Genomic DNA, 72,089 nt, shown 5'->3' with positions numbered 1-72,089 from the left:
CGGTCTGGCCCCTGGTGGTCAGTGCACATCATAGCGACCGGTTGTTCCACTGGTCATTCCACCATTCAGTCTATTTGCATATTAGGTTCTTATTAATAGGATAATTGATATATATACCTTTGGGCAAAATTAAGATGTACAGTGAGATAATTTGATAAATGTATATATTGCAAAATATTTACCATGATAAGGTTAGTTAAAACATCCTTTACCTCACATAATTGCCCTTTTGTTATTGTTGTTGTTATGGTGAGAACATTTAAAATCCATTCGTACACCAATTTCAACTACATAATATAGTATGGTTAACTATAGTTACCATTCTTTATATTAGATCCCAGAACTTATTAAGCTTATAAATGAAAGTTTGTACTCTCTGAACAATAACTTCCCATTTTTTCTATCTCACAGCTCTTGGCAACCATCATTCCAATCTTTGCTTTTATGAGTTTGATTATTATAGATCCAACTATAAATATGATTGTGTAGGATTTATCTGATTTATTTGACTTAGCACAATGCCTGTAAGGCCATCTATGTTGTTGCAAATGGCAGGCTTCCTTGCTTTTTATGGCTAAATTACATTTATATGTATATTTTCTTTATCCAATCATCTATTTATGGAAACATAGGTTATTTAAATAATACTACAATTAACTGTGGGGTACATATATAATTTTAAGACGGAGCTTGTATTTTCTTCAGATAAATACCCAAAGGTATAGTTGCAAGTCATGTAGTAATCTTACTATTTATTTTTTGAGGAACTTCCATACTGTTTTCTACAGTGCCTGCACGAATTTATGTTCCCGCCAAGGTTGCGTAAGGGTTTCCTTTTCTTCACATCCTTCCTAGCATTTATTTCTTGACTTTGTGATAATAGACATTTTAACTGATGTGAGGTGGTATTTCATTGTGCTTTTGATCTGAATTTCCCTGATGATCAGTGATGTTGAACACTTTTTAATTTACCTGTTGGCCATTTGTATATCCTTGGAAACCTATTCAGTTCTTATGCCCTCATTTTTTCCTCCCTTGTATTATATAATTTCTTTACATATTTTAGATATTAAGTAGAGGCCCAATGCATGAAATCCGTGCATGCAGAGGGGTCCCTCAGCCCTCCCTGCAACCTCTCTAATCGGGGACACCTAAAGGGGTGTCCAGCTGCCGGTTTAGGCCCCATCAGGCCTAAATTGGCAGTTGGACATCCCTCTTGCAATCTGGGACCACTGGTTCCTAACCGCTCACCTGCTTGCCTGTCAGATTACCCCTAACCCCTCTGCCTGCCTGATCATCCCTAATCCCTCTGCCTTCCTGATTGCCCCTAACTGCCCTCCCCTGCTGTCCTGATCACCCCTAACCACCTCTGCCTTGGCCCCTGCCACCATGGCTTTGTCCAGAAGGAGGACCAGACGACCGGAAGATGTCTGGTTGAGTGAGTCTAATTAGCATATTACCCTTTTATTAGTATAGATATTTTATCAGATATATGTAATTTGCAAATACAGGGTAGGACAAAAGCAGATTTACAGCCATGAGTACACAGAACACAGGGTTTATTTTTATATTATTAGTTATTGTATTATTTTCCATACAAACAACTATAAACCTACTTTTCCTCATCCTGTATTTTATCCTATTTAATAGGTAGCATCTTCATTTTGTTGATAGTTTCTTTTGTCACAGAGATTTATTTTTTTTTTGGTTTTGGTTTTGTTTTGCTTTTATTTTTTCACTTTGATGCAGATCTTCTGTTGATTTTTAAATTTGTTGGTAATGCTTTTGGTATCAAATATAAAAAAAATACTGCTTAGACTGATGTATAGGAGCTTATCTCCTATGTTTTCTTTTCACAGTTTTATGAGTTTTGGTCTTATATTCAAGTCTTTAATCTACTGTGAGTTTATTTTGGTGTATGGTGTGAGATAGTGGTCCAGTCACATCTTTGTATTTAGTTACTTTTCTAACCATTTTCATAAAGACTATGTTTTCCTTGTGTGTGATCATTTATGTTTCTGTTATTACTCCACAGTCAGCATTGTCTCAAAGGGGATTTATTTTTATATTGGACACAAAAGAAAAAAAATCTACCTGTCTTTATACCTCCTTTGGCTGATGCTACTAGGGAAGACACCTCAAACTGTGTGTGTGTGTGTGTGTGTGTGTGTGTGTGTGTGTTGGGGAGGGGTGTTAAAATAATGACCAGTCCCTGTGCCAGACTCCCCACAATCAAAATAAGAAAACAGAGAACCTCAATTTTTTCAGGGCAAGGTCTCTATTGTCCACCCTAGCAACAGGAAGTGCCGTTAGAATTAAAGGCCACCATCCCCATTGCTGTCAGCAGTAGGAACAGGGACTAGAAAATGGTACCCACCATGCAAAACAGTGAAATTCACTGAAACTTACCAGCCTTTCTTCATCTAAGCAATGTCCTTGTTGCAAGTGTTTTTGCCAGCTCGATAGTTGTTTTAGTTGAGGAGCAAATTCCTGTAGCTTCATTTTCCATGCTAGCACTCCCATTGGGGGGTGCTAAAAGTGCATTATTTAAACCCCATAAAAGAAGTTGTGGCCGAAACCGGTTTGGCTCAGTGGATGGAGCTTCGGCTTGTGGACTGAGGGGTCCCAGGTTCGATTCTGGTCAAGGGCATGTACCTGGGTTGCAGGCACATCCCCGGTAGGAGATGTGCAGGAGGCGGCTGATCAATGTTTCTCTCTCATCGATGTCTCTAGCTCTCTATCTCTCTCCCTTCCTCTCTGTAAAAAATCAGTAAAATATATAAAAAAAAATATAAGAAGAAGTTGTGAATGGCTGTTTCCTTCTGTTTTTCTGAAAGAATTGTTGTTATAACATAGGTATTATTTCATCTTTAACATGGTAGAACTTACCAATGAAGATACCTGTCTCTGTGGTTAGTATGTATTGTGTGTATGTTTAATAACCAATATCTATTTATTTAAGGAGTATAAAGTTATGCATGTTTTTCATTTTTGTCTGTGAAGTTTACGTTGTGGCTTTTAAGACATTTGTCCATTTTATCTTCACATAAATGTATTCAAAATATGCATTATTTTATTTTGAATGTTTGCACAATTTGTAGAAAGTTGTCTCTTTCATATATTGAAAATCTGTATTTTTTTGTTATTTGTTTATTGATAGAAATCATCACACTGCTTTCCATGCTGGCTGCACCATATTACATTTCTGCTAGCACTACACAAATGTTTCTCTTTTGGCCACCATACATATAATTTTCTTTTTTTTATAACTAGAGGCCCAGTGCACAGATTTGTGCACCAGTGGGGTCCCTCAGCCTGGCCTGCCCCCTCTTGCAAACCAGGAACCCTCTAGGGATATTGGACTGCTGGTTTCAGCCCAATCCCCACTGGCCAGGCTGAGGGACCCCCCCCCCCCCCGCAGTGCACAAATCCATGCACTGGGCCTCTAGTATGCATATAAGATCTTTGGTTAATCTCTTCCTGCCCTCCACCCCGCTTCCCTCTAAGATTCATCAGTCTGTTCCATGTTTCCATGACTGTGCATTGAGCATCTGTCCCCTGGTGGTCAGTGCACATTATAGCTACTGGTCAAATGGTCAAATGGTCAAACGGTCAAATGGTCAAATGGTTACTTAGGCTCTTATATATATATATATAGACTAGAGGCCCGGTGCACAAAAATTTGTGCACTCAGGGGGGAAGGGGGGGTCCCTCAGCCTCGCCTGTGCCCTCTCGCAGTCTGGGACTCCTCGGGAGATAACGAACTGCTGGCTTAGGCCTGCTCTCGGGTGGCAGATGGCAGGCCCAATCCCTAGGTGCAGCCCCTGGTCAGGCTCAGAGCAGGGCTGATTGGGGAGTTGGGGTGCCACCCCCTGTCATGCACAGAGCAGGGCGGATCAGGAGGTTGCGATGCCACCCTCAGTCATGCTCAGGGTAAGGCCATTTGGGGGGTTGGGGCACCGCCCCCTGTCACACTCAAGGCAGGGTTGATGGGGAGGTTGCGGCACCACCCCCTGTCACGCACAGAGCAGGGCCGATCAGGGGATTGGGGCGCCGCCACTCTCACACTCAGGGAAGGGCCGATGGGAAGGTTATGGCTCTACCCTGTCACACACAGAGCAGGGCCCATGGGGGGAAGGGGCGGGGGGGGGGGGTTTGGGCACAGCACCCTGTCACACACAGAGCAGGGCCGATCAGGGGGTTGGGGCGCCTCAGCCTGTCACACACAGAGCCGCAGGGCGATCAGGGGGTTGGGGAGCTCCCCCCTATCAGGCACAGAACAGGGCTGATCAGGAGGTTGGGGCACCTTCCCCTGTCACGAACAGAGCAGGGTGGATAGGGAGGTGGTGGACCGCCCCCCCTGTCACACACGGAGCCACAGGGCGATCAGGGGGTTTGGGTGCTGCCCCTGTCACGTTGATCCTGTGCCGGGAGGCCTCTCGGCTCCGCTGATCCCGGTACTGGGAGGCATATTACCCTTTTACTATATAGGGTAGAGGCCTGGTGCACGGGTGGGGCTGGCTGGTTTTCCCTGAAGGGTGTCCTGGATCAGGGTGGGGGCCCCCACTGGGGTGCCTGGCCAGCCTGGGTGAGGGGATGATGGCTGTTTGCAGCTGGTCACACACCATTCAAGGTGGGGGTCCCCACTGGGGTGCCTGGCCTGCCTGGGTGAGGGGATGATGGCTGTTTGCAGCTGGTCACACATCATTCAGGGTGAGGGTCCCCACTGGGGTGCCTGGCCAGTCTGGGTGGAGGGGCTGAGGACTGTTTTCAGGCTGAGACTGAAGCTCCCAACTGCTCCTTTTTTTTTTTTTTTTCTTTTTTAATTCTGGGCCAGCTTTAGCCTGGCTCCAGCTCTGAGGCCTCAGCTACTGAAAGCAGGTATCTGGTTTGTTTAGGTTCTATAATCAAAACTCTGTATCAACTCCAGCTCTGAGATCCCAGCTCGCTGAAAGCTGGTTTCTGGGGTTTTGTTTAGCTTCTATATTTGTTACAATGTTTCAAACTGCAGGCTCAGAGGCCTGCAAGGCAGGCGGGAACGTTCGTTTCCTCCGTCACTGAAGCAAGCAAGCCTCATGTTAGTTTCAAGCTGCCTGGCTGCCGGCTGCCATCTTGGCTGGCAGTTAATTTGCATATTGCCCTGATCAGCCAATGGGAAGGGTAGCGGTCATATGCTAATTACCATGTTTCTCTTTTATTAGATAGGACTAGTTGCCCGGTGCACCAATTTGTGCACATTGAAAGTAAATTAATTAGAAGAAATATTCTAATATTGCTATTCTCCCTTTATAATAGAAGGGTCAGAGTTGAAAGAAAATTAGTAAAATGTATATGATAATATAAAAATTGATTAATAAATAAACAATAACAATATGATATAACAACAACAAGAACATGATATAAAAACAACAAAAACATGATATAAAACGTTGATAAAAACAATGACTGATAAACTGATTAAACTTATTCTAATATCTTTCTGCATACCACATTAAGAGTAAAAACACTTGCAGAGTACTTGACTAATTACCCTTGTGATGAAGTATTTACAACTTTAACGTCACATGTTTTTCAAACTCAAGAGAAAGCAACATATAACTGGCAATGTCCAAAAATAGGTTCAGGTAGAAATATTCTTATTCTGTCTAGACTTTGTCCTTGTGATTTATTAATAGTCATTGTAAATGCTGGCATCATGGGAAACTGTCTTCTAATTAATTTAAATGGGAGGCCAGTGTCAGACAGGGACAAATCAATTCTTGAAATTAGAACAACCTTTCCTTCCCAGATCCTGTTAATACTTCAGCTTCAATAATGTTAGGTCATAATCTTTTGATAATAAATCTAGTACCATTACAAAGACTCCATTTACCATTAAGATTTCTCAGTAGCATGATGATTGCACCTACTTTCAGTTTTAATTTATGACATGGCATTCCCAAAGGAGTAATACTATTAAGAAATTCAATGGGAAAATTTTCCTTTTTAGCATCATTTGTTGAATCCATGGAATCATCACTCAAATAGGTGTGAAAATCTCCATTGAGTATATCTAAAATTTCTTCATCTAGTTTATGAACATGCTCATTTTTAGGACAAAGAATTGCATGTTTAGATATATTTTTAATATGTATCATGCATGTGGAAATCAACATTTATTTTTAAATTGCCAGTGCGAGTCATATGTACTGGTTGGTTGGTCGGTTGAACAGTCGGACGTATATATGGTTGGTCACTTAGCATTTTATATATATAGATAATTATCCTGATGGGTGTAAGTGGTATCTTGTTGTATCTTTGATTTGCATTTTCTTAATGATATTGAGTACATCCCATGAATTTTAAAACTTGCATGTTCAAAACATTCAATTCAATTTTTTCAGTATACATATGAATTTTCTTTAAAGTTATGTGCATAAGATGTTGCTTATTTCTAATCATTTAATAATTTATAGATGTGACTATAATTCTAATGTAATTTTATAGTGATATAAGAATTATACTGTATAATCTTGATCTTTAAAAATATATGGGGAGTTGTTTTATGGACAAATATAATTTTCAAGTTGATGAATATTCTATGTATTTCTTGATAGTAATGTGTATTGTGCATTTTATGGTTCCAATGTTCAATGATTATGAATTGTCATATTGATTGTTAGTGTTATTCAAAACTCCTGAGCCTCATCAGTTTGGATCAGTGGATAGAGAGTCAGCTTGCAGAATGAAGGGTCCTGGGTTTGATTCTGGTCAAGGGACATACCTCGGTTGCAGGCTCAATCCCTGACACCAGTTGGGTGCTTGCGGGAGGCAACCAATTGATGTGTGTGTCTCTCTCACATCGTGTTTCTTTCTCTGTCTCTCCCCCTCCTTTCCACTCCTTTTAAAAATCAGTGGATAAATATCCTTGGGTAAATATTAACAAAATGAAACTAAACAAACAAGCCAAAAAAAAAAAAGAGAGATAAACAAAAACTTCTATAGTGTTACTGGAACTTTTATATATATTTTACCATATCAAAGGAGGTATTGGAAAATTGAACTATGATTGTTGATACCTATTTACTTTTAATTTTATCAATTCACTATTAACTAAAGATTTATTATTAGGTAGCATACTTTTAAGTTATCATACTTTTATAATTAAATGATCAATCCTTTACTTTTTAAGGAATTTCCTTTTTTAAATATGTTTTTATTGATTTTTAGGGAGAGAGGAAGGCTGATATAGAAACATGGATAAGAGAGAAACATCATCAATCAATTGCCTCCTGCATGCCCCTACTGGGAACTGAGCCCACAACCTGGACATGTGCCCTGACCCAGAATCGAACCGTGAGCTCTTGGTTCCTACGTTGATGCTCAACCTCTGGGCCACACTGACCAGGACCTTTTCATCTCTAAGCTTGTCTTTATAAAAAATATTTTATACAATATTAACATAGTCAAAATCAACTGTGTTATGTTTAAGTTTTCTCATGGTATATATTTTCCCACAATTTTACTTTCAACCTATCCATATCTTTTTGTTTTAACATATATTTATTTTAAATAGCACATAATTAATTTTTAATTTTCCATCCATCCTTATATGTTTTCTGGGGGGCAGTGTTTAGTCCATTTATACTATAATTATTGGTGTGTTTTGGTTAAAGTTCAGTGTTTGTTTCCTATATGATTCATCTGCTCTACACTTGACTGTTTCTTATAATTGATTTTGGTCAATTAGAAATTTTGTTTTAAATATTTTATTTTATCTAATATTGTTTTTGTAGTTGCACCTCTATGTGTGTGTGTGTGTCTGTGTGTGTTTTAGTAGTTACTCTAATGATTGCAATACAGTATATTTCTTCACATATCACAGTCCACCTTCAAAATTTTTTTACTGCTTAATAAAAATATAAGTCCTTTCCATTATTCTATTTCTAATCTCTAATAAATTATGTTTACTCTCTGAAGGGTCCATAGGTGTTGGAAAGTGCATACCCCAGGCAAGCTTTGGATGTTTAAACTATGTACACATAATTATGTGAACTGGGAAAAGTTTTGATTTCCTTAATGACAAGAGCTATTGTGTGTGATCATAATGGAAACACTGTAGAACTAATCAGTATGAAGTTTCATAAAGAGAACTCTGAAATTCAAGGCTGTGATGTTCTGACTCAACTCAATATTATTATGAGATTTCAGTCCTCTGTTTCTATTTAACCTACAGCCTGTGTCAGTTTGAGCCATCAAGTCAATTGAGTCAAGTTATATAGTAAAAAGTTTTCAGACAAGAGCTTCACTTACATTTAAAAAGTTGTATTGCTATGGCTTCCTCTGCTTTGCCTTGGGAGAGAAAATCATATATCAATATTTAAGTGCTGCAAAAAGCTCACCATGCATTTTCTCCTTTAATTGGTTCATAAAACTAAATTTCTATCTACAGCACAGAAGTTAAATATGAACTCATTCTGTAAGGGCAAAAGAACTAATTTTCTTTTAAATGTTCCATATGACTAAATTTCACATAAAAATCCTCATGTGAGTAGTAATAAGGCATTTCTTATGGAGCAACCAAATAGAAGAAAAACTTCAAGAAAAATATGGCAATGTATGTGAGGCCAGACCAAAGGGTCAAGTTCTCAAAATCTTTTTAATAGTATTAAGTGTCTAATATGTGCTGAGAAATTTGAAGTGTGCAAAGCATAGCATGATTCCAGGCTTCAGAGAGCTCACAACATAATGAGATAGGTAGCACCCTTATGTAAAAAGAATATAAGGGATAATAATATGCCATAAATAACTCTAACTGTGATAATTTCATCAAGGTAAATTCTATATTGTTCAACATTGATTGTTTCTTCAGTAAATAGTTAATATATATCTATATCTATATCTACACAAACATACCTCCCTCTCATTCATTGAACTATTTATAGGCATTCCTTATTCCATAACAAGAACCTTAACTATCAATAAACCAGGGGAAAAATATATACTACTAGAGGCCCAGTGCACCAATTCGTGCACGGGTGGGGTCCGGATGGCCTGGCCCCACTTGGGGCAGATCAGGGCCAGGCCTGTTGGGAGGAGAAGACAGTGGGAGGTTGGATCGCCTGCCCCCCTCATCAGGGTCTGATTAGGGCCTGGACAGCTGGGGGGAGGGGCTATGGGCAATTGGCTGGCAGCCCCACCCACAATTGGGGTTGGGGGCGATTGGGGGCAGGGTCCATGATGGGGAGGGGCCGTGGGAGGTGGGCTGGCCAACCCCACCCCTGATTGGTCGGGGGGAGGTGATTTGGGGTGGAGCTGGCTGAGGGAGGGGCCGCAGGCTGATGGGGGTGTTTGGGGCTGATCAGGGGTAGGGCTGGTCATGGGGGGGTGGTCTGTGGGTGATGGGCCCCACCCTTGAATGGGGGGGGGAGGGCTTATCAGGAGCCAGCAGCCTAGGGGAGGGTCTGCAGGTGGTTGGCCAGCCAGCCCTGCCCCTGATCAGATTGGGGGGGGGGGGTGCCAATCTGGGGTGGGGCCATGCAGGGAGAAGGGCTGCAGGAGATTGGCTGGCTGACCACGCCTCCATTGGGTGTGGGGGGGCAATCATGGGTGGGGCTGGCTGGAGGGATGATTTGTGAGAGGTTGGCTGGCTGGACCCACCCCCTATTGAGGTGGTAGGCCAATCAGGGGCAGGGCTGGCCAGGGGGAAGGACTATGGGCCGATCTGGGCAGTGGGGGCCCATCGGGGATATGGCCAGCCACGGGGAGTGGCTGCAGGAGTTTGGCCACCCATCCCGGCCCCCTATTGGGGCTGGGGGGTGCCATCAGTGGGCTGGCTGGCTGGCCAGGGGGAGGGGCTTCTGGCCTATCCTGGTGGGGTGGGCTGATTGGTGTGGGACTGGCAGGCGGAGGGGGGGAAGGGAGGGCATTTGGCTAGCCACCCTAGTCTTGATCGGGGTGGGAGAGAATCAGGGGCAGGCCAGCAAGGGAGTGGGACCTCGAGGTTGGCCAGCGGACCCCACCCCCTGATCGGGTTGTTAGCTGGCCACAGTAGGCGTCATAGCGACCAGTCATTATGGTCAATATATATATATATATATATATATATATATATATATATATATATATATATATATATATTCCAACATTTTAAACTTAACTTAAATGCATTATCTCTCTAAGATAGGACCTCACTCTAGGTTATCCAATTACTATAAAAAATATCTTGGCTAGAAGCAGAATTTTTTGTAGTTCTGAAACGTAATTTTTGGACTGGAACACGCAGTGTCGCCTGTGCAGGATGGTCACCAGGATTCTTTGTCCATTGGAGTCGAAGAACGAATCCACAGACTGAAGGTGATATATCAAAGCTGGAGATTTTATTGAAGAACAAGTATAGTCTCTTACCTGGGAAAGGGGAAAGAATCTCAAAGCACAGACTCTCACAAGGGGCAGGAAAGAGTCCCACCGACTTCCTGTTTCCATGGTTTAAAAAGGCTGTAAGTCCCTGTGCCTTGATGTGCCCTCTGATTGGTCACTATTCCCTTCACTGGTTACTATAGTAACTCCTGAGCTCAAAGGTCAACCTCACCTGGGACATGTGAGGTTCTCCCCCCTCCTTCCTTATCGTTTTCTTATTCCCTTTGGGCCTTCTTCTTCTTCCTCTGGATGAGGGGCTTCCCTTTATTTTGTAAATGTGGACCTTCTGCTGTTCCCAGCTCCCTCATTCTATGGAAATGTACCTGCTGCAGCTTTTCAGCTCCCCTATTCTATGGAAATATACCTTCTGCTACTCTGCAGCCATGTGCTTCTTCCATGGTCCCCTTAATTTCTAAAATTTCCTAAACCCTGTCCTATTTTACCCCCAAAATTCCTGTTTCAGTTCATAGTAACAAAGAGACTTGAAAGACTGGTAGCAGATCTGGGTTTTGGTCATGTTAATATGCAAAACAGCATCAGGTGTTCAACTGCTGGAGTCCTATCTAAGAAAAAATTCAGAGTCAAGACTCAAACTATAAGAGAAAGTTTATTTAGAAAGTCCCAGAGATAGAAGAAGTGAGCCACCAAAGAAATGGGCTCAGGAGACAAGTTACAGAGGCAAAAGAAGGGCCCTTGGAGCTTAGGAGAAAGACAGGCAAGGAAAGTGTGCCTGGGGGAAGGGACTGAGAAAGGCAAGGTGTGCTCCACTGAGAGATCTCTTCATCCGGAGGTCTCAGGCCAGATCCCAGTAGAATATTCATTAGCTTTCCAGGTGTTTTTTGTCTTTCACTTTTGTGGTCTCTACTGATTTGTCAGCACCAAAGAAGGGGGTCACTAGTCAATGCAGCTGTCCCAGATGTTAGCCATGGCATTGCTTATCTGGTTTTGCTCCTTTTCTGGGCCTGGAGCTAAAACACAACCGAAGCCTAGATGTATTTCTTGTGGGCCAGAACCTCACTGTCCTGGGGCTTAGTGCTTAGAGATATTCTCTGGTCTCCTTAACCTGTCAGAGGAGAAAAAGGTCAGGGGAAGGTCCAAGCAGCATGACCAGCAACATTAAAAGTTAGGGGGTCTTATCCACATGAACAACAATATGAAAAGGGCGGAAAGGGCACCTTGGGGCCAGGTTCTGATTTGGCCAGTTTTGCCCCTTGCTAGGCTCCTGGGGCTTGCTGTCCTGGTGACCTTCTGTACCTGCTCTCCTGTCCTTGCTCTGCTAATGTCTGTCTAACTTTCTGCAACAGTAAGAACATAGTGCAATTTTGTTTAAAATAAACTAGAAAATATTTAAAAATTGAAGATTTTATTTGAGGAAAATTTGATTTGGATCAGGCAGCATCAAACTGGACTGGGTTAGGAGCACTCACTCACAGGTGCTTAGGAAAGACTTTTATAAAGAAAAGGCCACAGCAAATCAAGGGCAGTATTGATGGGCTATAGCTTAATGCATGGTTGGCTGGTTGTGATTGGTGGTACTTAAGTTTCAATTTCATAATCTTGAGGCATTTACAGTTTAGATATTTTTTTTCTTATGTACACCACCATGATATTACAACTACTTCAGTCTAATTGCCCCTTTGTTTAATCAATTTAACACATATTAAATCATACTGATACAGTTATAATCATCTGGTTATTATTTAAGAGGAAAGGAATAGAGAGATAAAGGGAAGACTAGATAATATAGGCATGCCATGTGTACAGCTTTCCTAACTTAACACTTTCCAAGTCTGATCCCTGCTGATCAATGGGAGAAGGGACTGGGCAGAGGCCGTTTAGACTCACGCCCAGGTAACTGGCCAGAATAGGCATGGCCACTGAATCTTTAAACTCCTGGCCAAAGGAGCATGCTCTCTTGGCCTTTGGTCCCTTGGTCCTCTTGAGACTCCTGTGCTTGGGGGGGGGGGGGCATTCCCTTGCATTTGCGCATGTGGGCAGGGCCAGGTGGGCTCCACACAATGGACTGATAGATTTTAACTAATTAATGCTGAACTACATCCCCTGCAACTGTGAATGGAAACTCTGGACACTGGCTTTGCTGAAGTCACAGCTGTTCCTCTTTCAGGACTGGCTCATGGGCCGTGAAAGTGAGGAATGTAACTCTGTGCAGATAAAGAGTCGTACCACAGCTCATTCTCTCACGGGGGCTTCTGGAAGGTGCTCAGGTTAGCAGTACCCCAAGAACACCACTAGTGTCAGGGAAATCAGACCTCCTAATAATACCACTTTTCCTCTCCAGCATGAGGTTCACTTAACATTGTTAGAAAGCTACTGATGTTCCTTTGCATTGCCAGGGTGTTATTACTGACCAATCTGGGGGAGCAAAATTCTCCACACCGGGACATTTGGTCTCTTGACAAATGACTCTCCCTGAGTTGTATTAGAGAATTTTTTTTTTTAATCTTATGTTGAGAGTGTGGCAATTCATATAAAATATTTCATTCTAATTCTTCAGAAAATCACAAATATTATCCGTTTTTGACTCATTGTCCTCTGGAGAAAATCCAAAAAGGTGGTGGTGGTGGGAGAGAGAACTATTGAAGGTCAGCAGAATGTGCACTCTGGAGACTGTCTTTTATGATATAAGGAGAACTTTGAACTAATTACATTTTAGAAGCTGCAAATGCAAGAGAAGCTCTGAAAAGAGAAGGTGCCCCTTTATAAGGCAAACTTACACTTGGAAGGGAAGTCTCCTTTGTAGAGGTATCTCCCTCCAGTATCAGGAAGGAAAGGACTAAATGACAAAAATGCCTTACCAATGGAGCAGGTATTGACTTAAATCTACAAAACAACTTTACCCTTGTTTACTGCGCTGTTTCTGATGAGCTCTGAAAGCTGTCTCCTCCATTCTTCAACATCTTTCTTTTGTCTTTAGCAGAAGAAGGGACTTATGGGGATTGCTTGAAGCATTCTAAAGAATTCTCAGTTTTCCTGGGTATTTTCCATGTATATATAGGTTATAGATAATAAACTTCTACTTGTTTTCTCTTGTTAACCTGTCTTTGTTCTCAGGGAGGGTCTCAGTCAATAACTAAGAAGGGTAGAGGAAACATTTTTATTTTCCCCTACATTATCATATTAAATGCCAAGAAAACATCTGGTTCCTGAGAAATGTGTTGTGGGTTTTCTTTTGGTACTTGTAAATTATGTAACTTTTACTTTTGTTTTGACCTCATAGGTACCACAAATTTATGATTCAGTTTTAAAAACTACACAAAGTGGAGAAACCTCTGGGATTGGATAAAAAGTAAAATGATAGACACAAACTTCTTTACTTAGGTGGGTGCAGGATAGTTAACAGTCAGCAATTAACATGATAACAAAACAATGAGGAAATCTGTGGTATTCTGCCTTCCAGCCCAGGGCCTTTGGTTGTGGCCTGAAGGGTCCAGAATAAAGGGAAGTTACAAATTACCCTGACATTTCAATGATGTTATGGTAGATGCAAAAGGACAATAGGCTCAATTAAGGTAAAGATTGACCTTGTCAGGGAAGATACCAGCTTAGGACATGAGTACCCACCATAATTGCTTTTAGTTGAAGTTTAATTTCAGACCATCCTTGTGGTTACTTTAGGTCTTTGAGTTTGCAAGACCGCCATGCAGGCTTTCCCTGAGCTGGCCAGGTGAGCATGTGCCCCCTTGTCCATAGCCCTCTCCAGGGTTGTGGTCTCCACTGATTGGCCCAGACGAGGGCAGGGGTCATTGTTCCATACCGCTGGTCTTAATGAAACAGAATTTTTGGACTGGAATCTGGATTCTTTGTCCACTAGAGTTGAAAAATGAATCTACAGACAGAAGATGGTATAGCAAAGGTGGAAATTTATTAAAGAACTAGGAGCCAGCATAGGATTCGAAATTGCATGGCACCGCCCACCCTCGAGTCACAGGTCTGGCCCTGCCAGGGCCCTGCAGCAGCCGCAGCCGCTGCTGGTCCAGTCCTGCCTCACTCCCTGGGCCCCGCAGCAGCCGGGGCCACTGCTGGTTTGGCCCTGCCTCCCTCTCCAGTCCTTGAAGCAGCCATGGCTGCTGCTGATCCCAGAGCAGGCACGCGGAGGCCCCTGCTGCCCCGCCCCCAACGCTGCCCGCACAACCTCCTCCTGTCCAGTCGACCCGATAAAGTACAGTGCCCTAATTAATTAGCATCTCTCTCTCTCTCTCTCTCTCTCTCTCTCTCTATATATATATATATATATATATATATACATATATATATAGATAGATAGATAGATATAGATAGATATAGATAGATATAGATAGATATAGATAGATATAGATAGATATAGATATACAGACTCCCACATAGGGAGAGGGAAGAGTCCCTCAGAATGGACTCCTACCTGGGGAGGGGAAAAGGGTCCCACTGAGTCCTTGTTCCCTATGGCTTATAAAGGCTGCGGATCTTGGTGCCTGATGTCCCCTCTGATTGGTCACTATTCCCTTAGACTGGTTACTGTAGTAACTCCTGAGCTCAAAGGTCGAACCTCACATGGGACTTGTGAAGTTCTCCCCACTCCTTCCTTATTGTTTCCCTATTCCCTTTGGGCTTTCTTCTTCTGGATGAAGGCTTCCTTCCCTTTATTTTGTAAATATATAGACCTTCTGCTGTTCCCAGCTCCTTCATTCTATGGAAATGTACCTGTTGCAGCTTTTCAGCTGCCCTATTCTATGGAAATATACCTTCTGCTGTTCTGTAGCCCTGTGCTTCCTCCAGGGTCCCCTTAATGTCTAAACTTTCTAAAATTCCCTAAAAGCTGTCTTTTTCACCCCCCAAAATTCCTGTTTCATTGAGACTGTTTTTTTTTGCTTCTCTGGGCCTGGAGCTGAAATACAACTTGAGGCTTAGATGTTATCTCTAGGGAGGAGAGGTCAGGGTCCAACCACAGGACCAGTGAGTGGTGTGCTAGGGGAGGACAGGCCACTCACCCTACAGTTGTCCTTTGCTGGGCACCTGGGCTTTCCACCCTGGTCACCTTCAGGCCTGGCCCATCATCCTTCCTCTGCTCATGTCTGTCTAACTGCCTACAACAAGAGGACAGCTCTTGGGTGAAGGCCTGGCTAAGTTGCTGCATTTCCTAACTCAAAATCAGAGTTAATTAATTTATACAAAGATAAATCTTGTTTAATGTCTCTGTTTTTTCTTCTGAAGAGGGAAATTATTGTATTTTCATTTGGAAATCAAAACATAACTTTTGAAAAATGTTTCCTGCAAGCACTTGCTACAATTACTCAGCAGCAAAGTGAAGACCTTACTGAAAGGATTAAGAGATTTTTAAAAAGCCAGTTAGGGTAGGGTCCAGGGAAAGGAATGCATACGTGATGGGCATGATGGGCGTGATGGGTGGAGACAGCTCCAAACTGCTGGCATGTTTATCTTACCAGAGGAGGGGGGAGCTTTGAAACTTTGAAACTGATACTAAGCAGGGAAGAGGAAAATTAGCCAGTTAGAAAAAACAAAAACAGGAGGGACATAACATGAGGAAGGGTCTAATTAGAAAATAGCATGAACAGAAAAAGCTGCTAGCATTTATGAACCCTTAGACAAAGAGACTCACTGGAGTGTGTTTTTCCCATTTTGGGGACCCCGGGGGGGGGGGAGTAGTTTGTGTACGCTTGCAATAAGTTTCCACACTTTTGCTTAAAATCGTTTAGTCCATGAATTTTTTTCTTCAAACTTCCTAGGACAAGAAACCGGACTCCAGCTTGCTTTGAGAGGCATCATTACCATAATAACGTGAGCATGAACATAAATCTAAATTCCAGAGGAAAGTGGCACTGAAGCCGCTTGTGCAGGAAAATGAAAAGCCGTCTATTGAGCTATGGTTAGTCATTCTACTTAGGGTGATTTCAATAAAACTGGCCTTCATTGATTGTCCAAATTGTCCTATTGCGATAGCATGTCCCTGTTTTCCCCCTTAGAGGCATCCCACGCAGGCTACATCAGGTCCTCTTTTGCTGAACCTTATTATCATGTAGATGTTATTCATGTGTGTTTAAGTGCTTTGCACACTCTCTTTAGGGCATTGGGATTTTAACAAGAACAAATTGTTGTCAGATGTGGACTGGGAACAATGCAGGTCAGTCAGAATGGTCTGGAAACAGGATTCTACTAGGTATCACACAAAATCATTTTAAGGACACAGGCATAGGAGGGTTTGAGGGGCGGTGGAAAGACTTATTAGAAGTGGAAGGGACCAAGGACACAGGCATAGGAGGGTTTGAGGGGCGGTGGAAAGACTTATTAGAAGTGGAAGGGCCCAAGGACACAGGCATAGGAGGGTTTGAGGGGCGGTGGAAAGACTTATTAGAAGTGGAAGGGCCCAAGGACACAGGTGCTGCACTGCCTCATTCAGGACCCGGTGGCTCAGCTTCATCCACCGTAGAAGTCTGGCCTCTGGAGCTTCTGCTTGCACCTGTCCTCCCCAAACCCAGGAGGGCAGGGCCCAGAGATGCTGGGCCGTCACCCGGCAGCAGCACCTGCAGCTTCAGCGGTCTAGCTTGGTCTCCGTTCCCCTCCCCCGTCAAAGCTCCCTGCCGGCCAGTGGGCGGGCTGCTACATATGGAGCACCTTTGGCCTTTGTTAAACTATGAAGGGCTAAGCATTCTTTCAAGCCAACCAATCTTTCTAATTCTTCATGGGCTTGTGTTGGTCTCTCCCCTCCCCCCATCTTATCCCTACCCTGGATGGATCTCCTGGAACCCTGTCCTTACCCTATCCAATCCTTTCCCGGATTTTTCCAGACTAGACTCCTCCCCTTCATGGTACCCACTTTGGCTCCTACTGTATGTGCCTCAGAGTTCTGCTTCTCATCTGGCTTCTACTGTGAATATGCCCAGCAAAGGAATTTCCCCTGCTGGTTACCCCTCCCAGCACTAATCAGGGGAAGGGGCCCATATTCCCCCAGGAGATTGGAAAGCCAGGCTTTCCTGCCTGCTCAGGGATCCAATCCCTTTGCCAGATGAGGCAGGTGTCCCCTGGGGTCTGAAGCTGTAGCTTCGTAGTTAATCTAACTTAATTAGATGTCTGGCTCCCTTCTGTTGTTTTTTAATATCTAACTAGCCACCTACTGTACCTAAATGATGAAACGCTAGCAGGATGACATTGAAGGATGCTCTGTGGGCTGGGAAAATGTTGTAGGTGTTCCAAATCCTAAATTCCTGCCACATAGAGAACTGCTTATCATTGATCCTGTCAGTTCTGACCACAAATCCTATAATCCAGAGGTGTCCTCCCCCATGGAAGTGTAACCAGGCACACTTTAAGAGGTACTTTCTAGAATTACAATAAATACTTATAGAAATAAATTATGACGATCTGCGTTGTGGTGAACATTTTGTAGCAATCTAGGGGTTTAAGTATTCCACATAACAAATACTATGTAGTCCCTGAAAGAAATGTTGTAGAAAAAGTTTAATAACCTGGGGAAATGTACAGGTTATATTATGAAGGGAGTAAAATATGGTACAAATATACATAGAATGATTTTGTTCCAATTATAAAAGCAGCGAGGTCATGATGCCCAGGAGGATGCTCTGAGCATCGTGGAGAGGAGCACTGTCAGAAGCCCCCATGGGAGAATGAGATGTGGAAAAGGCTTTATTTGCATGGAGTTACATTCCTCGGGCTATACAGTCCCCTGCACCTTAAACTAGTTCTGAAAGAGGGGCAGCTGGGGTTCCAGTAGAGCCAAATGCAGGGCCAAAGTCCAGAGTTTCCATTCAATGTTGCAGCGGGTGTAGTTCAGCGTCCAGGATAATTAAAGTCCTTTAGTCCATTGTGGGAGTCCCACGTGGTCAGGAGCCACTTGGGCACATCCCCTGCAACAGGCATCACAGGAGCTCAGGCAAGCAGGAGAGGAAACGCTAAGGGGGAGGGACTTTTGTCCAGAAGTTTAAATGTTCAGGTTTTGTGCCCTTGCAATGGCCATGCCAATTCTGGCCAATAACCGGTTTCCAGGTGTGATTGGCAGACAGGTAAGCACCTTCCCACATCACTCAGCCCTTACTGGGCATACCTCTAAGATGCCATTGTCCAGTCCCTTCCCCTATGGATCAGCAGGGAACAGACTTGGAGAGTGTTAAGTTGGGAAAGCTGTTCAAATGGCATGCCTATATTATCTAGTCTTCCCTTTACTCCTTTCCTGTTAAATAATAACCAGATTATTACAAGGGTACCAATAAGATCATATTTGGGGGATACCCAGAAACGTTTACTCCCTCTTTCCTTACATATACATTAAATTACACACACACACACACACACACACACACACATTTCTATTTTAATAATTCTTCTTAGTGGAAAACCCTACTATCCTGATTATCACCTTTAAAGTCTATTCTAATTTACAGGCAATATTTTGAAACCTAGCTAGTCAAAAGACAGTCCGTACTCACCCAGGTGTGCAGTGATGCTGTGAGAGGGGTGGGGAAAGGTTGGCTATTTTCTTATGAATGGCACTGGTGGAGCATAAAGAACACTTGGGAGCGAGACAGCAGGCAAACATCTTCCCTCCTGCAGGAGGGTGCGGGCATGTGGTCCGGGAGCACACACACTGAGCAGGGGGAACTCCTCTGCTGGGCACATGCTCAAGAGGAACTAGATGCTGTAATGGCACTTGTGCACATGCTCAGTGGGAGTCAGGGTGAGGAAACAGAGGGCAGGACCTCGCCTGGGAACATGGGATTGGGTAGAGGACATGAAACCCTAATAGAGTTTGCTGGGAAGGAGTCCAATGCAGGCTTGGAAAAGTCAGGAATCCGGGTTGGATAATTTGAATGGTGCTCTGTCCTTTACCTAAACCAAGTAGATGTATGGCAGTGCTTCTGGAGCTGGCCCACCGTAGGTGCCTGAGGGTGGATTAATTCCCCTTAATGCAAATAAAATCTTATAATCACATTTAAACTTCTCTACACATGTACATTTAAAATTATTTCCTCACGTCACCACAAAAGGACCTATTGCGCACACCAGCAACACTTTCCCAATTAAAAATGCATACATAAATATCATCTGTATCTCTCAAGTTCTTGGTAGTAATATTGACCAGAAAAAAATACATTACCAGTAGTATTGACCATCAATTTTTATCAAAGAGCCTTATATCAATAAACCATATATTGTTTTATAAATATCAATTACACCTCTAGTAATTTAGCAGAAATTAAAAATCAACAATTTCTGTTGTTTCAGAATTGTTGGCAAGGTGATAAGCAGAACATAGCCACTGATACAATGAGGGAAATCTTTGTAGAGTAAGGAGATTTTTTTCATAGCAGTAAATCCTCGAAAATATCGGGGACATAAGTAACTCCACAAAGTATATGCAAATTTTATCTGAGAAAGGTGGAGTTTGTCCCAAGATAAGTGACCAATACTTCAAAGAAGGCTGTCTTCTAACATTACATTCAGCATGTGTGGTGATGCTGCATTTCCATCATCACTGATGCTTTCATTTTATTCACATGAGTAGCATTCCATCACAATAAGACAGCAAAGGAGCCCAGATTTCTCTCCGGTTGGCACTTAAATGTATGCTCCACCAGGAGAATGTAGCAAAGAATTTCTGCAAGGCAGGAATCTTCATCTGCTTTGTTGAATTTCGAATATGTGTCATGTATTTTTCATGTGGTATTTTATTTTATATGAATAACAATTCTATAGAACAGTAATTATTTTTATTTTACAGTGAGAAAGCAAGTCAAGAGCAGATAAAACCCCCCTCTTGGCTGCACCACCCTAACCATGTATGTGCGCACACATCGCTCTCTGCCCGAGGTCCAGGGACTTCCCTCTAGGTGCAGATAAGGAACCGAGCCTCCCCCTGTAGGCGAGGCAACACTTGCCGACCCTCCAAGTTTCTGGTGGTTCCACCCTCTTCAGTTCTGACATCCCTGCCTTGTTGAGTTCAGTGTCCCTGGAAAATCTAGACAAAATCCAGGACAGACTGAGTTGTGTGGCTCTAGAACTGGGATCATTTTTCTCATGCATGTCTAACTGGTTCAGAACTCTCTCTTCACACAGCCAAATATTGGTCTGTTGGGGCCTTAAAACCTCTGCTGCCTTCTCCCATATTACTCCCTGAGACTCCACCCTATCACAGAGTTTTGCAGGCATGTGGCAGATGGCAGCTAGCATTTGAGAATTCTGGGACTTTTTCTAAGTGGCCTCAGAAACAGCACTGACATCCAGTTTGAATGTGTATTAATCTGGTGAATATCACTTGCTTCTACCTGGTTACTTACTGTGAACCTACAAATGCAACTCAAGTATCACTGGAAGATTTTTAATTTATTTTTACTTTATTTCATTTAAAAATATATATATTTTTATTGATTTCAGAGAGAAAAGGAGAGGGAGAGAGAAATAGAAACATCAATGATGAGAGAGAATCATTGATTGGCTGCCTCCTGAATGCCCCACACTAGGGATCGAGCCCACAACCTGGTCATGTGCCCTGATTGGGAATTGAACTGTGACCTCCTGATTCATGTGCCCTGATTGGGAATGGAACCTCCTGGTTCACAGGTCAACACTCAACCACTGAGCTGTGCTGGCTGTGCTGGAAGCTTTTTAAATGATTGAGCCTAATTGGCAGACAGCAGGGAGAGACAGATGGAGGCAGGTAAAGGCAGATCTCAGGGTGCATTGGGGCTTTGCTGATTTGCCCTTGGGCTCAGTGTTGGTGGGAAACAGATTTGGTGAACAACTTGGCCCTTCCCATGCACAAGCAGGCTCAGCAGAGACAGCCACAAGCTGTGGATCACTTTGTGGCTCCAAACAGGTTGGGCAGATCCAGTCAGAGGCAGGGTCTGGCATTGACCCACACCAGAGTCCCTCCTAAGAGCCTCAAAACCAAAACACTCAGTGGCCAGCTTCTGACAACCCAAGAGCAGGACCCGGCAAGCTTCACAAGTGGCACATCTAAAGAGAGATCTCTGCAGGATTTAGGCCCCGCTGAGGCAAATTCCTCTTTGTGTGCTCAGCACCCACACAGCAGCTCATACATTGCAGTTGGGGCCGATCCTCACAGTCAGCCAGCCTGACAGTTGACCTCGCTGGCCAATAATCAAGTCTCTAATACATAACCCACGCAGGTTATGTAGCACCCAGCTAAGGAGATCAAGGAGACAGTGCCTCTGGGTCCCACAGGACACCTACTACACCTACTACCCTACCAAGACTGGTAGACAGCAGATCAATCTAATACACAGGAACAAATGCAAAGAGGCAGCCAAAATAGGGAGCCAAAGAAACATGCCCCAAATGAAAGAACAGGAGAAATCTCCAGAAAAAGACCTAAATGAAATGGAGGTCAGTAATCTACCAGATATAGAGTTCACAACAATGGATATAAGGATGCTTAAGGAAATTAGGGGAAGTAAGGATAAAGCAGTGAGAACTTAAATAGATACTTAGCACAAACAGAGGCATAGAAGCATAAAAAATAACCAGTAAGAAGAATACAATATGGTCACACCTCACCTCACCTTGGTTCTTGACCAAGCTATTCACAGAAAAAAATATCTCAGTCTTTGAACAAAATTTTGGGTCTTGACCTGACAAACTTTTCATACTGATGCATCAGCATGGCAAAAAGCATCTTTCAGGCCACAAACAAAGGAGAGAATGTGAGTCAATTAGCCACTAAATCTTGCATTGTTTACATCTCAGGAAATGGTGCTGTATTTTTGTGGGTTATTTTTGTTTGCGTGTGTTTATGCTTTTTTTTCTTTATGTTTTTTTTTCCTGGCAAAATGAACATTTGGCACAATTTTAAAACCTATGGAGGCCATTAGAATGCTAATGTTGTTAAAGGGGGTGAAAGAAACAGTGATCACAGGCAAATTGAAGAGGTAGAAAAACTGTTGATGTGGATGAATGAAAAGCAGTTAGTGGTGATTGCATTTCTGAGGCAGTGATATGTGAAAAGGCAAAGATGCAGCATAGTGACTCCCTGAAAGCACCCCTAGAACTAGTGCTGAAAGCGATTCGTTCAAGGCTAGCAGGGAGTTGTTTGATACATTTAAGAAAAGAAGCGTTTGTTTATATGTTGAACAGTACATTGGACATGTGCTGCATATAAGAATGGTTAAAATAGGGAATAATTGGGGGATCTGGAACAAATTAATCCATTTTACATTATTTCTAATGGGGAAAATGATTTTTTTTTAACAAATCATTTCTCGAACAGCCTTCCAGAATGAATTAAATTTGAGATCTGAGGTTCCCGTTCATCTGAAATGAAGAATACACTAGAAGCAACAAACAGTAGGTTAGATGAAGCAGAGAATCCGATCAGTGATTTACAAGACAAGGTTGCAGAAAACACCCAATCAGAGCAGCAACAAGAAAAAAGAATTTTTAAAAAATGAGGATATTTTAAGGGACCTTTGGGACACTACGGCTCTGATAGTGTTCATTGTAAAGCACGCTGTTATAAAAGAAACATAATGCTTTGGGAATTTTTTAAAATCATTACTTTGCCACTGCATGTTTTTCAGAATGGTTGCTCTCTCCTTCTTATAGAATCACAAGGGGATTTCTCTTCCATCTTTCCTATGAGAACCTGTTATGTAGCCCCCGCCCCTGGTAAAACTCATAAAAATGTGGAGAGCTTCCTAAAACTAGAATCCAAGATATTTTGACTTTGAGGGTAGTCCACACTCAGCCTCTTCAATTCATTAAAGACTGGTTAAGGGTTGCTGCTAGTTGCTAACTTCAGCAGCTTGTGCTCTTGCTTACCTGTGAGTCTCTGTGTCCTCACATCTTGTTTGGGAATGGCAGTATTCTTTGCCACTTTCAGTTTCTTCAGCTTTTTTTTTCTTATTTTAAGGATGAAAAGGGGATGACTTTAAAGTTCTTTGCCTGTTGAAACAGACACTGGAGTATTACCACTATTTTTCATTTTAGTCATTCTGATACCTGTGCACTAAATATCTCATTGGAATTTTAATTTCCATATAACTGATCTCTAATGGTGCTAAATATCTCTTCGTGCATTTATTTGCCTTGTGTATATCCTCCTTTTTTGTTAATCTTCACCAGAGGCTATTTTTTTCCATTGATTTTCAGAGGGAGGGGAAAGGAAGGGAAGAGACAGAGAGAGAAACATCGATGTGAGAGAGACATGATTGGTTGCCTTCTGCATGCACCCTGAAGGGGCCGTGAATGGATCTTGCAACTGAGGTATACGCTCTTGACCAGAATCAAATCCATGTCCCTTCAGTCCTTGGGCCAACACTCTAATCACTGTGCCAAACCATCTCGAGCATGTATATCCTCCTGAAAGATATATTTGTGGATATCATTTGCCCATTTTCTAATTGGATTTCTATTTAGTTTACTGTTGACTTATTAGAGTTTTTTTTTTTAATATATCTTAAGTACTAATTCTTTTAGGCATACGTGGCTTATAAATACATTTTCCCAATTTAGTGCTTTTCATTTTATCTTCTTCACATGGACTTTAGCAGAGAAAAATTTTAAATTTTGATAAGGGTTAATGTTTTAGTTGTTTCTCTTATGGATTATGCTTTTAGTGTCAAATATTTCAAATATTTTTTCTTATTTTCTTAATTTAAAATCACTTTTATGAAATAATTATAGTTTTATGTTCACATTGATAATCTATTTTGACTTAATCTTTAATCTTATGTGAGGTTTAGATTGTGGTTCATGTTTTGCCTATGGATTTCTAATTGCCCCACCATCTTTTGTAAAAAAATAATTCATCCTTCATTGAATTTTTGTTCATTTCTCAAAATGAGTGGGGCATATTTGCATTGAACTACTTCTATATTCTCTACTCTGTTGTGTCTGTCCTTATACTAAAACCATATTGTCTTCATTTTATTGGTATAAAATAGGTCTTCATAATGAGTAGAATGATTCTTTCCATTTTATTGTTTTTATTCACCTATCAATATAAGTTTTATGGTATATTTGCTATGTCTACAAAAATCCTTATTGGGGTTTTGATAGAAATTGTCTTAATCCTATAGATTAACCTGAAGAATATTGACATCTTTACTACATTGAGTCTTGCAGTCTGTGAGCAAATTATGTACCTTTGTTTATGTCTTAATTAATTTTATTTATTCTCCTGGATATTATTTAAATATAAATTATGTATACATAGACATATATGTAAGGATTTCATTTACTTTGAAGTTACTGCAAATGGTTTTATATTTTTAACATTGATGTCTACACGTTCATTGTTCGTAGAAATGTGTGTGCTTCTTACACATTGAGCATGTAGCCAGTGAACTTGCTGGTGTCATTTATCAGATTTAAGGCTTTTATTTATATTTTTTTGTAAATACTTGGAATATTCCTTCAACACAGTTTTATTCTTTTTCCTAATATGTATAGCTTTCATTTATTTTTCTTGTCTTACTGAAATGAGTAGAATCGCTAGTACTCTCTCTGTTCAATAATATTAGTAAGAGTAGACATTCTATCCTTATTCACAATCTGATAGAGAAAACATCCAGTTTTTCTACCCTTAAGATGACACTGGTAATATTTTGCATGACACCCATTACATTTTATTGTTTTGAAGTGGTATATGTTCTTTGTCAAGTTAAAGGAGTTTCCCTTCTATTTATAGATTACTGAAAGTTTGTTGTTGTTGTTGTTAAATAAGGAATAGGTATTGAATTTTTTTAATATATTTTATTGATTTTTTACAGAGAGGAAGGGAGAGAGATAGTTAGAAACATCGATGAGAGAGAAACATCGATCAGCTGCCTCCTGCACATCTCCTACTGGGGATGTGCCCGCAACCCAGGTACATGCCCTTGACCGGAATCGAACCTGAGACCTTTCAGTCTGCAGGCCGACGCTCTATCCCAGCCGTGGGCAAACTACAGCCCATGGGCCAGATCCAGCCCATTTGAAATGAATAAAACTAAAAAAAAAAAAAAAAAGACCGTACCCTTTAATGTACTGATGTTTACTTTGAATTTATATTAGTTCACACAAACACTCCATCCATGCTTTTGTTCCAGCCCTCCAGTCCAGTTTAAGAACCCATTGTGGCCCTCGAGTCAAAAAGTTTGCCCACGCCTGAAGCCAAACCGGTATTGAATTTTAATAAAATTTAGATGGCTTCCCCATCTTTATTGATATGATTATGTGATATTTTCTCCTTAGCCTCTCAATATGGTGGATTACTTTTTTAAGTTTAAAAAAATATATGGAACTATTTATTTTTATAAAATCTTGAATAACGAATAAATGTTATGGGGCCATGTTTAATAATTATGTGTATATGTAGTTGAATTGGGTTTTCTGATATTTTGCTAATTTTCGTGTCTAATGTATAGATACATTCCTTTGTAACTTTCTTTATGCTACCTTTGTATGTTGTAAGTACAGAGTGATGCTGGCATTAAGCAGTCATTGTGGAAATGTTTTTTCCTCTTCTATTTTGTGGCAATGGAGCCTGTAGTTTAGAGGCTGTTTGGACTCACCAAATTGACATCAAGGTGTTAGAGATTGTGTGGCAGTGGTGCTGTTAGAGAACCACTTCAGGCTGCCCACACTCATTTTCTGTCTCCTTCCTCCATCTTTAAGGCCAGCGACTTCAGGTCATTTTAGCTTATCATCGTGCCATTTGTCCAGTTTTCTTCTGCTCACTCTTCTACTTTAAGGGATCTAGTGATTATGTTGAGCTTAGCTAGATAATACATGATCGTCTCCAGACTGTGCTATCACACAGCCCTCCAGAAATGTGTGGGCCTTCTGTGCATTTCTCTGGGATTCACTCCATTGCAAAAACAAAACAAAACAAAACATGTTTCTCTACAGATAATTCCATTCAGATTTATAGTTTCTGCTTAAATTGCTGAGAGGCTCAGCGAGGCACATGCTGAATTTCTGCAGCGGCGTGTGTGTGACTGGATACTCTTTTTTATTTTTTATTCTTTGAGATCTTGGGGAAGGTTGTCCAGCCACATCTTTGGCTTTTTCCAGGGCCAGTTTCCTGACACTGAATCTCCTGACTGCAATGTCTCCCGTGTCCTGGGTGGGCTGAGAATTCCCACATCATCAATTTCTAGTTTCATTGAGCTCAACAGTTCTATTTTATTTAACTATAGTTTGTACACAACATTATATTACAGTTATATTAGTTTCAGATGTTCTTATCTAAATCTCTTCTCTCTCAGATTTCACTGTAAGCAATAAGAAGAAACCAGGCTGTAAGGCTGCTTGAAAATCTCAGCTGAATCCAATTTCACTTTACACACGTTGTGTTTTACACAATTCTGCTCAGCTTTTCCTTTTATATAACAGGAGTCACCTTTTCTCTAACATTGATTGGTTGCCTCTTGTATATGCCCTGACCAAGGATGCAACCCCCAACCCAGGCATGCGTCCTGGAAATCGAACCTGCAACCTTTTGGAATGTAGCATGGCACTCCAACCAACTGAGCCACCCAACCACAGCATAATATTCATACTTTTATTAATATCTATTCAAGTTAACCTATGTGTTTTTTCTTATGCTCCTCAAAAAATTTTCAGGCTCTTCCCACTGCTAAATTCCAAAGCCTCTCTCATGGTTTAAGTTATTTGTTATAGTAGCACTCCTCCTTAGTTGGAAAAACCTGTACTGGAGTCCTATTGGTGCTACAGAAAATTACTAAAAATGTAGTGACTTAAAACAAATTTATTATCTTACATTTATTTAAGACAGAAAGCTAGCATTGGTCTCATTGAGATAAAATAAAGGTGTATAATACTGGGTCCTTTACAGAGGCTTTTGGGGAAAATCTGATTCATTTTCTTACCAGTTTTTAAAGGCCACCCACATTCCTTGGCTAGTGTGCCCTTCTTCCACGTTGTTTGTAACCTTATGCTTGAGACTTTCTCATGATTCCCTTTGTCCGATTTCTGCCTTCCACTCTCAATTTTTAAAGATCAGTGTGATTACGTTGGAGTCACATAGATAATTCAAGATAATCTAAATTTTATATTAGTTTAGCATATGAAGATTACCAAATTTATATCTGCAACTTTGACTTATCTTTGCACAGGGCATTAAGACTAAAATACTTATACAACTAAGATATTAACATCTTTGGGGACCATTAACATGCTTACCACAAGCATGAAAGGCAAAACTGAGCATAAGTGCAAAGCTGTTGTGAAAAATAATCTAAGCAGAGCCACTTGAAAATGGAGCCAGAGCTGCGCTCTGAGAGGAAGTGCATGACTTACACCTCAAGACTTTGGAATATTAAAATATCAAAATAACCTTGCACTGGGCAGGAAGCAACATGTGTCCCAAAGAACTGTTTGCAAAGATAACAGGAAAGCATGTATTATGACTACCGAACTGATGACTACTAGATGGGTCATTGAAAACATTCTTTAGAATTAGTGTCACTGTGTTAGCTTGTCTGCACCAATAGCAAATCCTTCCTTCTATTGATGTCATCTTCCCCTTCCCCTTCTCATAAACACCCATGGCCTTGGTCTCCTAATCAGAACACTATTTGGGCATCTGTCTAAATCTGTGCTTCACAAGCAGCTATTTTTTTTTTTATTATTCTCAAGTAATTGCTTGTTGTTTCTAACTTTGGCCTTTACCTTCAGGATAACTCTGCTCCTCATAGAAGCTCAGACTCTAAGAAGTGTAAGGACAAAAGGACTGAAAAGATGCAGATGCAAGTTGGCAGGTGTACTCTTCTAAGGGCACAGGCATCTGCATGGCATGGGCTCTGCTTTCCTGTCTGGAAAATGTGCCCTTTGTTTCACCCAGCAATGAACATTGATAATAAATTAACCCTGGAACTCAACAGTGCAGCAAGTCATAACCAAAGGTTTCTTCTGTTTCTCTCGTTTGGTAATAAGTGAGTAGCACCTACATTCATTTTCATTTAAATAATCACAGCTTTAAAAAGTATTTTAAAATTAAGAGCAGCTTCATTTAAACTATTTTCTGTCAAGGTCTTAGAAAGTGATTTGGATATCTATCCAGAGTTCTATATGAACTTTATATAAGTTAATTAATTCAATAAAAATAAAATTGTGTAGACCAAACAAAGCACATTTGCTGGTTAAATTGAACCTGCAGGATATACTACTGCTACTTTGAAAACACACAAAAGTTAAAAATAAACTTTTGAGAGGACCACAGGGAGACAACATTTGTATAAACCAATGTGATTTTGGTGATGAAAGTTTCACTCCTATGTTTTATGATTCATAAATTCTTATAGTTACAGCAATAAAAATAAACACATAATATTACCTGATGATTTTCTAAAATTTCAATTTTGCTTTCAAATTAAGAAAGTTGAAAAAATAGATTAAAGTAATTTCTACAGAGTGCCAACATCCCATCTAGGCTGTCTTTTCTCAGGGCATCTCAGAGTAGGCCAAAGATAAAGTGGAAGGCAATTATATAAATTACTAAAATTTCATTATTTCTTCACCAATTCTAATTAGCTGAGAATTATTATATATTTTTTTATAAAAAAACTATTGTAAGCAACTCAACTCATTTACAAACATACCACATATAAAAAACTGGACAAACTAATAAGGGAATAGAAACCACATAGTAGATTAATGGATGAGAAAACTTGAACTAGTCAATGCAAATATGTATTTTTTTTTTCTGAAGCTCATAGATAGTGATAAATAATTAAAATGTTAATGGGGGAAGGCCTAGTCTCTCCTGGTTGCTAGTGAGAGTGGAATTCTTGCAATATCTCAAGAAAAAGAGTTTCCTGAGATGCCCATGAGACAAGTGATTTTTATTTGCATTGACTTAAATCCCTGGGATTCCAAAGTCCCATTTCCCTTAGTCCATTCATAGAATAAGTGTAGCTGGGGCTTTAGCAGAGCTAAAATTAGAGCCAGTGTCCAGAGTTTCCTTTCTGAGTTCAGCCACTCACTTTGTTGTCTGGCAGAGGGAAAGCAGAGTGGACTAAAACTGTATAAACATAAGCCAGGATTGGGGGATGCACGGATAGAGCTCAGGAGGCAGGCACCCTGATTTCCTGTGCTGAGTCATTCCTTCATGCTGCAGATGTCATCTTTCTCAGGAAAACCTGTGCTATCCTGTTGTTTTTTCTGGGGGGCGGGGAGTGGGGTGGGGGAGAGACAGACCCATCCTATTGGAAAATCCCATACCCCACCCTGTGGAATTTCTGGAGCACATTAAGAGATTGAGAATAACAATTAGACTCCAGGCAGAAGCAATGGTCCCACCCTATTGGAAAACCTCTAATCCCACCTGTGCACCTTTGCTTAAGGACACTCAAACCTAATCCAATCTTTCTGTAGACAGAGGTGGTTCTCTGGAGGCTTTGAGCCTTTGCCTGATCTAATTAGTCAGAAACAGTAGTTTGGATCCCTGCTGCAGACACCATCCCAGACTGCTCAGTGACGCAAAAACCAGCAGGATCCCAAGAGCCTGCAGCTGACACCTGCAGGACCAGCTCCATAGGGGAAGGAAGTACAGCCCAGGACCCCAGGACAGGATTAATCAAGGGGTGAGAATCAAGGCAGATATTACCTCTGGACTAAGGAGTCCAGATCACTGGCCAGCTGGCACACCGCCACTGAGGTTGAACTTCACTAGCAGCAAGTTAGAGGGGATATCACTCCCACAAACTGGCCATCAACAATCAAGTCACAATTACAACAGGAGAGCCCAAACAATGTACACAAGGGGCATTCCTAGAGCATCCAGCTCAGGTGATCAAAGAGACTATACCACTGGACCTCTCAAGACAACTTCTACATAAGGCAATTCCACAAAGAGTGGGAAGCATATCAGTTTCATCTAATATATAGAAGCAAACATAAAGAAACAGCTAAATGGGGAGACAAAGAACAACCCCAAATGAGAAAAAAGAAGGAATCTCCAGAAAAAGAACTAAATGAGATGAAGTCAAGCAACTTATCAGAAATAGAGTTCAAAGCAATGGTTATAAAGATGCATAAGGAACTTAGTAAAAGTTACAACAGCATGAGAAGGAAAATAGAGGCCATTAACAAGAACCAGACAGAAATGAAGAATGATATATCTGACATGAAGAACACACTGGAAGGATTAAAAGTAGATTGGCTGAAACAGAGGAGCAAATAAGCCATTTTGAAGACAAGGTAGAAATAAATGCCAACTAGAGTAGCAAATATAAAAAAGAATTATAAAGCAGGAAAATAGCTTTAAGAGAGCTTTGGGACAACATGAAATGTAACAATAGCCGCATTACAGGAATACCAGAAGGGGCAGAGGATGATCAAGGAACAGAGATTCTGTTTAAAGAAATAATGATAGAAAACTTCCCCAACCTGGTTAAGGAAAATGCCATATAAGTTCAGGAATCACAGAGAGAGCTAATCAAGATGAACCCAAAGAGACCCACACCTAGATACATCACAATTAAAATGCAAATGTTAAAGACAAAGAAAGAATCTTAAAGGTAGCAAGAGAAAGGCAGAAAGTTATATACAAAGTAGTTCTCATTAGAATGTCAACTGACTTTTCAAAAGAAACACTTCAGGCCAGAAGGAAGTGGCATGAAGTACACAGAGTAATGAAAAGCAAGGGCCTGAATCCAAGAGTACTGTATCCAGCAAGGCTATTTAATACTGAAGATGAAATAAAAAGCTTTCCAAACAAAAAAGAGGTTAAAAGAGTACATTACCACCAAACAGGAAATGCAAGAAATGTTAAAGGGACTGCTTTAAGCAGAAGAAAAGGAGAGAGAAAGGATCAAAGGCATAAAGAAAATAAAAATGGCAATAAATAAAACCATATCAATAATAACCTCAAATGTAAATTGACTAAATGCTTTAGTCAAAAGACTGAATGGATAATAAAACATGACCCATGTATATGCTGTCTACAAGAGACCCACCTCAGAACCAAGGATACACACAGACTGAGAATAAAGGGATGCAAAAATATATTCCATGCAAATGGAAAGGGGAAAAAAGCTCGACTAGAAATACTCATATCAGACAAAAAATAGACTTCAAAACAAAGAACATGACGAAAGAAAGAAGGCCACTACATAGTACTAAAGGGAATGATTCAGTAAGAAAACATAACCATTGTAAACATATATGAACCCAATATAGAAGCACCCAAGAATATTAAGGAACTCTTGATGGACTTTAAGGGAGAGCTACAGTTATAGTGGAGCACTTTAATACCCCACTCACATGACTGGATATATCTTTCAGACAAAAATTTAACAGGGAAACGGGGGCCTTAAATGACACACAAGATCAGGTGTATCTAACTGATATTTACAGAATATTTCACCCCAAAGCAACTGAATATATATTTTTCTCAAGTGCACATGGAACATTTTCAATGATAGACCACATGTTAGGACACAAAACAATTCTATACAAATTCAAGAAGATTGATATAATACCAAGCATGTTCTCAAATCACAATGGCATGAAGTTAAAAATAAACTGCAATCAAAAAATTCAAAAACATACAAATACAGGGAGGATAATAGCATGGTAATAAACAATGAATGGATTTCCAATGAGATCAAGCAAGAAATTAAAAACTTCCTGGAAACAAATGAAACACACAACCACCCAAAACCTATGGGGCACTGCAAAAGCAGTCCTAAGAAGGGAAGTTCATAGCACTACAGGCCTACCTCAAGAGACAGGAAAAAGTACTAATAAAATATATAACTCTAAAACTAAGTGAATAAGAAATAGAAGAGCCCTAGCCAGTCTTGCTCAGTGGATAGAGCGTCGGCCTGTGAACTGAAAGGTCCCGGGTTCGATTCCAGTCAAGAGCACATGCCTGGTTGCAGGCTCAATCCCCAGTAGTGGCGTGCAGGAGGCAGCCAATCAATGATTCTCTCTCATTATTGATGTTTCTATTTCTCTCTCCTTCTTCCTTCCTCTCTGAAGTCAATAACTTATTTAAATAAAAAAAGAAATAGAATAGCAAGACAAGCTCAGAGGAAGTAGAAGGAAGGAAATAATAGAGATCAGAGCAGAAATTAATGATATAGAGACAAAAAAAAAGTACAAAAGATCAATAAATCTAAATGATGGTTCTTTGAAAATATAAACAAGATTGATGAATCCCCAGCCTGACTTATCAAGAAACAAAGAAAGAGGACCCAAATAAATAAAATCAGAGATGAAAGAGGCAATGTAACTATGGACACCACAGAAATACAAAGGATTGTAAGCAAATACTATGAACAACTATGTGTCAACAAACTGGACCATCAGGGTGAAATAGACAAATTTGTAGAAACATCCAATATCCAAAATCTCAATCAGGAAGAATCAAAAAACCTGAGTAAACCAATAACAACTGATTAAATTGAAGCAGTAATTTAAAGATTTCCAGCAAATAAAACTCCTAGACTGAATGGATATACAGGTGAATTTTACCAAATATTCAAAGAAAAACTAACACCTATCCTCCTCAAACTATTCCAAAAAATTCAAGAGGTAGGAACACTTCCAAGATCTTTTTATGAAGCTAGCATTATCCTAATTTCAAAACCAGATGCAGACACTACAAAGAGAAAATTACAGGCCAATATCCCTGATGCTAAAATCCTCAGCAAAATATTAGCAAATTGGATCTAGCAATACATTAAAAAGATCATATACCATGATCAAATGTGCTTTATTCTGGGGATGTAAGGATGGTAAAATATTCACAAATCAATAAATGTGATACATCACATAAACAAATTGAAAGATGAACACATGATCATATCAATAGATGCAGAAAAAACATTCAACAAAATACAGCACTCTTTTTTTTATATAAAAACTCTCAGTAAAATGGGAATAAAAGGATCATACCTCAACATGTTAAAGACCATATATTATAAATTACGCCAACATCATACTCAATGGGCAAAAACTAAAAGCATTTCCCTGAAGAACAGGAACAAGACCAGGATGTTCTCTGTCACCACTCTTATTCAACATATTACTGGAAGGCCTAGCCACAGCAATCAGACAAGAAGAAGAGATAAAAGGCATCCAAATTGAATAGGAAGAAGGAACACTGTCATTATTTTCAGATGGCATGGTATGTATATAGAAAACCCTAAGACTCCACCTGGAAGCTATTAGACTTAATAAATAAATTCAGAAAGGTAGCAGGATACAAAATCAACATCCACAATTTGATGGCATTTTTATACACCGATAATGAACTCTCAGAAAAAGAAACTGAGAAAGCAATCCCATCTAACTTTGCAACAACAACAACAAAAAATACCTAGGAATAAACTTAACCAAGGAAGTAAAAGACCTATAAAAAACACCTATAAATAAACTTGACCAAGCAAGTAAAAGACTTCTACTTTAGCTCTGCCTCTTCCCAGCCAGTGCCTATAGCAGTGCTTTCAGTAAAACACTGAAAAAAGAAATAGAGGAAGATACAAAGAAATTGAAGCATATACCATGTTCATGGAGTGAAAGAATTAACATCCTTAAAAGTTCTATACTACCCAAAGCAATCTACAGATTGAACACAATCCCTATTATAACACCAATGAAATATTTCACAGAGTTAGAACAAATGCTCCAAAAATTTATATGGAACCATAAAAGACCCAGAATAGCTGCAGCAATCTTAAGAAAGAAGAACAAAGTAGGAGGGATAACAATACCAGATATAAAACTATACTACAAAGACATTATAACCAATACAGACTGGTACTAGCATAAGAAAATGCATACAGACCAATGAGTTAGATCAGAGACTCCAGAAAATGACCCACACCATTATGGTCAATTAATATTTGACAAAGGAGACAAGAACATACAATGGAGTAAAGATAGTTCCTTCAACAAATGGTGCTGGGAAAGCTGGACAGATACATGCAAAAAGATGGAACTAGACCACCAACTTACTCCATACACAAGAATAAACTCAAGGTGGATAAAAGACTTAAATGTAAGGCATGAAACCTTAAAAATCTTAGAAGAAAACATAAGCAGTAAAATCTCAGACACTCACACAGCAATATGGTTATGGATACATCTCCTAGGGCAGTGATGGAGAACCTATGACATGCGTGTCAGAGGTGACACGCGAACTCATTTTGGGTGACACACATCGACAGAGACAAAAAAATGCATAATTCAAATATTTGTCTCTCGCAACGGCCAGAGTTGGGCATCACTCGAGTAATATTATTACTCACGTTACTCATGATCAATAATGCAATTCTAAAACCGGATGAAAATATGTACATCGGTGTTGCATAGCAAAGATACATAGTGAAAACATCCAAGATACATTGTTCCAATATTGACATTAATATAAAAAGGTTAAGAATTGCACTATAAAGAGATTAATCTTTACTCATGACATTTTATTTTTACTCGAGTGACAAAATGCCCAGTTCTGGAAACGGCCTCGTTATTGCCAATATGTGCCTCGGGTAAGCTTCCCGTGCGTTTGGGTGAATTCGGCAAACAGACGCACTTGATCGCCATGTTCATTAGGAGGCTGGAGCAGGAGGGTTAGAAGAAAAAGATATACAGTGCAACAGTGCTCAATGAGACATTCTGCGTGTCGGATAATTGATTACAGCACCATATATTTGTTGGTTATACAAACTATCTTTGAATTGTTTTGCACCAGGAGTCAGTGCAACAACACTGCAAAAAGTTAATAGGTAAGAAACCTATCAATCTTTTATAAAAAACGCCATGATTTATATTTATTTATTTTTGCAGCCTTGTGATGGAGAATAAAAAAAAAAAAAAAAGATTGCATGATAAAGAAAGTGGAAGTAGCAGTAGCCAACCCTTTCAAGACATATGGACCGAGATGTGCGGGATTGTCGACAGAAACAACAGATCATTGTGCATACTGTGTAATGAAACGGTAGTAAGCAGAACATGGAATGTAAAGAGACATTTTGAAACTAATCATTGTCAGCTCTTGAATAAAAGTATCGATGAAAGGAAGAATCCGTTTCTAGGCAGCTACACCTCTATAAAAGTCAATCAAAGTCCATCATTAAATTTGTAAGATGCTCTACAAATTTAACATCAGCAAGTTATTGTATTGCTCACTCCATAGCTCAGCATGGAAAAGCCCTCAGTGATGGAGAATTTATTTAGAAAACATTTCTAAGATGTGCACCAGCTCTATTTCACAATATGAAAAATAAAGATGATATTACTAAAAGAATTTCTGAGTTACCACTCAGTAGAAATACTATCAAATAGAGAATAATAGATCTTAACAAAAACGTACAACATCAATTTAAAAAAGACTTACATAGTTGTAAATATTTTTTGATTTCTCTTGATGAAACTACTGACGTCACATCAAATGCTCGGTTGGCCATTATTGCTAGATATTCTGATGGTCTCACAATGAGAGAAGAGTTGATAAAATTAGAATCAGTGCCAATAAGTACATCAGGAAACGAAATATGTAAGGTTGTTATAAAAACATTCAATGCCCTAAACATTGATATCTCTAAAATTGTGTCAGTCATAACAGATGGGGCACCAAATATGGTGGGAAAAAATGTGGGATTCCTGAAATTGTTTATGGAAGCTATTAGACATTCACTTGTACCTTTTCATTGCATTATCCATCAGGAGGTGTTCTGTGACAAATTAGGATTCTCAGAATTGAATGATTTAATGTCAGTTGTGACAAAAATTGTGAATTTTATAGCTTCTCAACCTCTTCACATGCGAGAATTTTCTGCACTTTTAAAGGAATTTGATTCAACCTAAAGCGGACTACTGATGTTCAATAATGTGAGATGGCTGAGTAGAGGTAAAGTACTTGAGGGATTTGTGGAGTGTTTTGAAGAAATTACGGTATTTATTGAGAAGAAGGGTCTGGCAAACTTTCCTCAGATCAATGATCATAAGTGGGTCAGCATTTTGATGTTTTTTTACAGATCTCTCTGTTCATATGAATGAATTGAACTTAAAATTACAAGGTTTTGGCAAAAGTATTGATGTTATGTTTGGATACATCAAATCTTTTGAAAGTAAACTTAAAATTTTCAAGCGAGATATTGAAACTAAAACTTATAAATATTTTCCTAGGATAAAAAAGTATTTTGAGAAGGCCACTACAACGAGTGTAATGGAGTCCATACTTATGTACCGGAATATAGTAAACTCATTATTTGAACAGTTCAGCCAAAGATTCAACCAATTTAGAAGCTTAGAACAGACCATTAAAATAAGTATCTGGTTGTAGTTGTTTATAGTACTTTGGAATTAAAGGATTTCCAATGGATGCAAATTGATGATTTAGAGATGCAACTTGCAGATTTTCAAGGTAGCATTTGGACTCATGTGTTTGTTGTCTTAAGGTTGAAACTTGAAAATCTGGAAATCGTTTGAATAATGAAGAAGAGTGCAACTATGAACAAGAAATTTTGAGTGCTTGGAACTTTTAGAGACATAAAGAATCTAGCGATGGCTTCACTAACAATTTTTTCATCAACATATTTTTCTGAGACTTTGTTCTCAGCATTAAATAATATTAAAATGAACAAAAGAAACCAGCTAACAGATGAAGTTAGTGGCACTTGCTTGGCCTTGAAGTGCACCAAGTATGAACTTGCAATCGAAGAATTAGCAGACAAACTTCAGCACCAAAAAGTCACTAATTTCTAGTTTTTGTACCATTTGATTATCATTGTTATTATTATTATTTTTTCCTAAATGTACATTGTTTTTCTGTTTTTGATCATTTTATACATATTTTTTGGTTGATTTTTCTTTGTTAAATGGCATTTAAATATATAAAATAAATATCAAAAATATAAATCTTTTTTTACTATGGTTGCAAATATCAAAAAAAATTATGAATATTTCTATATGTGACACGGCGCCAGATTTAAGTTAGGGTTTTTCAAAATGCTGACCACCCGAGCTCAAAAGGTTCGCCATCACTGTCCTAGGGCAAAGGAAACTAGGGAGAAAATAAACAAATGGGATGAAATCAAAATGAAAAGCATCTGCACAGCAACAGAAACCACCATCAAATTGAAAAGGGAATCCACTGAATGAGAGAAGATATTTGACAACACTACATCTGGTAAGGGGTTAATATCCAAAATATGTAAAGTACTCATACAACTCAACACAAAGAAGAAAAAGATCAGATTAAAAAATGGGCAGAAGACCTAAATAGACATATCTCCAAAGAGAACATACAAATTGCCAAGAGACACATGAAAAAATGCTCAAAGTCAATAATCATCAAAGAAATGCAAATTAAAAGCACACGGAAGTATCACCTTACCCCTGTCAGAATGGCTATCATCAAAAAATCAGCAAACAACAAGTACTGGTAAGAATGTAGAGAAAAGGGAATATTAGTTCACTGGTGGTAGGAAGGCAGATTGGTGAAGCCACTATGGAAAATAGTATGGAGTTTCCTAAAGAAATTCAAAATGGAACTTCCATTTGACCCAGCGATCCCACTTCCTGGAATATATCCTAAAAACACCAAAACACCAATCAAAAAGAATATATGACCCCTATGTTCATAGCAGGATTATTTACAACTAGAGGCCTGGTGCACAGATCCGTACACTGGTGGGTCTTTCAGCCTGGCCTGTGCCCTCTCATAATCTGGGACCCCTCAGGGGATGTAGTAGTGTGCGAAGCGGCAGGCAGCCGGGGGTAGCACTGCCATGGAGGCGGGAGAGGCTTGCACTGCCCCAGCTGTGCTTGCCAGCTGTGAGCCCGGCATCTGGTGCCCGTAGGTCAGCTGAGCAGCAATCTCTCTGTGGGAGCGAACTGAACACCGGGGGGAAGCTCCTGAATTGAGCGTCTGCCCCCTGGTGGTCAATGTACATCATAATGACAGGTAGACTGGTCATTTGGTCACTTAGGCTTTTATATATATAGACTAGAGGCCCGTTGCAGGAATATTCCTGCAAGAATAGGGCTTTGTGAGGCTGGAGCAAAGCAGAGAAGGGAGCGAAACTTGTTGAGGTGGGCTTCGCTCCCGCTTCAAGCCCCTGCAGCTGGTCTTGCCCTCCCACTCCCAGTTGCTTCCCCTTCCCCTCCAAGCCGCTGCCCCTTATGCTCCCAGCCACAGTGGTTGGGCTTGCCCTCCCACTCCCATCCCTTGGGGCTGGGCTTGCTCTCCCACTCCCAGCCGCTGCCCTTCCTCTCCAAGCCGCTGCCCCTCCGGCTCCCAGCCGCTGCGGCTGGGCTTGCCCTCCCACCTCCCCCCTCCCAACTCCGCAGCCTTGGCTCCATTTCTGTCCTCACAGCCTCTACTTAGCTCCCTTCTGTACTGCTTGACCTCCATGTTGTCCTCAGTCTTCGCTCACAGCTGGTACATGCAAATTAACCTCCATCTTTTAGCCTCTATAATTGAAACATTGTATCTTTTGGAGCTGTTGCTTCAGGATCTCAGAGCCAGGCAGCGACAGGCGGGGAACCTTGGCTTCCTCCATCGCTGGGGCAACCAAGCCTCCTGTTCGCTTCAGCTGCCTGGCTGCCAGCCGCCATCTTGGTTGGCAGTTAATTTGCATATCGCCCTGATTAGCCAATGGGAAGCGTGTCAGAGGTATGGTTAATTACCATGTTTGTCTATTATTAGATAGGATAGTTAACATTTGAAAACAACCTAAGTGCCTATTAGGTGATGAATGGATAAAAAAGCCATGGTACATATACACTATGGAATACTATGCAGCTATAAAAAAAGAGGGATCTCTTACTCTTTGGGACAGCATGTATGGACCTGGAAAATATTATGCTAAGTGAAATAAGCAAAACTGAGAAAGATAAATATCATATGATCTCATTTATTTGTAAAATGTAACAAAAAAAAAATGAATTGACCAACAAAGTAATACCTGAAGCAGAGAGGCATGGAACAGACTGACATAACTCGATGTGGGATTGGGGGGATGAGAAGAGATAAATCAAAGTACTTATATATTTACTAAAGGCCCGCTGCACAAAATTCATGCAAGGGTAGGGCCTCTATGCCTAGCCAGTGATCAGGGCTGATCAGGGCCTTCCAGCTTCGAGCTAGGGCCTTCCTTTCCCAGCTGCCAGCTGCCGGCCAGGGCCTTCCTTCATTCTGCTCTGCCCCCCTGGTGGTCACTGCACATCATAGCAAGTGATCGAACTCCCAGTCGAACTCCCGAGGGGACACTTTGCATATTAGCCATATATATATATATATATATATATATATATATATATATATATATATAGAGAGAGAGAGAGAGAGAGAGAGAGAGAGAGAGAGAGAGAGAGACAGAGAGAGAGAGAGAGAGAGAGAGAGAGAGAGAGAGAGAGAGAGAGAGAGAGAGGAGAGATAGATAGATAGATATAGATAGATATGCATAGTCCATGGATATGAGCAATAGGGTAGTGAAGACTGTGGGATGGGTAGGGGCTGGGAGGAAGGGGCAGAGAGGGGGAAACTGGGAGATACCTGTAAACAACAAAAAATACATATTAAAAAATGCAGAAAAAAACATTCACAGAAATAAGAAATATACGTAGATAGAAAATGATCTGTTTAGTGGACTTTCTACGCATTATCTTTATCTCTTTGTGACTCGAAACTAATTTCTCTCCATTGAATTCAGATTTTTGTTCTAGCCAGACCAAGTCAGATGAACTCTTGGGTAATTCAATTAAATTTCTCATAAAACATGTTAATTTTACCCTTTGTTCTGGGGTAACTCAATTAAATTTCTCATTAATACAGGTTAATTTTACCCTTTATTCCATGTAATTGGAACAAATTGTTTCCATGTGATCCCCCAATTTTTCCCTTGGTGGGCTACTCATGGTTACTCAATAAACCAGAGTGCTAATCCAGGCTCTACCTCTTACCAGCCAGTGCCTGCATCTGTGCTTTCAGTAAAATATGATAGACAGTGGGACACCCAGCGTTATCGGGAACTAAACAGACTGAGTAGGTAACAGCTTTAAAGTGCTTGCCATGGCACTCGGCTTAGGTGTTCTCTCTCTGCCTCTAATATTGAACCTCAGATTCACCTACTTCAGATGAATGCCTGGCTGATACTCCTCTTTGACCATTGCCTTACTTAATATTGCCTCAGTACTTACATGCTTGTTGGCTCATGGATTATACACCGGTTCTAGTTATTGTTACTGTACTTTGATATATGCTCTGGATCAGGTTTTGTATTTCATATCTCCTTATATCACTACCTTACGACAGAAAAATAATAGATGTGAATTACAAGAGAATTAGCAAGACCGGGATGCTAATTCATTCTGATCTAATTTATATTCCTAAAAGTGATGTTCACTATCATTAAGTGAAAATATAGATATGTATAGCCCTTCTCCCTTGGTAGAATAAAAATTATTGTTATACCTTACTATTTACTTTCCATGCCTATAAAAATGCTTTTGATAGCCATATAAAGAGCTCAGAGCAAACAATTTCCTCAGACTCAGAGGTTAAAACATTTTTACCTAACCTTCACCTTCTTTACCTTCTCTGAGAATTCTGGACATAAGATTTCCTTTTTGCCTACTTGTGAAGACTTCCCAAATAGCATTAGCAATAGTAATGCATTCCACTTAAGAGAAAACACAGGCTGTTTAGGAAATTTCCCTTTCACCACATGTTTTTTTTTCTTTGAGATGGATGGTATTTTCTCAGTTTTAAAGATGAGAGAACTGAGACTTAGAGTAGTGAGATAAAACCAGCAAAGGCAAGCTAGAAAATAAGGGAGGTAGGCTTTCATTCCAATCGCTTTAGTTCAGGTTCTTATCCCTGGATTCACCTTTTCCTCTTGGTTTTAGAGCCCTTGATTTTGCCCCTCTGTTTAAAGTAACCCTCTGTTTAGACAGATTTGTTTCTAGATTGTTCCTCTCTAGGCTTGCCATATGCTGTTGCTGCTATGTTTAATCTCATGAAGCAAAACCTCATAAGAGTAACCAGAAAACCAGGTTCCAAGAGAGCAATGACAGTGGATGGTTGTAACCGCTCAGATATATAGCCCCAATTGTAGGATGTTGTTGTTGACTATCATATTTTAGTTAAATAAAGCTCTGACATGACTTGAACAAAAACCAAATGATTCATCTGCCAAAACAGAAATTGTATCAAATTTCTCCCGAACAACCAAGTCTCTAATAACAACTGAACAATAGTAAAACCAGTATGTAGAAAGTTTTATAAAATTCAGTGCATTTTTTGGTGCCATTAGGTACTATTTTTCCTATTCTTCTAACTATGAGGTTGGAATTGTTTTCCAAATATACAAGAAAGAAGTAAAACTATAAGAATATAGGAAAAGATTAAATTTAATTTCATTCACCAAGTAGATAGTGATATTTAAGAAGAAATGGAACCACTGGCTAGGCATCTGTAATGCATTCTGCATCAGTTAAATTGTACCGAGATGGGATTATAATACCAGATTATAAATCTAGCTGAAAACATAAGCTCACATACCCCTAAATGCCAGAGGATTTACTAAATTTTCCTATTTTATCTAACGTCTGTGAGTATAGACACAGATTCCTTAACATCAAAAGTTAAATGGGCCTCACTTTGCATTGCAGAACATCTCAGCTAAAAAGAGTACATTTGGATGATCTGTGTTATAGGAAAGCAGTATTACATCATACGAGGTTCATTGGAAGGATTGAATGTGATGCTCATTGCTCTACCAGTGGTCGGCAAACTCATTAATCAACAGAGTCAAATATCAACAGTACTTCTTCAAAATAGGCTCGCCCAGGCAGAAAACCGAGTTCTGTGCATGGGCCACAAAGTTTCAATCGCACTGTATGTGCGCCCGCACGTGGTATTTTGTGGCAGAGCCACACTCAAGGGGCCAAAGAGCTGCATGTGGCTCGTGAGCCGCCATTTGCCGACCATACAACTCAGAGTTGTATAATGCCGTTCACATTTTTATGTGTAATATGCAGACACAGCGATATCTACAGGGGAAAATGTCCAGCTCCTTCATTTACATTTTTAGGATTAAGAAATAACTTTCTTGCTATTTTCTCTGTATGTTCTTTTGGACCATTTAGCATTAAAATGTCAACTAAGTGCTGAAACTAAGCACTAAAGAGGCCGTTGGGGTTGCTCAGGTTGTGTGAGACTAATCAACAAGGTTACTGCACAGCATGTGGGGAACCAATCACCATGACGATCACAGGCACCTAGCATCTGTGTGTCTGTAGAATCCCCATTGATCTACATAGGTTTCCTAAGCAATTAGTTAGAAAGGAGGTTAGATATTACAGGTTACTTATTTAACGCCATGTATCTACTATGTATCATGTCATCTGTAACTTTAAAAATGATAATTAATTTTATGTGCCCCGGTTTTTTTGTCTAAAAAATAAGGTCTTACTAATTGTTCTAACTAGGTCATAGTAACTATATAAGATTTCAGGATATTCAGATGAACCATTATTCTGAATTCAGTAAGCTTTTATCAAGCTCTTTCAACTGTGCACTGAATATAAAAATACAAAAATTATTTGTTTTTTTGTACAATATTTTGTTTTATATTATCTATTTTAAAATCTTTATTGTTGAAAGTATTACGTAGGTCCTCCTTTTTCCCTCATTAAGCTCTTCCAGCTTGTTCCCATCTCCCCCCAGGCTCTCACCACCCCACTGTCTGTGTCCATGGGTTATGCATATATGCATACAAGTCCATTGATTTATCTCTTCAAAACACCCTCCCCTGCCTTCCCTCTGAGGATCAACAGTCTGTTCATGCTTCTATATCCTGGCTCTATTCTTGTTCATCAGTTTATTTGGTTCATTAGATTTTATATATGAGTGACATCATGTGACACATATTTCTCTGACTGGCTTATTTCGCTTACCATGATACTCTTAAGGTCCATTCATGTTGTTGTAAATGATAATAGGTCTTTTCTTTTTATTGCCATGTAGTATTTCATTGTGTAAATGTACCAGTTTTTTTTTTGTTTTGTTTGTTTTATTTTGTGTGTTGTTGTTTTTTAAAATCCATTCATCTGCTGATGTGCATTTGGGCTGGTTCCAATTCTTAGTTATTGTAAATTGCATTACTATGAAGATAGGAATGCATATATTCTTTCTGATTGGTGTATCCAGTTTCTTAGTATATATTACTAGAAGTGTTATCACTGGATCAAATGGGATTTCCAATTTTAAATTTTTGAGGAAACTCCATACTGTTTTCCACAGCAGCTGCACCAGTCTGCATTCCCATCAGCAGTATACTAAGGTTCCCTTTTATCCACCTCCTTGCAAGCACTTGTCACTTGTTAATTTGTTGATGATAGCCATTCTGTCAGGTGTGAGGTGATATCTCATTGATGTGTTGATTTGCATCTCTTGGATGATTAGTGACTGAGCATTTTTTCATATTCTCCTGGCTTTCTGTATGCCCACTTTGGAGTAGTGTCTCTTTAGGTCCTTTCCCCATTTTTTAATTGGGTTGTTTGTCTTCATTTTGTTAAGTTGTATGAGTTCCCTATATATTTTGGAGATTAACTTCTTATCAGATGTATCATTGGCAAATATGTTCTTACATTCAGTGGACTCTCTTGTTACTTTGTTGGTGGTGTCTTTTGCAGCATAGAAGCTTTTTTATTTTGATGTAGTCCCATTTGTTTATTTTCTCCTTAGTTTCCATTGTCTTGGAGATGTTTTGGTAAACATACTGCTATGAGAGATGTCTGATATTTTGCTGCCAATGGTTTCTTCTAGGGCTTTTATGGTTTCATGTCTTAAAATCTTTTATCCATTTTAAATTTATTCTTGTATATGGTGTAAGTTGGTGGTCTAGTTTCATTATTTTATTTTATTTTTTGCATGTACCTGTCTTATTCTCCCAGCACCATGATCTGTCACATGATCTGTCCTATTTTCCCAACACCATTTATTGAAGAGACTGTCTTGAATCCATTTTATGTTCCTGCATCCTTTGTAAAATATTAATTGAGCCTAGTGGTTTCGGTTGATTTCTAGGTTGTCTATTTTATTCCATTGGTCTATATGTCTGTTCTTGTGCCAGGACCAGACAGTTTTGAGAACAGTGGCTTTGATATCTGGTATTGATATCCCTCCTACGTTGTTCTTTTCTCTCAGGATTGCTGCAACTATTCAGGGTCTTTTTTTATTCCAGATGAATTTTTGGAGAGTTCAGTCTAGGTTTGTGAAGTATGCCATTGGTATATTAATGGGGAGTGCATTGAATCTATAAATTGCTTTGGGTAGTATCGACATTTTAATGATGTTGATTTTACCAATCCATGAACACAGTATTTCTTCCATCTGTTTATGTCTTTCTATCTCTCTTTTTAGTGTCCTGTAGTTTTCTGAGTACAGGTCTTTTGCCTCCTTAGTTAGGTTTATTCCTAGGTATCTTAATTTTTTTGCTGTGATGGTAAATGGGATTGTTTTTTAAATCTCTCTTTCTGTAAGTTCACTATTGGTGTATAAAAATGCCATAGAATTCTTGGTATTAATTTTGTATCCTGCTACATTGCCAAATTCATTAATTAAGTCTAATAATTTTTATGAAATCTTTAGAGTTTTGTATGTACAGTATCATGTCATCTGCAAATAATGATATTTTTACATCTGCTTTTCTAATTTGGATACCTGTTATTTCTTTTTCTTGTAAAATTGCTATGGCTAGCACTTCTAGTACTATATTGAACAGGAGTGGTGAAAGTGGGCATCCCTGTCTCATTCCTGTTCTTTAGGTGAAATGATTTTAGTTTTTGCCCATTGAGTATGATGTTGGCTGTAGGTTTGTCATATAAGGTTTTTATTATGTTGAGGTATGCCCCTCTATTCCCATTTTGATGAGGGTTTTTATCAAGAAAGGGTGTTGGATTTTGTCAAATCCTTTTTCTGCAACAATTGATATGACTATGTGATTTTTATGTCTCAATTTGTTTATGTGATGCATCACATTTATTGATTTGCAGATATTGTACCATCCTTGCATCCCTGGGATAAATCCTACTTGGTCATAGTGTATGATATATCTGATGTAATGCTGGATCCAATTTGCTAATATTTTGTTGAGGATTTTGGTATCTATGTTCATGATGGATATTGGCCTGTAATTCTCTTTTATTGTGTTGTCTTTATCTGGTTTTGGTATTAGGGTAATGCTGGCTACATAGAATGAGCTTAGAAGTATTCCTTCCTCTTGAATTTTTTGGAATAGTCTGAGGATAGGTTTTAGTTCTTCTTTTAATGTTTTATAAAACTCCCCTGTGAAGCTGTCTGGCCATGAGCTTTTGTTTGCTGGGAACATTTTGATGACAGCTTCAATTTCCTCCATATTTATTGGCCTATTGAGATTTTTAGATTCTTCCTGATTGAATTTTGGAATGTTGTATTTTTCTAGGAATACATTTCCTCTAGGTTGTCCGGTTTGTGGAATAGAGTTGTTCATAGTATTTTTAACAGTCCTTTGCATTTCTGTGGGTTCTGCTGTTATTTCACCTCTTTCATTTCTGATTTTGTTTATTTGGGGCCTCTCTTTGCTTCTTGGTGAGCCTGGCTAGAGGTTCATCAATCTTGTTTATCTTTTCAAAGAACCAGCTCTTGGTTTCATGGATCTTTTGTATTGTTTTTTTGGTCTCTATCATTTATTTCTGCTCTGACCTTTAATATCTCCTTCCTTCTGCTCACTCTGGGCTTTTCTTGTTGCTCTCTTTCTAATTCTTTAAGTTGTAGAGTTAGATGATTTATTACCATTTTTCTTTTTTTTTTCTTTTTTTAAGGTAGATATGTAGAGCTATAAACTTCCCTCTCAGGACTGTTTTCATTGTGTCCCATAGATTTTGGATTGTTTTGTTTTCATTGTCATTAGTTTCTTGGATGTCATTAATTTCTTCTTTGATCTCTTTGGTAACTCAATCATTATTTAATAGCATACTATTCAGCTTCCAAGTGTTTGAATTCTTTTATTGTTTTTATTGTAGTTTATTTCTAGTATTATGTCATTATGGTCTGAGAAGAGGCTTGATATGATTTCAATCTTGAATCTGGAGAGACTTTGACTGTGACTATGATCTATCTTTGAAAATATCCCATGTGCACTTGAGATGAACATATATTCCATGCCTTTGGGGTGAAATGTTCTGAAGATGTCAATTAAGTCCATCTGATATACTGAGTCATTTAGAAATGCTATTTCTTTGCTGATTTTCTTGTCTAGAGGATTTATCCTGTGATATCAGTAGGTATTAAAGTTCCCTACTATGATTGTATTGTTATTGATCTCTACTTTATGTCTTCCAGGAGTATTCATTTATTTATTTATGTATGTATTTGGGTGCTCCTGCATTGGGTGCATATATGTTTACCAGGGTTATATCCTCTTGTTGTATTGACTCCTTTAGTATTATGAACTGGCCTTCCTTATCTCTTGTTATGGCCAGATGGGAGAATGCTTCAGAGCTCATAGGAGCCCGTTCCCAGGGTGGCTGGAGTCTCAGTGACTGTGGGACTGTAGCTAAGGCAGCAGTTCCCTGGTGGGGGTGGCTTTAGAGTCTTGGGTATTATCTGAGGACACCCTGGGTGGAGGTGAGGCTGGGCTTCCAGTCACAGCAGCTCTCCCTCTCAAAAAGTGCAGTCTCTGTGGAAGAGCTGGCCACTCTGGGACTGTTTGCAATGGTAGCAGAGGCTGCCTGGTTAAGTGAGCTCAGTCAGCCTGCTCCCGAAGGTCCTGTGGGATCTAACTGTGACACACACACACACACACACACACACACACACACACACACACCACACACTCCTCTTTTGCTCCCTCACTCACTCGTGCTCTCTCTCACTGCCACCTTCTTCCTGCCATGTTATTGACCTGTTCGTAGATGGAGTCTCCTCTGTTGGTGTCTGGTTATGTTGCTTGCTCTCTACCACATTGGCCAAACAGGAAAAAATTCACCTCCACAAGACACAACAAAAAGGGAAGAAAGCATGAATGTACTCACTCACGACACTGATAACCCCAATATAAGTGACCACCAGAGAATTAGCGGAGAGAAAAGAGAACATAAATGATATCAAAGAGAGAAAAAATGGTAGGATAGAAAAGGAAAATGAAGAAAAAGGAAAAAATATATATGTGAAAAGAAAACCCCAGAGAACAAACAGATAAACCAACACTTACAAACACCAAATACCCAATAAAGAGGATTGGGGTTAGAATCTTATATACAGAAAGTAAGGTTGAAGAATTGCATGAATATGGGTAGGACCTCAGTTCACTACAGAAGAAGTAAAAAGAGGGTGAGTGGATAAGACAAAAGAGAAAGAGAAGAAAAAATTGATTAAAAAATAGGATAAAATAAAAAATTAGAATTGTGAAAAATAATGTGACAAGAAATAGAAAATAAATTAATAAATGAAAAAAGTATAAAGAAAAAAAGAGATAACAAAATAATCCTGTATGATAAAGATGTAATATGCAAATTGACCATCATGCCCTTGCACAAGATGGCCACCCCCATGTGTTCACAAGATGGCTGCCACAAGATGGTCAGCATGGGAGGGCAGTTGTGGGCAATCAGGCCAGCAGGGGAGATGACCAGGCCAGCAGGGGAGGGCAGTTGGGGGAAACCAGGCCCGCAGGGGTCTCAGAGGGGTCCAAGATTGGAGAGGGTGCAGACTGGCCTCTAGAAATAAAATAAAATAAAATAAAATAAAATAAAATAAAATAAAATAAAATAAAATAAAATAAAATAAAATAAAATAAAATAAAATAAAATAAAATAAAATAAAATAAATAAAATAAAATAAAATAAAAATGATGGCTGGTTTAAGATCCCACTCTTCTGTACTGTCTTCTGCTTCTCCATTTCCTGTTGCTCTTTAGGCCAGTTCCTTTGGGCTCTCAGGGACTATTCAGATTTTTTTTTTTTTTGTACCACTTGGTGTAGTCTGGATGTGGCTGTATTGGTTGCCTGGAGACTGTAGGGAGGGGCTATCTCTTCAGGAGAAAATGGCTGCCTAGGACAGGTATGACTCAGAACCAGATTCGTGGCCACCTCTCCCAATCCTCTCCTCTCCCCAGCCTTCCCCCAGACTCCACAAGTCCACACCTCCATCTGCACCTCAGCCATGGCTGAGTGTCTGTATTTGAAAGGTCCTATGAAATAAGTTCAGTGAACAAAAGCAAAGACCAAAAAGAGGGGAAAGAGACGCACCACTGCAAGCCCCTCTCCCCCCGGCACATTGCGGCCTGGGCAGCCATCCAGACTGCCAGCTCTGGGCTCAGTCTCTCATGGCTGTGGATCCAGATCTAGAATTTCCTGCCACCAGCAGTCCTGCAGACCCCCTTTCCAAGGTCAGATGCTACACTTGTCCCAAGGGAAGTGGCCTCAGTGCATGCAGTTTCCCTCTGACCCTCTGGGCTTGGAGGTCTTGCAATTCTCTCCAGTTCAGATCCCTGGTTTTACCATTCTCCAGGCATCCTCTGTCCTTCCCAGCTGCGAATTGTCTCACCAGCTGTGTCTACTTTGTCAATTCTAGGTGGATGTTATTTGATTTAGTTGCCCATTCTATCTGCTCTGGGACAAGGCTCAGGACATGTCCGTCTATTCCACCACCATTTTTTCTCTCTGTCTATTTATTCTTTCTACAACAGGCCCTTTAGCCTTTCTTGCATTGCTGGTTTGGTGGTAACAAACTCCCTCACCCTTGTTATTCTTTGAAGGTCTTGATTTCACCATCATTTTGAATGGTATCCTTTCTGAGTAGAATATTCTTTGATTCAGTCCCTTGCTTTTCGTCATTTTATATACTTTGTGCCATTCCCTTCTGGTCTGATGTGTTTCTGTTGAAAAATCAGTTGATAGTCTAATGGGGTATCTCATGTAGGTAACTTTCTCTCTTTCAGCCTTTAAAGTTCTTTCTTTGTCTTTCACTTTTGACAATTTAATTATGGTGTGTTTTGGTGTAGGTCTTTTTGGATTCATCTTCTTTGGAACTCTCTGTGCTTCCTGGACTTGTGTGACTTTTTTATTCCTAAAGTTAGGGAAGTTTTCTGTCTTTATTTCTTCAAACAGATTTTCTATTCCTTGCATAGCTTCTTCTTCTGGCAACCATATTATGTGTATGTTTTTTCACTAAATGTTGTCCCAAATTTCTGTTATACTCTCCTCTTGGTTTTCAGTTATATTTCCAGTAGATGCTCTGCTTGGGTATTGTTTTCTACCTTGTCATCTAACTCCCTGATTTGGTCCTCAGCTTCTTCTAGTCTACTGCAGAAACCTTCCATTGTGTTCTTTATTGTAGCTATATCATTCTTCATATTCGCTTAATTCTTGTTAATGTTGGATGCATTTCTAATTCAACTCCTTATATTTCTCATTGATTTGCATGTATTTCTCATTCAGATTTTTGAGCATACTTATATCCATTACTTTTCTTTCTCTGACAATTTGCTTGCCTCAATTTCATTTAGCTCCTTTTCTGGTGATTTCTCCTTTACTTTCATTCAGGCATTGTTTATTTGTCTCCCCATTTTTGCTGTTCTTTTGTATTTGTTTCTATGTATTAGATCAAACTGCAATGCCACCCAGAGTTTTTGGGTTAGTTTTATGTAGAAGGTGTTTCGTGAGACCCAGTCATGCAGTCTGTTGGGCTGGGTGTTCAAAGGAGGCCCAGTACCTGAGATTTTTGGGTTCTCCTGATGTAGTTGTGTCTTAAATGCTATTGTCCTGTTCAGGAATGGAGTATCCTCTCACACTGTCTGATTATGTGGCTTGCTCCCCACCATCTCATTCTAGCCATTGGGGAGGTGCTGATCAAATAGCACAAAATACAATAAAACAAGACATGACACAGTAGTAACACAGTACGAATGAATGTACACAAGAGCTCTATAACCTCAACAAAGGGGACCACCAGAAAAAAGAGAATTAGTAAAGAGAAAAGAGAGCAAGAATTACAGAAAAAAAGAAAGACAAAATATGGGGAGTAAACACAACAAAATGTACAAATAAACCAACAATCACAAACAAAAAAACACCCAGAAAATGGGGAGGGGGTGCAGAATCTGTGGATGCAGAGCTTAAATAAATAAAATAATGTTGAAGAATTAGAGGAATAGGGGAAGGACCATGGTTTAGGTAAAGGAGGGAGAAAAGAAATGAGAAGACAAGAAAGAAGAAAAAAAATTGAAGATGAGAGAAGAGATCAGATAGTTCAAAATTTAGGAAGTGAAACAAGTTAAGAATTTAGAAGAAAAAAGAAAGAGAAAAGAGAAAAATATTGGGTAGTGAAAATAAAAAGAAAAGAGAAAGGGAAATTAAGTAGGAACAGGGAAGAGGAAATTAGATATATGATAAGAAGGGTCAATTTACAAAAAGCAAAAAAAGAAAGGAGATAAAAATTGGAGGAAAAAAGAGAAAAGAGGAAGAAAAAGGTGCAAAGAATAGAAAAAAAATAATAAAATGAAAAATCAAAAAAATGAAATGAAGTGTCGTTTGCATCAGCCATGTTTTAATACCCTGTGGGATCTGGCTTAGGAATCCACTCTTCTGTGTCTGCCCATTCTTGGCTTCCTGTTAGGTACTTAGGTGCTAACCACTGTCCAGCACTGTTTTTTGGCTTTTAGCACCTGCTTGAAGCTCCAAAATATTCACCGTTCCATTGCTTGTATCTGTCTCCACAGGCCTTGGCTGCAAGCAGGAAGGGCCAATCTGCCCTCTTTGCCTGTCCACCAACTGTCAATCTTAATCACTCAAGTGCCTGTTGCTGACAGGACTTTAGGTGGGGTTGGTGCTGTTTCGCTTTCAGGGAATATGATGGGTGTTTTTCCTGTCCCAGAGCTACTCCTCCATGAGTGGTACAAATTATTACTCTGCCTTTGGGTGGACAGAGGTCCTTGCATGGAGACCAGTGGGGTCAGCTGGGACCCTGCAGTTTTTATTAGTCTGGTTCCTAGAATAGTGGGGTGGGAGGGGCCTCCTCCAGGCCAGTCACTGAGGCTCCTGGAGACTATCCAGACCCATAAGCTCAGCCTCAGCCTTTGTTTCCTCAGTAAAGCTCATAATACAGCGGTGGCAGCTCTCACCTGGGAGGGTTTTTTCCTTTACCTGCCCTCTGGGTGTTGGAAGCAGGTAGCTCCTTTCAGGAAAATTGGTCATTTCAGAAGCATATGAATGACCCAAGGCAGGACCCATGGCTACTGCTTTTCCAAGTCTCCCTGCCTGCTTCCCACCCCATCTGACCTCAGGCACCTCAATTCCATGCCTCCCTCCCTGTGCCAATGCCTTGGGTGTGTAGTTACAAATGAAAACTCCTGTGCTCTGGGTTTATCGATTAAAAAAAAAAAAATGGCAAGGGAATGAAAACTGCGGTTCTCTTCCACACTGGCTCTGGTCTGCAGGCTCTAGACCAGTGGTTCTCAACCTTGGCTGCACATTAGAATTACCTGGGAATCTTTTTAAAATCCTGATTTCTGGCCCTCATCCTCCGGAAATTCTGTTTCTTGGTTATGGGGTGGGGCCACAACATTAGTAACAATGTTGTGGGAACCCCCTCTCCAGGGAACCCCCTTCTCGAGATCTTGCCCTTCTTATCGGTCTCCAGGTGCCTTCCATTCTTCCTTGTTATAAGTAACCTCCTCCACCGGAGCACAGTCGGAAATTTTAGGTAAATGTTCTATCATTCACTTGTGTTTCTAGCATGGCCTTGATATGAGGTGCCCGACAGCCCTTCCTATTCAGCCACCATTGTCTCCTCCTCCTGAAAAAAGTTGTATTAACTATTTTTTATTGAATGCCATAACCATTTCAATTTTAAAAACTCAACTCTAAATATGAATACATGATCATATTATTTTTGCTATTCTTCAATATGTGTCTGGATATTTTCAAAATTATATATTTATTTATAGGATTCTTCCCAAATATAATACCTGATAACACAAACATAAAAACAGTAAAAATAAATATAAAAATAAAACTTAGTCAAATAAAACATCGAATAAAACAAACTTTGTTTCCTTCTCTTTGACTTTACTTTATACTTGTAATTTCTTTTTGTATACAATTCTGTTTCCCCAACTAAAAAATTGTAGAATCAGAAGCAAATGTTTAAAGTTCCTTTTGATGGACTCGGGGGGCTGCTCAGAGCACATTAAGTCTCGAACTTTCTGGATAAATCACCACTGTGAAGACTTTTTTGAGTAGAGTTGAGTAGCTCATCAAATTTCCTTCCAGTTGTATTCATTTGGATTGCAGATATATGAACTTTGTTCAGCAAGGATATTCTTGAGAGTCTACTACTCAAACTGACCAGTAGTTACCCACAGAATTACTAAACAAACTCTACTTTTGAAGGCAAACTTATCAGAGTGATTTTAGGGTATAACCATAATAGGTCAAGAGGAAGTTCACTATTGCTCTGTATGCTGCCAAGACATAATACTACGCAATCTGCAAAAGAAGAGTGAGAAACTAGCTATAAGAATTAGAACTTTGTATTTTAAAACTATGTACTGCTGACCATTTATTTAGGATCTGACTGAGTCCTCTGATGAGAAGTAAGCTCTTTAGCATTTCTGTTCTTAGTATGCACATGGATATTGTTAAATCCTCCCCAGATTCACACCACCTGATCAGACTCGACACCTGTGCCTCGCCTCCCATTGATGCCAATACATCTTCATGTGAAAAGCTTGTCATGAACTAGGTGTGTAATTCCATTGCCTTCACAATTTTTATCACTAAATGAAGGTGTAACTTATTTCATGATATATCTCAAATTTGTGTTATCTTCCTCTACTCATTATAATTGAAATACCATTTCTTACCACTTTCTCCATGCCCAGTATCCCTCTCCCCAATCTATTCTTCATAAGGTCAGATTAATTGCTATTCATTTATCATTATCTTCTTCATAATCATCATTCACATTGAACATCCGCTCTACGCTAATTCTATTGTAGGCACTTCAAATGTAAGATTTCACCATACTAGTCAAGAATGACAGGCACTATTACTACATTTACAGATTGTTAAATGAAGGCTCAGAGTGGGATGTCACTTCCCCCAAGATCACACAACTGAAAGGATGCAGAACCAAAATTGATACACAGATCAATTTGACTCTAAAGTTCCATTCTTACCCATGACACTGAGAATAGCACATTGAAGTAGAATAAAAATAAGGTTTCCTTTAGAGAAGCTTCTATGCTCCAATATAACCATGATATCTGTCTATCATTCAAAATTGATTCAGGTAACTTTTCTTAATTCCCATGTAGGGTAACATTTATTGATATATTTATACTACAGGCTGGCGCATGAAATTCTTGCCTGCAGCCTCTCCCACTCCCGGACCCCTCAGGGGATGTCCACCTACCAGCCGGCAGTTAGACATCCCCCTTGCAATCCAGGATCCCTCACTCCTTACCACTCATCTGCTTGCTCCTTACTGCTCTGCTCTCTGCTACGTAGCACTGCTGCAGAGGCAGGAGAGGCTCCTGCCAACTTCGTTGCGCTTGCCAGCCATGAGCCCAGCTCTGCCTGAGCAGCTGCACCCCTTGTGAGAGCACACTGACCACCAGGGGGCAGCTCCTATGTTGAACGTCTGCCCCTGGTGGTCAGTGCACATCATAGCCACTGGTCATCCCAGTAGTTCCACCCTAATGGTTGCTTAGGCTTTTATTATACAGACTAGAGGCCCGGTGCACAAAAATTTGTGCACTGGGTCGGGGGGGGGGGGTCCCTCAGCCTGGCCTGTGCCCTCTCACACTCTGGGACCCCTCGGGAGATAATGACCTCTGGCTTAGGCCTGCTCCTGGGTGACAGAGGCCAGGCCCAATCCCTAGGTGCAGCCCCTTGTCGGGCTCAGAGCAGGGCTGATTGGGGAGTTGGGGTGCCGCCCCCTGTCATGCACAGAGCAGGGCAGATCGGGAGGTTGCGATGCCACCCTCAGTCACGCTCAGGGTAGGGCTGATTGGGGGGTTGGGGCACCGCCCCCTGTCACACTCAAGGCAGGATCGATGGGCAGGTTACGGTGCCACCCCCTGTCACACACAGAGCAGGGCCAATCGGGGTTGGGGCGCTGCCCCCTGTCACTCACAAAGCAGGGCCCATCAGGGGGGTTGGGGCTCCGTAGCCTGTCATGCACAGAGAAGAACCCATCAGGGGGTTGGGGAGCTCCCCCTTGTCATGCACAGAGCAGGGCCGATCAGGGGGTTGGGGAGCTCCCCCTTGTCACTCACAGAGTAGGGCAGATAGGGGAGTTGGGGTACCACCCCCTGTCACACACATAGCAGGGCGGATCATGGGGTTGGGGCGCCATACCCTGTCACACTCAGGGCAGGGCCGATGGGGAGGTTATGGCTCTACCCCGTCACACACAGAGCAGGGCCCGGGGGGTGGAGGGGGTGGTTGGGGCGCCGCACCCTGTCACACACAGAGCCGCAGGGCAATCGGGTTGGGGAGCTCCCTGTTATCAGGCACAGAGCAGGGCTGATCAGGGGGTTGGGGCGCCTTCCCCTGTCACGAATAGAGCAGGGCGGATAGGGAGGTTGTGGCCCCGCTCCTGTCACACACAGAGCCGCAGGGCGATCAGGGGGTTTGGGCGCTGCCCCCTGTCACGCTGATCCCGGTGCCGGGAGGCCTTTTGGCTCTGCTGATCCCGGTGCTGGGAGGCATATTACCCTTTTACTATATAGAATAGAGGCCTGGTGCATGTGTGGGTGCCGGCTGGTTTGCCCTGAAGGGTGTCCTGGATCAGGGTGGGGGTCCCCACTGGGGTGCCTGGCCAGCCTGGGTGAGGGGATGATGGCTGTTTGCAGCTGGTCACATACCCTTCAGGGTGGGGGTCCCCACTGGGGTGCCTGGCCAGTCTGGGTGAGGGGCTGAGGGCTGTTTTCAGGCTGGCGGGTGACTGAAGCTCCCAACTGCTCCTTTTTTTCTTTTTCTTTTTTATTCTGGGCCAGCTTTAGCTCTGAGGCTCTAGCTCTTAGGCCTCCGCTGCTGAAAGCAGGTTTCTGGCCTTTGTTTACCATCTGTATTTGAAACAATGTTGCGATCCTGCTAGCTGAAGCCCAGTGACTAAAGCAGGTTTCTGGGGTTTTGTTTAGCTTCTATATTCGTAACATAGTTGCTTAGAGTTGCAGCTCAGAGGCCGGCAGTGGCAGGCAGGGAACGTTGGAGTCCTCCGTCACTGAAGCAAGCAAGCCTTATGTTCGCTTTAAGCTGCCTGGCTGCCGGCCGCCATCTTGGCTGGCAGTTAATTTGCATATCGCCCTGATTAGCCAATGGGAAGGGTAGTGGTCGTACGCTCATTACCATGTTTCTCTTTTATTAGATAGTATTAGTCACAAAGGATAAGTTGAGAAGCCATAAGCAGATGCTTTAGGTTAGTCAATATATTTCACTTACATACAAATAATACAGTGACATATCTGTTGTATGATCTTTCATTATGTTAGTCCATCTGGCACATGGTCTGAACACAATTAATCTGACCTAATTAAAAGAAAAATGACTTTTGGTGAATTTCTTAACCAGGATTATAAAATATATATATATCAATTAAAGTCTGGTGTCCCCTTTACATACCACATTAACCAAAAAAAATATATAATCACATGATAATGTAAAATTTCAGAGAATTTTTGTTTTTATTGAAATCCTCACCCGAGGATATTTTTTTGCATTGATTTTTAGAGAGAATGCAAGTGAGAGAGAGAGAAGCATAGATGTGAAAGAGATACATCGACTGCTTGCCTCCCACATGTGCCCTGAGCAGCCCAGGGATTGAGCCTGCAACCAAGGCACATGCCCTGGACTGGAATCTAACTCAGAACCCTTTGGTCCAAAGGCCGACTCTCTACCCACTGAGCAAACTGTCCAAGGTTGAGAATTCTTTATAATTTTTCTGAAATTGCTTAACATTTTGTTTTGGGCACAAGTCAGGAAATTTTCTATTCCTAGTACATTTCAATTTCCAAATGCACAAATATAAGAAAAGTAATACACTACATATTAAAATGATGAGTTCCTCAGCTAGCAATTTCAAACTCAATGTTTTTTGGAACACAGCAGGGAAAGATGCTCCATGAAGAAAGAATTGTGTGTTCAATCATATTTTAGAAATCCTGTATAAAATATCCCTATCTGGAAGATACACAGTAAATGTAAGTATATTATAGACTTTTGAGAACTCTATGAAACTTGTTTAATTTTTTAAACCATGGTTTCTATAACATATTTAAACAATATTTTGTAGTTACTGTGGAATTTTATTCTTCTCTTATGCCTTTAACATCCTATGATACATTTTAGGAAGTTATTATTCTATGTGTTTCCATAAAATTGAATGCCCTCTCCAAATGTGTGTCATTGTGAATATATAAATATATAGCAGAACAGGATATGTTTAGTAATCTCAAAAAGAGAAGTATTTTAGCTTAAAAGCTCTTCCCCATTTTAAAATGTATTTTTTCTATAATTTCCTTATAGCTTTATCTGTTATATTGTAGCTATAATATCTCAGGCTGAAGTGTTAGCCTAAAATCACAGGAATCTTGGTGCTGAACTATTTATTTTTATCAAATCAGAGTTTTCCTATATGATTTTACTGTTGCAATTAAAGCAAAAAAAAATGTTTGTTGCTGTTTGTAATATGTTTGCAATTACTGTAATTTGAAACCATTAATCAGCTTACCCTACCTTAGCTATATAATCTTATTTTCCATTGATCTCCAATAAATGTATGCCAGATTATATTGATGTAAAGTAATTAAAAAGTACCACCCCCAAATAATTATTTCTGGAATAAAAATATAGTAATCTTATAATGGAAGATTCAAGACACACATATTTATACGCAATAAGGATATACCTCCACCTCAAACTCCAGTTACAAAGTAACAAACCTCTCCAATAGTAATGCAATATTTTCTTTATATCTAGATCTGCAGAGAATACAGAATATAGAATTGGAGCCAGGCCAGAGTGGTTCAGGGATTGAGATTTAACCTATGAACCAGGAGGTCACGGTTTGATTCTTGGTCAGGGCACATGCCCGGGTTGTGGGCTCAATCCCCAGTAAGGGTTGTATAGGTGGCAACTGATCAATGATTCTCTCTCATCATTAATTTTTCTATTTCTCTCTCCCCCTCCATTCCTCTCTTAAATCAATAAAAAATAGTAAAAATTAAAAAAAAGAATATAGAATTGGAGATGCAGAGCTATACAATATTAAATCATAATAGAGAATGGTCTCAAGTTCACACATTAAAGATATGTTTCTCTCCTCAACTCCAGGTTTGATTGTAGGTAAAGTCTGGAATTAAATGTTCCTTTTTTTTTTTCCTGCTTTAACAGAAGACATAGTGTTGAACCAACAAAGCAATAAAATTAGAAACTGGAATTGAAGTCTTCAAGGAATAACATTAGAAATTTAAACTGGCTAAGGATTTTTTTATTTTATTAATTCATTGTAAGTTTAAATGCCAATGTTATCTAGTATCTAAAGTGTATCTATATATATAAAAAAACCACTAATATGCAAAATGTCCCTTTGGGAGTTCAACTGGGAGACCGGAAGTTCAATAGCTTGCTATGACGTGCGCTGACCACTAGGGGGTGGCGCTGACCACCAGGAGACAGTGCAGAATGAAGGGAGGCTCCAGTCAGCAGCTGGAAGGCCCCAATTGGCCCTGATCACCGGGCAGGCCTAGGGACCCTACCTGTGCATGGATTTTGTGCACCAGGCCTCTAGTATAATTATATTTTCACAGTGTGACTCAGTAATTTTTACTATATAGTTTTGTCATCTGTATTAGTGGGAGTTCTTCAGAGAAACAGAACCAGTAAGACATTTATTATAGAGAATTGGTTCACGTGATTATGGTGGTTGTAAAGTCCCAAGAACCTCAATTGGCAAGCTGGGCACCCCGGGGAGCTGGTGGTGCAGTTCCATCTGAGTCTAAAGGCTGAGAGCTAAGTGATCTGATAATGTAAGTTCCAGTCCAAAATCAGCAGGCTGGAGACCCAAGAACTGATATTTCAGTCTGTGTCCAGAGACCAGAAAGCACCACTGTTCCAGCTCCGTCAGTCAGACAGAGGGGTTCCCTCTTACTTAGCCCTTTTGCTCTATCCTGGTCTTTACCCACATGGGGACCACCCACATTAAAGAAGGTGATCTGCTGTCTACATCTATGGAATCAAATATTAATTTCATCCCTGAGCACTCTCACAGATACAGCCAGAGCAATGTTTGAGCAAGTACCGAGGTACCCTGTGGCCCAAGTGGACACATAAAATAATCCGTAATATTACATTGATGGAGTACAGAGAAAAAGTACTTCTCCAAATGTTATTATAGACAGACTAGTGCCCCAGTACAAGGATTCACGCACATTGAAAGGAAATTAATTAGAAGGTGGCCAGTGGGGTGGGACTGGGCGAGATAGGCCAGACATACCCTGGAGCCAACCTCCCATGGTCCCTCCCTGGTTGGCTGCACCTGGGGCAGTACTGGGGCTCAAAGGGCGTCTGCAGAGTGAGCGAGCTACCTCCAGCAGGTGGGGTCCCTCAGCCTGAACTGTGGGGATCAGGCCAAAACTGGCTCTCCGACATCCCCTGAGGGGTCCCGAATTGCGAGAGGACAGTTCTCAGGTGACGCACCCTGAAATCAGGCTCCCTCCTCTCTGGTTCCTGGGTGTGTCACCGGAGAACCTCTGCTACCAAGTCACTGCAGCTCCGCAGCTCCTGCATTGAGCGTCTGCCCCCTGGTGGTCAGTGCACTTCATAGCTACTGGTCGGAGTGTCTGCCCCCTGATGGTCATTGTGCATCATAGCTACCAGTCGGATAGTTGCCTTGCCTTTTGTATGTATAGGTACCTGGGTCCAGCACTCCTGATTAGAGAGGGTAGGATTCTGTGCAACAGAAGGTGACACTAGGTAAACAACATTTTGCAGAATGCCACAAGTGTCATTAAATGATCCCAGGGGAAAGTAAATACAACAGGAGATAGAGCAAAGGTGAGGATTCCAGCCTTCTCCACTTGATACGCTTTTCTTTGAGAAAGGAGCCTGGATGCAGTGCTTCCTTAGCATATGCTTATGAAAAAATGAATGTGTCAACTATTGAGTGAGTGAATAAAACATTCTAAAATCAAATGAGTGAATGTTTGCAGAAGTCATGATCATTTGGCTACACATCTATTCCTTCTTCAGTATAATATTTTGCCTTCCTCTGTTTTGTGTTGAGCTATGGTTTGGATTCAGTGGCTTCAGTTACCATAATAAGGTGATGAATATTCATCCCTCTCAACATTTTCATTGTAAATTTGATGACATTAAATATATACTTGGACTTGATGCCACATTGCTAGTTTTAATAATGAGGACTTTGTTAGTGCAAGGATATTATTCACTAGCTGAGGTAGATTTCAAGTTGATATGTTAGTTAATATTCATATTAAAATTATGAATAATATTAACACAGTTAACTTTTTTCTCTTTTTAAATTATTTTTAAAATTTATTGATTTGTGAGAGAGAGAGGGAGAAAGGGAGAGAAATAGAAAGAGAGAGAGAGAGAGAGAGAGAGAGAGAGAGAGATCTATTTGTTGTTCCACTTACTCATGCGTTCATTGGTTGACTCTTGTATGTTCCCTGACTAGGGACAAACAGAAACCGTAGTGCATCGGAAGCATGCTCCATCCAACTGAGCTACCCGCCCAGGGCCACTGTTCACCATTTTTCTTAGAGTGTTACTAGTAGTTTACTTCCTTTGAATCTTGGTTTGATGAAATGGTAGCATCATTTGACAGATTAAATGAATGTTTACCACAATGTAATCGTCAAAGTAATTACCAAAAATTTGTCCCTGATCCATTTCTTCTCAAATGTCCATGAAGACACTTTTAGCTGCCTGGTTCATATCATTTTTGCTTTTCCCAGTGGTTTATGTCTTTTTAAAATATCTGTATCACTAATTTCATAGTTCACATTTGTAACTGTGTTGCTAGTTATATTAATTTTCTGTTTTCATTTTGTTAAAGAAGAAAATCATATTTTTACGATCCCCTTTACATTTACATGCATCGAGCAAGCAGTGCATTTAATAGCATTCATCATATTATAGCACTTAGAAGGCAGCAAGCTCTGTCCTAGACTCCATGAATACGATAGTTAAAGTCAAAGTCTAACACAAACAATCTCGTGCATTATCATTTTCAACGCATTTGATTGTAGTAATGGAAAAGTTGATCAAAAAACATTTCATATGTTCCTTTGGGGGGGAAAGCATTCCCGGGGGAAATAAATCATATCCACACTAGAAGCCTTTCCTCAAAATAGGATCTTATCTCATTACATCTGAAATGACAGCTTGTCACATATTGCAAATCTGAGTCACGTATAAGAAGGGAAATATTAATATTGCGTGTGTGTAAGTGCAGGGCCAATTAGCTGGAAGGCTACATGCATTTCAACTCTCCCAGCAGTGTGGGGACCAGGGGCACACATTCTGGTGAGGAAGGATGACTTGCAGCCATGATCTCACTGGAGAGAAGGAAGTGAAATTACAACTATTAAATTCAGCATTTAGATGGGGAAGGAACACCTTCCATAGCCAGTAATATCTAATTGGAAGGGGCTAGGTTTCTCTTACTGCTCATCTTCCGGGGAAGTCAGGGTCCACGAGGAGGAGTTAGGCAGGGATGGGCTCTGGGAGACTAAGCTGGGCAGCCAATGATCAGCAACGTCGGAATGAACAGTGTGGCAGTCCTGATTGCGAGGTAGGAAATAGCAAAGGTAATGGCACACACTGGAGAGTAAACCAGAGACACAGGCCTTTTCAAACAGCAACAGCGTGGACTTTCATGTTGGCCAGGTGGACACTTTTCAGATTACTTCGGTGCTGCAGCGGCTTCCCCTTATACATATTTGCATGCAATAGCAGCCACTTATCTTAGAAATTAGGAAGGCAGAGAATCCCCAAACAAGAGGGATTCCATAAATTCCAGAGGCCTTCCTCACTCACAGCAGGGTTTCTGATACTTTTTTTTTTTAAGTTGGGGAAACATATACATAACAGAAAATTGACCATTTTAACCATGTAAAAGTGTACAGTTTAGTGATTTTAAGTACATTTACACTGTTGTACCGTCAGCACCATCCCATCTTCAGAACCATTTTATCTTACCAAATTGAACCTCTGTAGCCATTAACTGATAATCCTCACTCCTTCCTGCCCCTACTCAGCCACTTTCCATCTGTGAATTTGACTACTCTAGGTACTTCATATGAATGAAAGCATACAGTATTTTTCCTTCTGTGATTGGCTTATTTCCTTAACCCTAATGTACTGTCCGTAGGAATGTAAATTGGTACAGCCACTATGGAAAATAGTATGAAGGTTCCTTAAAAATTAAGCATAGAGATGGCATATGACCCAGCAATTCCTCTTTTGGGTATTTACCTGAAAAAATATAAAAAAAACACTGACTCATGAAGATATATGTACCCCTATGTTTATTGCCACATTATTTACAATATCCAAGACATGAAAGCAACCTAAGTGTCCACTGACAGATAAATAAGTAAAAAAGATGTGATATATATGAATACTGCTCAGCCATAAAAGAAAATATTGTCATTTGCAACAACATGGAGGGATCATTAGAGTACTATGCTAAGTGAAATAAGTTACCCAGAAAAGCACAAAACCCATAAGATTTCACTCATATGTGAAATATAAAAAAAAAAGTAACAAAAGTAATAACACAAGCAAGACTAACTTATAGATACTGACAACAGAATGGTGGCTACTGTAGGGTTAGGAGATGAGAAGGGTGAAATGGGTAAAGAGTTCAAATATATGGTAATGAAAAGGAAACTAGACTTTTGGTGGTAAACACACAATAGAGTGTACAGATATCAAATTATAGTGTACACATGAAATTTATATAATGTTACTATGCAATATTACCTCAATAAATTTAATAAAAACAAAAAAATGCATCACAGTATGTACATTTCTCAAATTTTGTTTACAAATATTACCAGATGATTCAGCAATTCCATTTCTGGGTATGTACCAACAAAATAAAACAAATTCAAATAGATACTTTTTCATTCCATACTTATAACAGCATTACTTACTATAGCCAAAATGTGAAACAGCCCAAGTGTTCACTGACAGATGAATGGATAAACAAAACGTGGTCCCTACAAGTCTGCACTTAGGTTCCCACCACTGCTCACCCTGATTCTCCGCAGCCTCTGCCTTACCTGCAGCCTCTCCAATGCCACCTTTGTCTCTTCGTCTCTGTATTAATTTGTAACTGTCATGACAGCTTTAGCGTGGCATTAACCTTTTCTTTTTGTGAATGATTAAAATGCTTGCAAACCACAAATGTTGCCTTTTTATTTTGTAGCCACATACTAACTTTGAAGAAAAATAGTAGTACTTTTTTGAGTCCCTCATTTATACCTTCCCATGTATTTTTTCTTTTTCAAAAATTCAGTATGGCAATTTATTTAAAAAAACATAATCCAGATATTAAACTAATAAAACTCCAGGATTGAAGCTGTAAGTAAACTCAATCCTATCACTTTAGAAAGAAGGAATATTAATTGAATAATTTTTATTCTTCTGTGTTTGCCTAAAATAAAATAGTGCCTTTAATTTGCAGGTATTTTATATATATATTTGAAGTTCAATATTTATCACATTGGAATGAAGTATAAAAAATAAATAAATACAAATCAACTATTACTTCTCCCTCAATATTTATAATTGTATGTTTTCATTTGTAATGTCTATTCAATATAATACCCCTAATGCTATATAATAAAAGGTTAATATGCAAATCAACTGAACGATCAAACGACTAGTTGCTATGATGTGCACTGACCACAAGGGGGCAGATGCTCAATGCAGGATCTGCTCCCTGGTGGTCAGTGTGCTCCCACAGGGGGAGCACCACTCAGCCAGAAGCCTGCTGGTGAGTGCAGTGGTGGTGGTGAGAGCCTCTCCTGCCTCTGCTGCAGCCTTAAGGATATCTGATTGCCAACTTAGGCCCACTCCCATCCCCAGAGGGCAAGAAGGCACAGGCCAGGCTGAGGGCCCCCTCCCTCCCCCACCCCCAGGTGCATAAATCTTGTGCACAAGGTCTCTAGTAAAATATAAATGTAAATTGTTTCTCAATTTGCTAATTCTACATAAAGGTTTAATGCCACAAGTAAAAATAATCACTTCCTCTTCAAATAGCATATGATGCAATTAAATAAAATTAACAAGCCAGAATGAAAATTATAAAATAATATGTATCTTGATAAGATTTTAAATAATGTTTAGTGTGATATGTTTATTTTGTAATATACTTAATTTGTTGTTTTCTGTCTGTTTCTTACAAATATTTCATCATTCTGTTACTTAATTACAGTTTACTTAGTGTTTTCTAAACACATGCAGTAATTCTCTGTGAGCAGGAACATCGTGCCTATTATTGAAAACGGCTGAGCATTCTCTACCATATTGCAGCATCTACAACTTGAAAAAAATTGGAATGTAAAAGGAAGATTGTTAATCCATCTTTACTGACCCATGTGTGACCTAGTTTGAATATGACAGTCCTCACCAAGTTTTGTGTTCTACTAATTGGTGTTCTTGAAAGTCAGCATGTTGTAGTCCCAGGGAGCACACTTGTTATAAAGGGAAAGTAATATTTTGTCTCTGTTAGCCAGACCGCCTTTGTCATAAGTAATCAATTCTGCCATTGTCACATGAGAACAATCACATGCCATATGTAAATCAATGGGTATGGCTATCCTCCAATGAAACTTTATTTATGCAAATTTAAGTTTGATTTTGTATAATTTTCATGTATCATAGAATGTTATTCTCTTGATATTCTTTTAACTATTAAAACTATTTTTAGTAAAAAATACACTAGAATTCATGATAGTGTTTAGAATTATGATAAATGACAGTGATAAGATTTTTTGCTAGAATAGGATCATTATCTCATTTATTAATTAGGGTCCTCTTTATAAGCAATGTTATCAAAGAGTTTAGGACACAAAAGCCATGAATACTTTCATAATATTCATTGGGCCTTATAATTGCATTAAAATGCATGTCCATCAGACATCCTGTGATCATAGAAGAAGATAAAATATCTCTGCCTCCCCATCTGTTTCCTATATTGAAGAGCTATAACAGCTTTCTCATAAATCATATATGTATACAGTGGGGCCTTGACTTACGAGTTTAATTCGTTCTGAGACCGAGCTCGTTAAGGAGCTCATTAACTCAAATTACTCTATCAACTCAATGCAAAAAATTGGCCGAGAGACAGCTGGTATCTCAAAAAACTCGTTAGTTGGGACACTTGTAAGTCAAGGCCCCACTGTATTATATAAAAGTATATTATATGTTACACATATGCAGTTTTAATTCTTGCATACGTAAGGCACTTATTTTTATATTATGTATCACACTTACTTTATATTTGTGAGATATAAATATATTTGTGAGGTATAGATATATTCTAGTCTCTCTATTGAGAGAAGGAGAGAGAACAGTGAGCAAGTACTTGACACATGAATACTTAATGATAGACAAAATGAGTGCTGCTGGTGGTGTGGTGAATGTTTATTATTATTTTGTATGTCATCACCTTTTCTCCATCTCTATTTTTTGTTATGATTTGCACCACCTATATTGCTTATGTGAAGAGGTAAACATTTCTGTGTTAAATTTGTTAAATTTATAAATTTTTATGCTTATTTTCAAGCCCTCACAAGACCCAGAAGAGAATATTATACCATATGACTTGTGAGAGAAAATAATTAATGACCCTGAAAATTGCATAATTCCTCATTCAAATCTAAATTGATTGATTTTAGTGTGGATCATCCTAGCTTATCTCACTAGTAACTTGTATTGACAGATTTAGAAGCAATCCAGCCTATGGTACACTACTGTATTAGCTCTTTCAAAGTATTTTATAGCACATGGAACAATCTATTCGGCCTGCAATAGGACTGCAAACCAAACCACCAAGCATCAGCTCTTTAGAATCAGTTTAAAGCAAAAATGCTTTCAAATGTGTTAGGTAAAGGCAATAAGTTTTGATGGATATAAAGTAACAGTGATACAATGGACATTCTTATAAAGATAATTTATATAAAGAGAACACCATACAAAGCAATTTGAAAACATTTTCATGCCAAGAAAGATAGCAGAGCATCATTATTTTGATATTTTGCATCCTATATAATATAGAGCTAATATGCTAATTATCCTATATAATATAGAGCTAATATGCTAATTAGAACGACCATCAGAACAACCTTCCAGACAAAGCTGGGGCTGCAAGAGCCGGCTGAGGCTGCGAGGGGCTGTGAGGGCCAAGCCCCTGGCGTGAATTTCGTGCATCGGGACTCCAGTTGTGATAATAAAATATTCAAATAAAATTTTAAAAGATTCTAAGTGTTACTGCACCAAAGAGGACTTTTATCATTATTCTCTTTGTGAGCACAATTAAATGAAGATTGTGGGATTACATTATTCTTCTGAAAAAATAAGAGAAAAATATAATCTTAAAAAAAAGAAAAACTATTTTTTTTTCAAACCATACTGGACAAAGTAAATGAATAATAAATAAATGGGATCAATTACTCATAAAGCAAATAGAAGGGTAAAAAAACAAAAGTAGTAAAATTATTTAAAAATACAAGATAAGTAATATATAAAATATTTTCACTCTCTCTCTCTCTCTCTCTCTCTCTCTCTCTCTCTTTCATGGCTTACATTCAAGTATTTATCTATTTGGAGTTCATGTTTGTGTATGGTGTAAATAGGTGGTTTATTTTCACCTTTTTGCATAAGTCTGTCCAGTTTCCCAGCACTGGTTATTGAAGAGACAGTCTTTACTCCATTGTATGTTCTTGCCTCCTTTGTCAAATATTAATTGGCATAATGGGTTGGGTCAATTTCTGTGGTCTCGGTACTGTTCCGTTGGTCTGTATGCCTGTTCTTGTGCCATACCAGGCTGTTTTGATTATAATGGCCTTATTGCATCATTTTATATCAGGTATTGTGATCCCTTTAATTTTGTTCCTTTTTCTCAAGATTGCTGCAGCTATTGGGGATCTTTTATAGTTCCATATACATTTTTGGAATACTTGTTCTAGTTCTGTGAAGCATGTCATTGGTATATTAATAGGACTTGTGTTGATTCTATGGATTGCTTTGGGTTGTATGGACACTTAAATTATGTTAATTCTTCCAGTCTATGAACACAGTATATGCTTCCATTTCTTTGTACCTTCTTCTGTTTCTTTTTTCAATGACCCACAGTTTTTCAACTATAGGTCTTTTACCTCCTTGGTTAAGTTTATTCCTAGGTATGTTATTTTTTGTGTTGTTGCAATGGTAAATGCAATATTTTTTGTTTCTCTTTCTGAGAGTTTATTATTGGTGTATAAAAAATGCCATCAATTTGTGGATATTGTTTTTAAAACCTGCTACCCTGCTAAATTCATTTATTAAGTCTAGTAGTTTCTTGATGGAGTCTTAAGGATGTTCTATGTACAATATCATGTCATCTGCAAATAATGAGGGTTTTATTTCCTCCTTTCTTATTTGGATGCCTTTTATTTCTTCTTCATGTCTGATCACTGTAACTAGGACTTCTAGTGCTATGCTGAATAAGAGTGGTGAAAGTGGGCATCCTTGTCTTGTTTCTATTCTTAAGGAAAACACTTTTAGTTTTTGCCCATTTAGTATTATGTTGGCTGTAGGTTTGTCATATATGGCCTTTATTATGTCCAGGTATGATCCCATTATTCCCACTTTGCTGAGAGTTTTTATCAAATATGGGTGTTGGATGTTGAATGCTTTGTCTGCATCTATTGATATGATCATGTGATTTTTTATCTTTCATTTTGTTTATGTGATGTATCATGTTTGTTGATTTGTGAATTTTGTACAACCTTGCATCCCTGGAATAAATCCCACTTAATCATCATGTATGATCTTTTAAATATATTGCTAGATCTGATTTCCTACTATTCTGTTGAGGATTTTAGAATATGTGTTCATCAAAGTTATTGGCCTGTAATTTTCTTTCTTTGTGGTGGCTTTATCTGGTTTTGGGGTTAGGATAATGCTGGCTTTGCGTAAAGAGCTTGAAAGTGTTCCTTCCTCTTGAATTTTTTGGAATAGTTTGAGGAGGATAGGTGTTCGTTCTTCTTTGAAAGTTTGGTAAAATTCTCCTGTAAATCCACCAAGCCCAGGACTTTTGTTTGCTGAGAGTTTTTAAATTACTGCAATATCATCAGTTGTTATTGGCCTATTCAGATTTTCTTATTCTTCCTGATTGAGTTTTGACAAATTATATGTTAGTAGAAATTCATCCATTTTGTCCAGATTGTCCAGTTTGTTGGCATATAGTTATTCATTATATTTCTGTGATGTCCATTGTTATAGCACCTTTCATTTCTGATTTTCTTTATTTGGGTCAGCTCTCTTTGTTTCTTGACGAATCTGGCTAAGGATTCATCAATCTTCTTTATGTTTTCAAAGAACCAGCTCTTAGATTCATTGATATTTTGTACAGTATTTTTAGCCTCTATGACCTTCATTTTCACTCAGATTTTTATTATTTCATTCCTTTTATTTATTCTGGCCTTTTGTTGCTGTTCTCTTTCTAATTCATTTAGTTGTAGGGTTCAATAGTTTATTATTATTTTTTCTTGTTTTTTGAGGTAGGCCTGTAATGCTATAAGACTGTTTTCATTGTATCCCATAGGTTTTGGGTGGTCGTGTGATTATTTTCATTTGTTTCCGGGAAGCTTTTAATTTGGTGTTTGATCTCATTGGTAACAACACATTCATTGTATAACAACATCATATTTAGTCTCTATGTATTTGACTTTTTTTTTTAATTGTAGTTGATTTCTAATGTCATGCCATTCTGATTTGAGAAGATGCTTGGTATTTAGTCTATCTTCTTGAATTTATATAGCCTTGTTTTGTGTTCTAACATGTGATCTATCTTTGAGAATGTCCCATATGCACTTGAGAAAAATGTATATTCTGTTGCTTTGGGGGAAATACTCTGTAAGTATCAGATAGAGCCATCTGATCTAGTTTGTTATTTAAGGCCTCTGTTTTGTTGATTTTTTTTTTTTTGGTCTGGAAGATCAATCTAGTGAAATTGGCAGGGTGTTAAAGTCCCCTACTATGACTATATTGCTGTCAATCTCTCCCTTCCATCAAGAGTTTTTGTTTGTTTGTTTGCTTTTAATATATATTTGGGTGCTCCTCTATTGGGTGCAAAGATTATATTTTCTTGTTATATTATTCCATTTAGTATTATGTTGTAGCCTTCTTTGTCTCTTGTTATGGCCTTTGTTTGGAAGTCTATTTTGTCAGAAGTGAGATTTGTTAACCCAGATTTTTTATTCATTTTTATTTATATAGGGTATTTTTTTCTATCCCTTCACTTTTAGTCTGTGTGTATCTTTTGTTCTGAGGTGGATCTCTTGTAGACAGCATATATATATCATGTTTTCTTATCGATTCAGTCACCTATGTCTTTTAACTGAAATATTCAATTCATTTATATTTAAGGTTATTATAGTTAGGTATATATTTATTGCCATTTTTATTTTCTTTATGCCTTTGTTCCTCTATTTCTTCTTCTTACAGCAGTCCTTTTAACATTTCTTGCATTGATAGTTTGGTGGTAATGTACTCCTTTAACCTCTCTTTTGTCTGGAAAGTTTTTTATTTCATCTTCAGTATTAAGTAGCCTCACTGGACACAGTACTCTTGGATTTAGGCCCTTGCTTTTCATTACTTCATCCCATTCCTTTCTGGCCTGAAGTGTTTCTCTTGAGAAGTCAGTTGACAGTCTAATGAGAACTCCTTTGTATATAATGTTCTGTCTCTATCTTGCTGCCTTTAAGGTTCTTTCTTTGTCTTTAATATTTGCATTTAAATTGTGATGTGTCTAGGTGTGGGTTTCTTTGGGTTCATCTTGATTGGGACTCTCTGTGCCTCCTGAATTTGTATGGCATTTTCTTTCACCAGGTTGGGGAAGTTTTCTGTCATTATTTTTTTAAACAGGTTCTCTGTTACTTGATCATCCTCTGCCCCTACTGGTATTCCTGCACTGCGAATATGGTTACATTTCATGTTGTCCCAAAGCTCCCTTAAGTTATCTTCCAGTTTTTCATTTTTTTTTCTATTTGCTGCTCTAATTGGGTATTTATTTCTACCTGATCTTCCAAAACACGGATTCAATCCTCTGCTTCATCCAATCTACATTTAATCCCTTCCAGTGTGTTCTTCATGTCAGATATATCATTCCTCATTTCATCTGGTTCTTGTTCATGGCCTCTATTTCCCTTTTCATGCTGTTGTAATTTGCATAAGTTTCTTAAGCATCTTTATAACTATTGCTTTGAACTCTGTGTTGGATAGGTTGCTTGCCTCCATTTCAGTTAGTTATTTTTCTGGAGATTCCTTTTTTAAATATATATTTTTATTGATTTTAGAGAGGGAGAGAGATATAAACATCAATGATGAGAGAGAATCATTGCACACCCCCTACTGGGGACTGAGCCTGCAACCTGGGCATGTGCCCTTGACTGGAATTGAACCTGGTACCCTTTAGTCCATAAGCTGATGACCTATCTACTGTGCAAAATCATCTAGGGATGGAGATTTCTTCTTGTCCTTCATTTGGGGATCATTTCTTTGTCTCCCTCTTCTAGCTATCTTTTTGTATTTGCTTCTATGTATTACATTGAACTGTTATGCCCCCCAATCTTTATTAGATGGTCTTATGTATAAAGTGTCTTGAGGGATCCAGTGGTGCAGTCTTTCTGATTTCCTGAGTCGGATGCCCTGGGACTGACCCTTATGTGCATCATTTGGGCTTTCCTGCTGTGACTTGTATTTGATTGTTGATGTCCCATTAGTGGTGGGGAGACTGAACCTCTGGTGAGATTCAACACCAATCTCGTCTCGCCAGCTGTTATATAGGTGCTGACAGAACAGAACAACACACAGCAGGACTGAACCAAAACACTTAAAAAATAAAGCTATGCGAAGCAACAACAGAAAAGACTAAGCAGGGAAAACAAGAGAAAGCAAAGCAAAGATAAAATTTAAAGGTTACTAAAAGACACCGGGTAAAAAAATTAGAGGGGATATAATGAAGAAGGGAGAAAGAAGAAGAAAAGGGGCTATATGGAAGCAAAAAGAAAGCTAAAAGAACTAGTATAGATATAAAAAAAGCAAAGGAACTAGAAAATAAATGGAATAATAATAATGAATTTAAAACATAGTAATAATGAATATATTTATATATAGATAGGAAGATAAGAAACTAAAATGGAACAAAAGGAGAAATGAAGAGAGAAATAAAATAAGAAGAATTAATAATAAAAATAAAAAGAATAGAATAAAAGGAAAGAGAAATTAGAGATATGTAAGATAAAAGAGAAGAAAGAAAAAATGGGAATAAACCAACCAAACAAAAACATAAACACACACACCTACACACAAATAAAGCCAATCACACTCACACATTCAGACACCTTTGTGTCTGCTCTTTGTGGAGCTCACTAGATTTTGCTCTGATGTTGTTGAATCTGGTCCCTTGGTGTATCAATCCTGGGCCTCCTGGGAACTTCTCTGGTGCCGGTAATTGTGAGTCACTGTCCCTTTCTGGCCCTGGGCTACCTGATTGAGGTCTTATAGGTTGAAACCCCTAATAGTCCAGCGGGGATGGTCTCCTTAGCTCAGAGGCTGGCTCTGCCTCGGGTCCCACACCTGAGGGTCCCTGTTCTGAGCTATTCTCCATGGGGCTGGGTTCTGTGGGGGTGTCCTGGGTTTGGCTGGGATGGCTTCATCAGACTTATGTTGGGGGTGGTGCCCATTGTTTGTAGAAGGGAGGGCAAGGCCCTTCCTCTCCTTCCAATGCCTCAGCTCTGTCTGGTTTGCCGGCACCTCCTCTGTCACCTCCAGGGGCATAGATTTGCACCCACGGTCTTTCCCCCTTGCCTCTGGTCTCAGAAGGTCAGGTCAGAAGCAGCTGTTTTGCCAGGAAAGAGGGAGCCTCCCCTGTGTGGACAGGGCTGATTATCTTTCCTGATCCTACTGTCCAGTCCCCTTTCTGCTCACCAAGATGAGTTCCTCCAAGAAATAAATGGTCCCTGATTCACAGCCAGGGTATTCCTCAGACACCTCCCTTGGAGGCCGGCGCTGAGCCCCACTGTGAGGCCCTCCCACTGACCAGAGGAGCTTCCCAGGCTTCAGAATGCCAGGGTGCCGGCGCTACTCTATCCGGCACACCCGCCCCAGGCTTTCACTTCTGCACCCACTGCACCGTCTCCACAGCCAGTGCGCTTGGGCCTCCTCTCTCATCACAGCCACTGAGACTTCCCTCTCACCCACAGATTTTCAGCCTTTTCAGTTTCCTCAGGTCCTGAGTTCTCCCTGGGCAAGTCCAGGGCAAGGGAAGCTACAACCACGTGCCTAAGCTTTCAGCCCAGTTCCTACCCCTGATTCCTGGCAATGGAGCTGAGAAGCTGGGCTCCGGGGCGGTGGTGCACAGCACAGTGGCAGTGACAATGTGTAAGTCTACAGTG

This window comes from Myotis daubentonii, chromosome 7 (assembly GCF_963259705.1).
Source record: "Myotis daubentonii chromosome 7, mMyoDau2.1, whole genome shotgun sequence".
Lineage (NCBI taxonomy): Eukaryota > Metazoa > Chordata > Mammalia > Chiroptera > Vespertilionidae > Myotis > Myotis daubentonii.
This window is presented reverse-complemented; position numbering follows the sequence as displayed.